The following is a 53,337-nucleotide window of genomic DNA, read 5'->3' as shown; positions in this document are numbered from 1 at the left end:
AGTGATATTTGTGAAAGATCCTCATGATCATGAATGGTTTATCCTAGGCTAATTACTCCTTGAGACATATATAATATAGGAGAAAAAAAATCATGCAGTTTGAGCAATTAATGCAAAATGATAATGGTGACTTAACTTTGTTAGAGGAAATTCGTCACTTAGAGGATGGGAATAATTATTGGATTAGGAGTGGGGTTAATGGTATAGTAATTGATCATGGACATTTACCAAATCAATCTGATGACAGTTCTGAATAAGTTAGGTAAAATTTTAAAAATTCTTACATTTTGCATTCTTTATTTTCTGTAATTTTTTTATTTTTATTTATTAATTATATATATTTTTTATTTTTTATGTATAGTTGGTGAGGTTCTATAGGTGACTTGAATTTAGAGAGGTGTACCAAGTGACTTGTATTTTTCTGCACATGCTCGTTTGGAGAAGTGTTGGTACATACATGGAAAAGCAAGTAAAATTATATATAATTCTTACTTACTTTGATATTTTGAATTTTGGCCTTTGAGTTTGAAGGATGTTTTATGTCTTAAGATTGGTTACGTTTATAGTTTTTATACTGTTACATTTATGGTTTTTATATTTTAAATTCTATTGACTTTATAGGATATGAATGCATCAAAGAACAAACATAAAAATTCAAATATTGAAGGAAATAATTTGATAAATAATTTAGAGTCAAATAAAAAGAAGAAAAATATAAAATGAGAAAGAGAAGGCATGAAATTAATGGAGAAGCTACAAGGACGTGGGAAAAAGAAGGGGTTACACTAGTAGAAAAAAGAAGAGAAAGAGATTGCAAGAAATGAGTTATTCAATGGCAAGCAAAAGACAAAAACTTATTAAGGATAATAATCTTGAGAGTGCTATCTCAGTTACAGATTTAAGAGTACCTAAAAAAAGTCATGTCAGATTTGTTGAAGAGAAAAATTATGCGGATAAAGTGCTGCCTTCTTATGGAGCAACTAGTGAATGAGCAAGATGAAGAATTAGGTGATATTATTATTGCTTTAAATATGATATTATTATATTTTTATTTTTTTTTACTGAATAATTGTATTTTTTTGTTAGGTTATCCAGAGACAAAGAGGGTTCGAGGACCTATATTGTTGAAAAAAATTTAGAACATGCCTCGTGAAAAGATGATTGATGTGCAATTTAATAACGCAACTAAGCTATAAGAAAAGAAGGCATAAAACTTGATAGTTTTCTTGGTATTATAGCTAGAACCCTTTTAATAATGCCTTTAAACATAGATAATTGGTGATGTTATGATAAAGAAAAAAAAATAAGTTGCTGAAAATTGTGAGGATAAGAATTTATTATTTTTAATGGATTCTAATTTAATTTAATTTTGTTTGATTCATTAAGAAATTTTTTGAATGTTTTGTAGAAGAAGTTTTCTATCCTAATACTCAATGAGAAATTTGTAAAAAGATTAATTGAAAAGAAGTGAAAAGATTATAAATATGATTTAAAGGGTATGTATTTGAGACAATACAAAATCAAAGATCTTTTATTAAAAAATAGATCTTTTCTTATAGTGCCTGGATGTGAGATGTCACTTTTTTTATCTTTCTTTTTTCTAAATTCTATAAAATAATATACTAACAATTAGTAATAATTCTATTTTTACCAAAAAATTTAATTTAAATTAATTAAATATATTATTTATCGAAATCCATAACACACAAAATATTTATTGATATAAGCAACTTTACGTATTTCGGGTATTGTGATCCACTGCACATTAAATATATATTACTTATGAATTATTTTAATCCCAAAACCTATTATTTTTTACTGAAGTTTCCAAGGTCAATAGTGGATTATTGAATTTAGGAGTAGTTATTAATTTCACCTTAATTCTAGGTGTTACGGTTTCAAACAGTGAATTATCTTTTAAAAATCAGATTAATACTAAATCAATTTAAATTTTAACTGTGCACTAATTTTAACATCTTTAAAAATTTTTTAGATCAAATTAGATTTGTTTTCGTAAAATTGGTATAATTTGTACGATTTAAATAATATTTATTTAATTTTTATTTATTAATTTAATTAAATTTTATTAAAAAATATCAATTTTTAAATTATTTTTGAATCTGGTATAATTTAAATTATTGTATTTGAGTTGAATCTATTTAAATTTAAAATTTATGGAAAGGAAAAAATTGTAACGAGGTTATTTGAGTTGCTGTTGTTTTTCTAAAATTTACGTGAATGGTGTCTTCTCACTAATTTGAAACCAAAGTTCTGAAAACTAGTTCAAATCAACTAGTCGAATCACTCGAACCATGAACCGACGAAAATTGCGGTTCGATCAGAAACCATAACCTTCTATTTTAAAAACTGGAATTGGACCGTCGAACCGACCAGAAACTATTTGGTCGAACCGAATCAGGACCCAACTGATTTTTCGCATCCTGGATGAAAACGGAGTTGTTTCATTCTTTAATAATAATAATAATAATAATAATAATAATAATAATAATAATAATAATAATAATAATAAGGTGTTGTCTACCATGCCTAATTTTTACACTACATGATACAAATATAAAAAGTAAGACCCACATTCTCTTCTCTCACCTTTTAGGCAAATTAGGCACCAATTTTGTAGGCACCATAGAACTCCTCTAATAATAATAATAATAATAACAATAATCATGGTAATCTGTAACCCACTAACTCGCACCCAGGTCCCAGAAGGCCAGGATCCTAACACCCTTTCTTGAGTGAGCAACTAAGTACACTACCAGGCAGCATCATCTCCCCTTCGAGCTCTTTCCTCACTCCCTCACTTGCTCCATCTAGCCACCGCTATGTCACTGCTACCGTCACAACTGCTCGAAGCTTCCTTTCCCACTACGGTCGTCTCCGCTACTGCTCAAAGCCTTCATTGCCATTGCAACTTGTCTCGCGTCGTTCCTCCATCATGCATCCGCTATCTCGACGCACTGGCTCTATTCCACTACACTCCAACCCTTCTCTGCTCTTATTTTGCCATACTCCACCCTCTTCTAATCCATTTCTGTTGCACATCATCCTCCTCGGTTCCAGTTTTACGGCAATTTGAGCCACCTCTTCTCCAGTTTAGTCATGTCCAGTCTTCCGTTGTGCTCTTTGTCCTTTGTGCTCTGTGAGGTATTTTTTACTGTAATTATAATTTTAATTGGTTTAGGATTATTAATCTGTGATTTTTTTATTCTTCAATTATTATTGTCATTAGTCATTACTGTGCTTTAGGATTGTTGATGATGTTCTTGAATCTTGATTCTGATATGATGTGGTTCTATTGTCTCTGATTTCTATTTTGCTTTTTAATTTTTACGATGATTTTCTTTTATTTTGTTATGGAACTATTGTTAAATTTTTTTATTATGTATCACTGTATCTATGTTGAGATTATTGGGTTGCTCTAAGACTGTTATTAGACTGCTAGTAACTTTTAGGTATAGATGACAGCATTAATCAAGAAGCATCTAGGAATAATAATATAAAGAATAATTTGACTTCAAATTATATTGGTTCAAATGAAGCTTCTCATCATCCTGATTCTAACGATAGTCAATAACAAACTTCTAATATTTGGAGAAAAATAGATCCAGCTTGGAGATATATTACTTTACAAGTAATAAACGAAAAGTCGCATTACCAAAGCTTGTTTTGTTGGAGTACTTTTGGAGGAGGGTGAATTAACAGAATGAAAAAGTATTTGACAAAGATAGGTGAAGATATTAAAAAATATCTTAAGGTTTCTTATGACGTAGAAAAACCAATGAAAGATTTATTTAAAGAAATTCAAAAAAATAAAACTAGTAAAAGAAAAGTAAGCTTTAATGAAGAGGGTGGTAATGAGATTGAGGATGCAATTGATGAAGTAATAGCGCAAGAAAAACAACAAACTCCAAGTCAGTTACCCTCTAAGCAAGTGGTTGGAGGCGACCCAAAACAAAAGAAAAAATCATTACTCCTCCTATGTTTGCACCAAGATCAACTTCAGAACGTTAACCAAGTCTGAAAAGTGTATTTTCAAAACAAAAAGGTGCTTCATGAGGTTGATAAGCGAGTGGCTAGATGGTTTTTGGATTGTAGAATTCTCTTTAATGCAGTTATGTCACCATTTTTTTAAGATATATTGGATGGTGTTACTGGCATTGGACCTAGTTATAGAGGTCCTTCTTATGATAGGTTGAGGGTTCACTTGTTAGCCAATCTCAAAAGAGAATGTCAAATGCTTGTTAAAAGCTACAGGAGTGCTGTAACATCCCAACTTTTTTAATCAAATTATTATTTAATAACTAATTAATTAATTAAAATGGTAATGATTTAAGATGTAAATTTAAAATAAAATTAAAAATAATTAAAAATAATTTATTTGAAAAACTAACATATCTAATTTAAAATTTAAATATATGAAAGCACTAGTGGTAGTAAATCTCTAACCGACAATAAACAACCTTTTAAAACATAGTCATAACTAATTCTACATTTATCATATTTGAATGATATTTAGTTATATGAAAAGATAAGAATACTAGCTCTATTCCTTAAGTTTAGTATAAAATCAAATTCAAATTAAATTAGGTAGATAAATCTGTTACAAGTTTATAGTAGAAAATCACGCTCTTATCAACCAGCCTGATATACTAACAGTATTTTAAAAATATCTCAAGCTGTGGTTATTCGATTGACTTCATTTAAGATTCATTTTATATCTAATTCAATTCTCTATAAATTTGAATCTAATATCTATTTCCAAAATCCAAACGTAGAAAACGTTATAGGGCTCACAAAGTGACAATTCAGATTGAAGATTTCACCCAAATGCCTCCTAACATAATCTGCACATACCTGAGAGCTATTTGATCCTTCCTTTCTCATTCTATTCCCTTTTTTTATACAAAACATTCTAGTATAAACAAAGTCTAGCTATGGAACAAGTCTCTCTTCACTAACAAACCGCATCTATTTGCATCGGAACACCTATCAGAACTTTACTCGAGGTAGGGGTTTTGTGCTAATTTTTATATGTCATGTTTTAAATGTTTTCGAACATAGATGTTAGCTTTTCATGTCATGGTATAATTTCTCTTTCCTTCATACGCATTATGCATTATAACAACAATCTTATGTGCATTAAAGAACTGAGGGAATGATCTTTCAGTAAGGGAAGGTGACCCCCAAAGACAAGATAATCGAGATGATCCTTCAGTAAGGGAAGGTGATCGAATCGAGATGATCCTTCGGTAAAGGAAGGTGATCGACAAACTTTTGGGAACCTTCGGTAAGGGGATGGGACTCCCATCAATTTTATATAATAAGATATCTTTGTTGATATAACTCTTTTCTTGTGTATGTCTAAATAACCTTGATTATAAATTGAACTGAGGGAACGATCCTTCGGTAAGGGAAGGTGACCCCCAAAGACAAGATATCGATGTGATCCTTCGATAAGGGAAGGTGATTGACAAAACATTTGGGATAAGAACCTTCGGTAAGGGAAGGGGACTCCCACCTTTTATACCGGTTTGAACTCAATACCTTCCATAAAAGCTACGAGAAAAAGTAATGAAAAGTGTGATCATGATTGTTCTTCTTTTACCCTTTTTTTAATTTGTAATCACCCTACCCCAGGAGGCCTGAGATTTCTCATTCCTTATGACGTTCGCTGACACGCATAGGTTTATATGTATGTAGCATAGATAACGAATTAGAATTAGAACACGTAGCGCAAAACTTTTCTTTTAATACTTCCAAGCGACGAACCTTTTTCTGATTCAATTATTCTATGGAATAAGTACTTTTAGAAGATCTTAATGATCTCTTTGGTTGTTCTTGAAGAGAACTAATGAATGAATCATTGAACCATATTAGTTTGATAAGCCAAACCCTTGAACCGGATTGGCTACTTCTCTTCTGGTCCAACCAAACCACCTTCCACCCAAATAAACCCAACCCTAGTTAACTCCTCTCTCAGCACCGCTTGGAACTCAGCCACCATCCATGGTTTCACCTTTTCATATGCACATTGCTACTGTGTTGAAGGGAGAGAGAGACATGAAGCCATCAGTAACAGCTCAGCCCATCTCTCTTTCTTTATAAACAAAGGTAAGTAGCTTCAATTCCTCTTCTTCCCAAAACACACATCACGCAAAAGAAAGGAAAGACCAGTGGCAGGGAAAGCATATAAAGCAAGAAGAGGGACAGCCAAAGCAGAAGCAGGAGTTCATCCCATCCACCCAGTTAATTTCTCAAGCCCCTCTGTAAAAGTAAAAACCAGCAACTTCATCTTCTTCCTTTACTCCTCTAATTCGAATTTCTAATTAACTCTTTGTTACACTCCTTTAGTTTACCCGGTTCACGAAACAGCCACCATCATAAACAAGGAAGGGTAAGTAATTTTCCCTTGCTTGTGTTTGTTTGGGTCGAATGGCCTTGCGGGTATGATAGGGAATGTTGGTTTTGCTGCGAATTAGGGTTTGGCGGCAAAAAGGCAGTAGAAGCAAGCTTTGTGTGTTTGATCAACAAATAAGGTAAGGGATAGTCTATACAAAATATATTGCTTGCTGCTGTGTATACTGTTGATGATTGATGGTTTTTCATGTGTTTGAATGATGGTTAGGTTATATGAATTGTTATGTTTGATATAGTGCTGAAAAGTGGAAGTTTGATTATGGTTAAGTAATTAAAATTGTGAAATTTATTGAATTTGTTTTCTTGGAGCTGTGCTGACCATTCTAGCAACTTTAGTTAGTTAAAATAAAAGCAAAATTATAGTTTTAGATGAATTCTAGGCTTGAACATAAGATTTAGCATGTGAGGTTGTTGGAAGTGCATTATGCAGAATTTCTGGGAGCATTCCAGATCATAATTTTTGATGAAATTATTTTTCTATGAAACCTTAATGTGTTTTTAATATCTCGTAAAAAATTCATAATTAATTAATAAGTGGATTGGGAGAAATAAATTTTTGAAGATTGATGGTTTCAGTAAAAAATTCTGTTTCTTTACTGCAGAAGCACCAACTTCCAATTCACTTAATTTATAATTCTGATGAGTATTTTAGCTGAAATCAACGGTAGTCTCAAGCTTTATATGTCTAAAATGTTCAGTTTAAATTTCGTTCAAAACTCTTTTTAACCAATTAGATATGTTGCAAAAAGTGTGAGTTGCTTGCTGGATTTTGAAAATAGATTTGTATAAGGCAAGGCTGTGTTCCTAACCTCATAACTTTTACATGTGACATGGTAATAGTCTAAAATTTAGTTTTCTGGAAAGCGGAAGAGTCTTGTTTAAGTACATGAATTTTGAAAGGCATTGGGTGAGAATTGGATTTTTAGTGAATTTAACAAATTTACTACTCGCTGGGCTTTTTTACGTATATACTTACGGAAAATTTATTTATTCCCAAAATGCGCATATGTGAAAATCGTTCTCAAAATGTGCAGGACCATTTCTTGCATGGCAGCCACGAAATAGGTTTAAACACCATTTCAGGCAAGGTGCCCACAAAATGGGAGCACCATGTCACTTAGAGCAGGCACGAAATGGAGATCCTATTTCAGGCGTAGCAGCAGCAAAATGGACAGACTAAATCAGGAACGGCAGACACTATCTAGGGGTAGAGGTGTTTCCATGCGCATTTTAGTAAAAAAAACCAAATATATGAAGTGTGTGTTTGGCATACGGTTAGAGAAAAGAGAAGTGATTCCACCTTTGAATGCACGTGAAGCTAAAATTTGTTTATTTTGTGTTCATGTTCATGGTGGTTGGTTATTATTAAAAAATTAGACGAAAAATTTAGTTCATATAATATATGTTGTTGGTTTTATAAAATTTTTATTTTTCTTATCTAAATGCATTTTTTTATTCTTTGATGTATTCTATTTTTGTTTTGTACAAAAAATTTTATTTTTTATTCGACTTTTTACAATTTATAATTGTAATTATTATATAATAACAAAATAGTATTATACAAAAATGATAAAAAAATAATAAAAAATATTAGACATAAAGAACAGTCAATGATAAAAAAAGTTGATATGAACAAAGAAATAATAAAAATTACAAAAAATAATAATATACATGAAAAATCAGAAGTAAAATAATATAAAAAATTATTTATTATATAAATAAAATAAATACAATAAAAGATAAAAATATGAAAGTGAATACTATAAATTTTATAATGTAAAACAAAATAAAAATATTTTATTAATAAGTAAAAATAGAATCATAAATAATAAAAATAATATTCTCATGCTCATTGTATTTATTTTAAAATAATATTTTTATTTTGTTTAACATTATAAAATTTATAGTATTTTTTTCATATTTTTATTTTTTATTGTATTTATTTTATTTATATAATAAATAATTTTTATATTATTTCACTTCTGATTTTTTATGTATATTATTATTTTTTGCAATTTTTATTATTTCTTTGTTCATGTTAACTTTTTTATCATTGACTGTTCTTTATGTCTAATATTTTTTTATTATTTTTTTATCATTTTTGTATAATACTATTTTGTTATTATATAATAATTACAATTACAAATTGTAAAAAGTCGAATAAAAAATAAATTTTTTTGTACAAAACAAAAATAGAGTACATCAAAGAATAGGAAACAAAAAAATGCATTCAGATAAGAAAAAATAAAAATTTTGTAAAACCAACAATATATATTATATGAACTAAGTTTCTCGTCTAATTTTTTAATAGTAACCAGCCACCATGAATATGAACGCAAAAGTAACAAATTTTAGCTTCACGTGAATGTGCATTCAAAGGTGGAATCACTTCTCTTTTCTCTAATCGTTTGCCAAACATACACTTCATATATTTGGCTTTTTTTACTGAAATGCGCATGGAAACACCTATGCCGTGCCCCCAAATCGTGTCTGCCGTCACTGATTTAGTCTGTTTATTTTGCTGCTGCCACGTCTGAAATGGGATCTCCATTTCGTGCCTGCTCTAAGTGACATGGTGCTCCCATTTCGTGGGCACCTTGCTTGAAATGGTGTTTAAATCCATTTCGTGGCTACCATACAAGAAATGGCCCTGCGCATTTTGAGAACGATTTTCACATATGCGCATTTTGGGAATAAATAAATTTCCTATGCGTATATAAGTAAAAAAAATCCCTACTCACTGCTGTTTTTTTCTGCAATGATAGCATAATGTTTGAAAGATTTGTACAAATTTCAATTATGGTAGGAATGCCCCAGAACCAATTTATATTTTCTAAACCCGTGGTTTTACAATAACTAAGGGGATAAAAGAGAGAATAATGACCAATTAAGAATGTCTACCTGATAAATTGGTAAAGAAAGTTTGAATGTTGCTAAAACTGAGGGAACCCGTAAGGATGATTTTAGTGCTATTTTAGGGGAGATTGTATTCGAATTTCTATAAAAGTTCAGGGACTTAGTTAAATGAAAATGTGTAAGTTCTCCCCATGAAGGTTTAAGGTTAATGGGTGATACGGAGGTATGTATAATTAGGCAGTAGTGCGGAGGTATGTATAGTTAGGCGGTGATACGAAGGTATGTTTCATAGTGTTGGTGATGTGGAGGCATGATAAAGAGAAAGGAAATGAGAAAACCATGTAAGAAAGAGATAATTGAAATGAATAATAAATTATGAAAAGTGTATGTTGAATGGGCCTTGTGCCAAACTGTTACTGCGAAAGTGCCCACCTAACGGATAGCCTGAGATTGCTAATGCGGAAATGTTCGCCTAACTGATAGCACTGTTCCTTACTGTGATACACATTAAAATGTTATTATAATGATGCCTAATTAACACGGGTAACCGTGATGCCAAGGTGTCTAATTGACACAGTAAAGGGACCATATTCGTGGTTCACTCCGAGTAATGTCGGGTTGCGGGTAGACAACCGACACATGAGCTCATGGCCTACACTAGGATCAGGCATGCATCATCTTGTCTGCGCATATAAATTTTCTGTGAATTATTTATTGCCCTTTCCTAATTGTCTATACTATTTACTTGTATGTATATTTGTTCCCAGTGCTTCTGTATTTGTTCTTTTTCTGTTTCACGACAACTTAGAGACAAAGATCTTAGGCCCCTTTTTACCTTACTGAGAACTCTAGGTTCTCACTCTTCTTTTCTTTCTTTCTCCCCCCTCCCCAGACGGGTCTGGCAGAGGAGCTCTTTGAGTTTTGTTCTATCCTGAGTTGATCCGGTGCGCGGCGGAGTCTTCGTATGGAGCACGCTTGGGACCACTTTCTTGAACGATGTTCGTAGATCACTCCAAAGTTAGTTGCAGTGAATCTTTCGCTCCTTTTTGATGATCTTAGTATTACTTTCCCCTTGCTTTTGTAGTACTTTTAGAGGGGTAGGACGTCTTAGTAGTTCGGTTCCAGTTTAGGAAACCTATGTGAGGGTTGGGACTGATTTCTTCTTTTGTATCTGTACATATAACTTGGTGTGATACTCGGTTTTGATGGATGACATGTATCCTTGAACCTAACTCATGTGTATATTGTATATATGTTTATATATGTTATTTTCTGTTGCCTTGTGGTTTCTTACACGACAACTTTGAAGAAACTAACCTTGCGAGCAACTAAACGCTAATCCACGAATAATAATTTGTTCACAATTAAACCGATAAAGGCTTTTATTGATATTAATTTATAAAAATCTGAGTCTAGAGCTAAGTAGGCCCGCACGACGAGTAACACCTGAACATTTGGCATTGGTCATGACGTGTCGAAAGTTGGGATGTTACATAATTTATGATTTTGTTTATTATTTCATTCAAAGATCCTTCTTTTATCCAAAGTTCCTTTTTATTTGATGGGTGATATTGTTTAAGATCTTTATTTTATTCAGATCTATTTTATTTGACTTATCTATGCCAATGTTACTATTCTTCTCTTATTTATTATATATTTTGCCTTGCTTTATGGCCTATGAGAACATCATACCAAGGTTTATGAGTTTACTTTTATATGTTTTAACGCTATAGCATTTTGTATGCATCACACATATCATAACATAAGTAAATGAGAAGCATTTAAAATTCACACCACTCCGACTAACAAGGACTTTTGAAAATAATAATTGAACAATATTGCATTATCACTATTTTATTTTAAAACTCGGAGTGGCTGGGGATGGATATGATGACACCATATATATAAACTAATGAGAAACTTTTGTTTCTCACCCCTCTCTCCGTACCATCTGCAGGAAGGATACGGCACAAAGCAATACACTGCTTAGTTGAGGTGAAAAGACAAGTGCACTATTAGGAGCGAGCTATCAAGACCGTAGATATGAAACATTAAGCGTTTATCTTAAGAAGGAAGAATAGGCGATTGTTTCAGTCATATTTAAACAAATTAAGAGAATTAGGATTTTCTATGTGTCTTATTTTACTTTTATTGAGTGATTATAATTGTAACTATGATGTTTCTTTTTATGATTATTTAGTATGAGTAAAGTTTGTCATTGTTGTGCCTTAAAAAAAAGAAAAATTTCGTAATTATTTGAATATCAGATCAATTTGATCCCATAGGGCCATATTCTATGTTTGCGAGATTAAATTATTATCATTTATATACAGTGAAATTTTTTCCATGTGATATGTGATCATCTAATAGTTAAGGTTAGTGTGTTCCTAAATGTTTCTGTTTGAGGCTTATTGCCATAACTATTTGATCAAAATGTGCGTGTGTTAAAGGTCAAAACATAGATTGTCTAAGAACACCCTATTCATACTTAAAGACATAGCAAAATGCACATGAAACATTTTCAAAAATATATATATATATCTAAAAAAAGGTAAAACATTATGGTTTACTAACTTTTTATGTTTGGCATGCATCATGTTTTATTCTATTAGTTATCATCTATGTTGTTTGTCGCATGATGCCCTGTTATCTTTATACCATTATTCCTTTCTTTCCTTCTTTTACATGCATACAATATGTTTATCATCCAAGTTTTCACATGCAAATTCATTTTGTAAGATCTTTTTACCGAGAGTACATGCATGTCTTTGCATTTTCTTGATTGATATTATTCCTATAATTGTTACCATTATCTTACAAGCCATTTAAGCCAAGAGTACATGCACTCTTATAAACTCTATCCAATTATTTAAGATGCCCCACTATCATTATATTTCTTAAAAATGTGATGTTACACAATCTTTTTATTTATACCATTTATATTACTATTACTATTCCTTTAATTAGAGAGAATGAGAAGATGTGGAGCAATTGACTTGAATGTTAAAAGAAATTAATTATCTTTAATTTTTTCTGAACTCTACTTATCATGCTTTTGTTTAGCTTGATTTGACATTAACTTCCTTAATTAGCTTTTTCTTCGTTCTTGTTTGGTGTTCTTCTCTCTTATCTACCCAACACTCGTAGTAAACTTAGCAAAAGTTTAGGATTATTTTCACTTCCAATTGATTTGCTTTGGGCTTGGTTTGATTCCAATTCTATTTAGTAGCTTTGGATCATTTTGTCTCATATGATTAGGCTGCAATGAAATAATTTGAGGCTGCACACTAAATCACTCACTTGAGTTATTATCAACCCCAGTCAACATGTTTGTCATCGTCAAATTGTTATATATTCACTAAACTCAACTACTTGTCAGATTGTTCTTAAATGAATGCATATGGATAGCGATATGTAACTAATTATGTTTTTGCATGTGATTTATATGATTTGAATATTTGAGTTTGATGTGCTAGAATGTTATTTGATGATTGATAATTTTTATTGCTTGTTAGAGATTAGGCTGTAAACTCAGATTCTCACATAGGGTAATATAGAAATTGCTTAGTCGGTTTCTCATTCTATACATTACCTCTTCAAGTAGGACAAGATTTTGGTGAAAACTTAATTAATTTTTTGTCTCCAAAATTTAGGATTATCCCAAATCTTTAGAGAGATTTAAAAATTTTGGTAGTAGTACTGTCTAAAAATTTTTAAGATAGAAAGAATTCAAAATCCAAATCCAAATGATTTATCATATCTAATAACTTTTTCTAGTATCATCTCCTAATTAATAATAAATTTAATATTGTTATTAAATTCTTAAGAGAAAATTTTTTATTATTTAACTGTTATTAACTATATTTTTATTAATTCTATTTTTAATTTTTATCTATTTTATATTATAGATCAAACAACTTATATATCATATTTTGATAAATTTTTAAATTTTTGAGAAAAAATTAAAATTTGTGAAGTCAATTAGTATTTGACAATATTAACGTAAATTATTGTGCAAATATTTAAATTTATGTTAATTTCCTATAAATTTTTTTTTAACTTGTTTAATAATTATAGAATTTTATTTGTCCATAATAAATATTTTTAGTTAAAAAAAGTTATGAGTTAGGATTTGTTTGAGTGTCAATAAATATACTATTTTTTTTTACTTATCAATTATTAGTTTAAATGTAACCCATTTATCAAAATTAGATTTAAAAAAAATTATTATTATTATTACTTATCTAAAAGATTATGTACAAAATATTTTCACGCTTTGCACAAGTCTTGAAAAAATAAAATATAATAAATTTATTGGTCTACAGTTCATTTTCAAAAAATTTTAACTCAATTATTGGGCCCATAGAATTTATATTTAATTTAAAAAAAACTGAAACTAATCTTTTTGGGAATATTATAAGTATGCGACTAACTTCTAAATTTATGATTAATTCTACAGCATTCAAAATGACATATGATAAAAATCAAGATGAAGTTAAGTGTCCTTAGAATATCCCTATCAAAGAAATAAATTAGTATAGAGTCGCAAAGAAATAGGGTGCGGTGTGTTGTGAGAACAGTGACTCTTGATTTTTTTTTTTCCTGGAGTAGATATACTTAAAAAAACTATGATTTACAAATCAAGCAAAACTGCATGGGGTATGAGGCATTGAAAGTAAAGGCTTTAATATAACTAGCTACAAATATTTTTTTTAAGCATCTTGTGTTTTACTACTTGTTTGAATTTTTGTATTATGTTGTGTAGTTTATATCTGATACAAGAAGACTAATAACTTAAGACACAAAGAAATGAATAATATTATCTATTATGTGAATCTATCTTTTATAATTATATTAGCTCATGATGATATTACAACTGTGTTGTATCTTTACTTAGTTTGCTTGAATGTATGGATTGATTGAATTTACTTATGTAGGAACCATTATATATCCCTATAGAAAGAAAATATAGATAAAATCTACTAGGATAAGAGAGGTTGAATTGGTATATTCTTTAGAAAATACGAATTTTGAGGACAAAATTCTTTTTTAAGGGGGTGAGAATGTAACATCCCAATTTTTTGAATCAAATCATTATTTAATAACTAATTAATTAATTAAAATGGTAATGATTTAAGATGTAAATTTAAAATAAAAAAATTGAAAATAATGTATTTGAAAAACTAACATATCTAATTTAAAATTTAAACATATGAAAGCACTAATGGTAGTAAATCTCTAACCGACAATAAACAACCTTTTAAAACATAGTCATAACTAATTCTACATTTATCATATTTGAATGATATTTAGTTATATGAAAAGATAAGAATACTAGCTCTATTCCTTAAGTTCAGTATAAAATCAAATTCAAATTAAATTAGGTAGATAAATCTGTTACAAGTTCATAGTAGAAAATCGCGCTCTTATCAGCCAGCCTGATATACTAACAGTATTTCGAAAATATTTCAAGTTGTGGTTATTCAATTGACTTCTTTTAAGATTCGTTTTAAAACTAATTCAGTTCTCTATAAATTTGAATCTAATATCTATTTCCAAAATCCAAACGTAAAAAATGTTATAGGGCTCACAAAGTGACAATTCAGATTGAAGATTTTACCTAAATGCCTCTTAACACAATCTGCACATACCTGAGAGCTATTTGATCCTTCCTTTCTCATTTTATTCCCATTTTCTATACAAAACATTTTAGTATAAACAAAGTCTAGCTATGGAACGAGTCTCTCTTCACTAACAAACCGCATCTATTTGCCTCGGAACACCTATCGAAACTTTACTCGAGGTAGGGGGTTTTGTGCTAATTTTTATGTCATGTTTTAAATGTTTTCGAACATAGATGTTAGCTTTGCATGTAATGGTATAATGTCTCTTTCCTTCATACGCATTATGCATTATAACAACAATCTTATGTGCATTAAAGAACTGAGGGAATGATCCTTCGGTAAGGAAAGGTGACCCCTAAAGACAAGATAATCGAGATGATCCTTCGGTAAGGGAAGGTGATCGAATCAAGATGATCCTTCGGTAAGGGAAGGTGATCGACAAACTTTTGGGAACCTTCGGTAAGGGAAGGAGACTCCCATCAATTTTATATAATAATATATATTTGTTGATATAACTATTTTCTTGTGTATGTCTAAATAACCTTGATTGTAAATTGAACTGAGGGAATGATCCTTCAGTAAGGGAAGGTGACCCCTAAAGACTAGATATCGATATGATCCTTCGGTAAGGGAAGGTGATCGACAAAACGTTTGGGATAAGAACCTTCGGTAAGGGAAGGGGACTCCCACCTTTTATACCGGTTTGAGCTCAATACCTTCCATAAAAGCTACGAGAAAAAGTAATGAAAAGTGTGATCATGATTGTTCTTCTTTTATCCTTTTTTTAATTTATGATTATGTTTATTATTTCATTCAAAGATCCTTCTTTTATCCAAAGTTCCTTTTTATTTGATAGGTGATATTGTTTAAGATCTTTATTTTATTCAGATCTATTCTATTTGACTTATCTATGCCAATGTTACTATTCTTCTCTTATTTATTATTTATTTTGCCTTACTTTATGGCCTATGAGAACATCATACCAAGGTTTATGAGTTTAGCTTTATATGTTTTAACGCTATAGGCATTTTGTATGCATCACACATGTCATAACATAAGTAAATGAGAAGTATCTAAAATTCACACCACTCCGACTAACAAGGACTTTTGAAAATAATAATTGAACAACATGTCATTATCACTATTTTTATTTTAAAACTCGGAGTAGCTGGGGATGGATACGATGACACCATATAAATAAACTATTGAGAAACTTTTGTTTCTCACCCCTCTCTCCGTACCATCTTCAGGAAGGATGCGACACAAAGTAATACACTGCTTAGTTGAGGTGAAAAGACAAGTGCACTCTTAGGAGCGAGCTATCAAGAACGTAGATACGAAATATTAAGCATTTATCTTAAGAAGGAAGAATAGGCAATTGTTTCAGTCATATTTAAACAAATTAAGAGAATTAGGATTTTCTATGTGTCTTATTTTACTTTTATTGAGTGATTGCAATTGTAACTATGATGTTTCTTTTTATGATTATTTGGTATGAGTAAAGTTTGTCATTGTTGTGCCTTCACAGTTTAGCACGCCTTTTTTTCATGTTAGTATTTCCAGATCCAGTTATATTTTTCAACTAGTAACTATTCTAATAAAAACTAATTATTCAATATTTATATATATATAAATTATTTTATATAAATATTTCATATTTGTTTTAAAAGAAAAATTTCTCATGTATTTGAATATCAGCTACTAAATATAATCCAAATAAAAGTTTAAAAGTATTAAGGTGTTACAAGTGCTTAGAAAGACACTAGATGCACCCTCATGGCTAATGGTTAGACAGATCAAAGGCAAATAACGATGATTAATTTTTTTTGTTTATTGTTCAAAAGGATTGTGCTTTGTGAAATCTGTAAATGCTTCAAATGTGGTAAAAAATGCTTCAAGCTTGTGTCACTTATTTTCGAAGGTGATTGAATGGATTAGGCTTGATAATATTGTACATGTAATAACTAATAATGCGGCAAATTATGTTGCAGTTGTTAAGCTTATCAATCAGAAATTTGAGAATATCCACTGGTCACCTTCTGTTGCTCATTGGTTGAATTTTATTTTTAAAGATATAAGTAGTATGTCGCATATTTCTAACCTTGCATCACGTGTTTTGAAGATTACAATATTTGTATATAATCATATGGTGTTCTTGTCTTGGCTAAGATAAAGAACTAATTGAAAGAAGATTGTTCATTTAAGTACAACTCATTTTGCCATTGTCTTCATCACATTAAAGAGTATCTTTGAACACTAAGAAGATTTGCAAACTTTGGTTGTGGATGCATACTTTATTGGTTATAAATTAGGAAGGAGTACCATCATTGGATATGTCTATGAAGGTATAATGAAGGCAAAAAATGCAATCAAAGAAATGTTCAAGTAGAATAAAACTATATATCATCCTTACATAGAGATTACCAACTCAAGATGGGACAAACATTTGAAAAAAAAAACTTCATGCAACGACTTATTTCTTGAATTCTACCTTTTTTTTATGAAAATTATAAAGAAGTGCCTAATGTCATGCAATGTTTACTTGATCTTATTATATTACGTTACAAGGTTAATATTTTATATTCAGTTGAGGCAATAAAGGAAATACACTTACATAGAGATAGAAAGAAAATTTTTGATAGGCCAGAAGTTATTCGAGCTGCAAAAAATTTCAACCCGATAAGAATTTCTATTTATTAGTAACTTATTTTTATTAGTAACTTATTTTATACTTTCATTTTCTTAATTTGATAATTAATAGTATGGTTATGGATTTGTAACTTATAGATGAATGGTGGAGGCTGTTTGGTGATTGTAAACATGGCAATTCATATTCTTAGTCAAACATATGCTTTTTTGGGATGTGAAAGGAATTGGAGTCTTTTATCAGATTCATATGAAAAGAAGGAATATATTGAAGCATGAGAGGTTAAATGATATTGTGTTTGTTACATATAATTTGCATTTTAAATCCAAGTAATATATGTTTCATACTTTTATTTCATATCATTGGATTTTTTGCATTTAATATGTTATACTATTTTTCATATATTGTATTTAATTTATTAGGAAAGAAAGACAAAAAAAGGCAACAGGTACCATATGATATAATTGATTATGAAAGTATTAATTTGGTTGATTTTTGGATGATTGAAGAGGTTGTTAAAAAAGAGTCTAATCTTTTTAGTAATATTAAAGACTTACTAGGTGAGTATTATAGTTTATTTTTTGATAATTTATTAGAATAATTTTAATTTTTAATTTATTAATAATGTGTTGTATATTTTCTTAGATGATATTGATACCGATTTTCATCAAAGTAGTAGTGGTAGTAGTAGTAGTAGTACGCTTTATGCTACATCACTTGATTGTTTTAGTCCAAGTGGTAGAAATGAAGGTGACAACGGTCTCAACAAAGCAAATTTACAGCAAGCTTTGACGGATTTTAATGATTGATGACAAACTTTGATATTGTCATTTTATGTTTGGTTATTTTTTTGTTATTTAACTTTTGAGTTTGTATTTGGATGAAATTATAACATTGTGGTTTATGTAATACTTTAATTTGGATGATATTTTAAAGTTTATTTTACACTATAATTATATTTTAATGTTTTTATTTATATTTTATTTATTATTTTATTATAAAATAGTTTTTCAATTAAACCGATTAAATCAATAAATCAATAACTAAAACGGTTCAATGACTAATTCTATTTTCAAAACCTTGTTTGAAACTAGTGATTTGAAACCACCAATATATTGATAGTAGTAACAAAATATATCGATTTTTATTTCTTAAATCAATCCAAATAAAATTATTAATATCTTTTTATTATTTTAAAAAAATTATATTTTTAAATAGAATATTTAATTAACCATACAAGTAGAATAATACGAATACGTAATATTGTAAGTAAATTGTTATAATAATACAGTATTTAGGTAACACTAACATTAAACTCATCAAGCCTATATCTCAAGTATTAAGTATTTAGTTTATGTACAAATTCGCAGTTGTACCATATTCTGAGAGCATCCGAAATATATTTAGATGTTGTTAAATTATATCCCAATGATTGAGTATCTGAAATATGTGTTTAATATTTCTTAGGTTACAATACTTGAGATGTGTGAAATTGTGTATATCAATAAATATTCTGTATTTTACGAATTTTATTAAATAATATATTTAATTAATTTAGATAAAAAAATCTCAATTTTTGCTAGAAATTAATCTTTTATAATATTTAAAATAAAAATAAATTTACTAAACAAATAATAACAATTAATACTAAAACTATTATTTTAATAACTATTTAAAATAAATCTAAAATTAGTAACAATATATGCAATTAATTAATTAATAATAATGCTGTTTTTTAAAATAATTATTTAAAATTAAAGATAAATTACTAAAATATATACTATCCATTAATAATAATTCTGGTTTTTTATAAATATTTAAAATAAAACTAAATTTAGTAATGTATGCTAATATTTAATAATATTATCTTTCTTAAAAAAAATAAAATTACTTAAAATATATGCTAATAATTAATTTAAAATTTTTCAATAAATATTTGAAATAAATCATAAAACCCTAAAAATATATACTTACCATTAATAATTCTTTTCTTTTAATAAATATTTCAAATAACTCTAAAATTACTAAAAATATATACTAACAATCAATTCATAATTTTGTGTTTTAATCAATATTTAAAATAAAACTAAATTTATTATAAATATATACTAACAATTAATAATAATTCTGTGCTTTAAATTAATATTTAAAATTAAAACTAGATGCAACTAAAAATATAAACTAATAATTAATAATAATAATTATTTTTAATTAAATATTTAAAAGAAAACTAAAGTTACTCAAAATATATACTAATAACTAATAATAACTAAGTAACGTCAATATCTACTCAGCATTAATTAATATGGATCTGACTTTTCTAAAGTTATATTGTTACTTTAGAGAAAAATGTATAGTATTAATCATCATTGAATTAAGATAGCGATATTCACAGGTAATAAATCTCTATTATTATTAATATGATTCAGATTCTTTAATCCTGAATAGTCCAAAAATTTTCCTTTTTTTTCTTAGTTGAATTTTGATAGAAACGTAAAGATTCTTGTAATCCATACCAATACTGGGGCTGAACAGTGCTATGACTCTCTATAAGTATAGCATAAGTGATCACCACACTTACTCTTTATCTATATTGAAATTCATAATATTTGAGTAATTTTGTAGTGGCAGGTAGCAATGGCAGCTAGGTGAGTTCATGTACCATGTGGATTGTTTCACAATATTTTTTTATCTTTCACTAAATATGATGTTCTTGATTTTTAGGTATGATCTCATCAAGTGTATCAATGTTGGTCCAGCGCATAAGGTGTGGAAGCTCAAAGTACGTGTCATTAGACTTTGGACCGTTTCTCACTTTGCAAAATCTGGTATGAAGGCACCTATTGAGATGGTTGTCCTTGATGAAGAGGTAAAATCTTCTCTTTGCATTTGAAATTTATTTTGGTAATGACTGAGCAATAAACCTCATTTATCTATGACTCTATAAAATTAATGCATTCAGGGAGATACAATTTAATGCACTGTTAAAGACATATTTGTTCCTATCTTCAAGGGCTTACTCGCTGAGGAAAACGTGTACGTGGTCACTAATTTTGGAGTTGCTTTGAATACCATTAAGTTGAAGCTTACTAGATACGAATTTATAATCCACTTCAAGAGGGACATGATTGAGCGTCCGATACAAGATTCTTTAGTTTCATTGAACGGATTCAATTTTGTTCCGTTCAAAAAAATTCATGCAGAATCTAAAGAAGATGGTTATTTAGTTAGTAAGTATTTTGTTAGATTAATCTATAATGCATGTGTTGTTTAATTCTTTGAGGTATTGTTTTGCATCATTTGCTGTCTTTTTTATTATGAGCATATAGTGGACAGATATGGATTCAAGTAATGGTTGCTATTCCTCTCAAGTCTCAAGTATTATAGATTCATATAATTTTTGTGAAATTTATTTAAGTAAAATTTGCTTCTCTTTTTATCTTCTAACCAAATATACACCCCAAGAATTTATAGGGTCTAACCCGTAAGAAATTAGTTATTACCCATAAAAAAGAGTTTGACTTTTTTTTGGGCTTTTGCCATGAATGTTAACTTTGTATCTTTTGAATTGATTGAAAATTTTTACATAATATAATATAATATATTGTGACGAAGCATGTCTTATTTTTAAAAGTTGTTTCATTAAGAAATTGTATTAAGGAATAATTTTTTTATTATTCCCTTCCTGTAACAATTATTCCCTTCCTATAATTTTATATTAAGAAATAATATAATTTCTAACTCAATTAAATATTATTTTATTTAAATTTTGTTCAATAAAAAAATTTATATAATTTTATGTATTATCCTTATATGATGTCCTATAACAATTAAATAATACTTTAAAAATTAATATGTCTTATTTTTATTTAAATTATGTATTAAAAAATTTCATTAAGGAAATATAATTTTTTTAAGCAAAATAATCTATCAATCTGATTGTATTACATAATATGTCTATATTTAATGTATGTCATTTGAATTGGCTGATGCGTCATTTTTTTTATAAGTATAGTACTAAAAAAATTGTATTCTTTAATAAAATTTTTCTTCAATTTGTTATTGCCTTTGTTTTATATTATTATGCGTTTTATTTTAACACATCTAAAGACAGATTTTATATATATAGCAACTAAAGAATTAGTACCCTTAAAGGTATCATTAGTAACAAGTACTAACCTATTTATTTTTTATTTTTTCACGAACTTCGATTTTAGACCCTAACTATTTATTAACAGTCTTTTATATTTTTATTTTTAAGAAAATTAAAAAAAATCTAATTTCAACATGGATGAAACTTTAGAAAAAAATGTCATTTTTGGAGAAAAATTTGAGCAGATAGAGTTTTGTTAATGGAAAGATTGGTGCCTTTATTTTGTAGATGTGATAGGTCAGCTTACCTCTAAGGGTAACTTGGTCGAGTTCACACAGGACGGGAAGCCGTCAAGTTATATCACGATAGAACTTGATGATCTTGAGTAATGCTTAATATCTTTTTTACAGTGGCTTTTGTTTTAAAATCTTATTTTAGAATTTTGTGCCTCTCTTTACTCTACAAGCATTGTTATTTCTTATAGGGGTGGACAGAAATTAAGGGTAACGTTGTGGCAGTCTTTTGTATTTGATTTGCTCAAATATCTAGAGGAACACCCGTGTCTTACCTATGTGGTTATTCTCCAAATGGGCAAGATAAAATTTTATAGTGGTTTGTTTTACTGGTATTTGAATGCATGTTTTGTGTCATCATATGCTTCTGGTATTTTCTTTAATTTGTAAATGCATTTTTGTAGGGGTCATGGATGTTTCCAACACAAACTACAATTCGAAACTGTTTATCAATGTTGAGTTTATTTCTAGCTGCCAGGGATTTCTTTGCAAGATATAGTGTATAGATCAGTAGTGTGGCCAGCAGAATATTTATACAAGGCTTTTGATTATTTAATTATTAGCAAATTTCATAAATTCTTATTTAAAGATGCAAGGATGAACAAATTGGATCTTGTAGATGGACAAGACATAATGCCGCTAGTCTGTGATCAACTTGTTTTAGTTGAGGAAGATTTTTTGCGTCTATCAGTCTACAAAACAATTGCCGAGATAAAGGAGTATAATCAGGTAAAATTCTTTCTTTATTAGTCTTCCTTTTTTTCAATTATTAATTCTAATATTTGTTGGATCATAATCTCAATTGTTGTGTTATACCCTTGCATCCATCGATTTTAGGATGCTATATTTATTACTGTCGGGACGATTAAAGAAGTTGAAACGAGTTTGATTGGTGGTACAAAGGATGTAAGAAGTGTCGTCGTGGCTTAAGGAAACTTGAGAAAAGATATTTCTATCCCAATTGCATTAAAGACTACAGGTTCTATGTGCCAAGGTATGACGACTCACGATACTTCTTTAACATTCACACACTACATACTCTTTATCTAAGAAAATAATGGTATAAACTAATCATTTGTATTATTTCTTGATAAATTTTGTTGTTGAGTTCTATCATTCGTGATTCAGTTAGCCTAATAGGTTAAAGATAATTGATTTTAAATAAGGCTAACCATCTCTTTCAAAGCATAACATATAGCAAGAGTTAAACATAATTAACCAAATGAAATGGTTTCATTGTCATTTAAAGATGGATAGGTATATCAAAGTGTACATAGTATTTTTTGTGGCTCGTGCTGTTTGGGATTGTGATGTGCTGTTAAACTATTCTCATTTATGTTTTCATTTAATAATCATATGTAATAAATTAATTAGTTACCGGAGTTATAATTTAATTATGTCATTTTATTGTCATATTTTTATTAGAATAGATTTATTTTCTAACGGCAAAATATTGTGAATATTGGGATTCACATCTCTATATATTACAAAGGAAAGATGCATTTTACTTTTATGTTTTGTTCATTTTTATGTTCAATGCGGTGGATTGTTTATTTTTTTTAAATTAACAATTATTTGCTCAGACACTATCACGTTATTATTATTTTAATTGGTAGTTTTTCATTGTACGTTGTATATATTCCGATTACTTATGTATACTTTTTCAACAGTTTCAATTTATATATGAATTTATGTAATAGAATTACTTTTATTTTGGTAAGCTATAATTGAATAATTGTTACTTATAGCTTACCGTTTGAAATATTATTAGAATCATGTTATATAGTTTCAGTGCAAATTAAATTACATGAGAATGTTTCACATTAAATAAATATTTATTTATTTATTATCAATATCTATTCTATTATATAAAAATCGGATTTTTGCACTTAATGATGGCGCTGATGTGGCATGCTTCGGAGAGTGTTTTCCAATTAATTATTGTAACCCATTCAATACAATTTATTACAATGACTTAATTATATCAACTAATTAATTTAATTAGATATTTAAATATCAATGTAATTTATTATAATTATACTACATTAATTGTAATTCGTTATATTAGTTAATTAATTAATTTATTTATAAAATTTAAAATAAAATAAATAATTTATTACTTATTCTAATTGAATTCACTAAATTTAATTATATATTATATATGAATTAACAATAATTTATAAATCACTTTATATTATAATATTCAATAAAATAATTTGTAAATCACTTGATATTATATATGTATTAACAAAATATTATATATGTGTTAATGTGTTAATTAAATATTATATACACACCAAAAAATGAATGCAAAAGTGGTTTATGTAGTATTGATAATATTATATATGCACGGTGTATTTTTTATTTTGGTATTATATAATATTGATAATATGCTAATCCAAATTAAACCTACATGTATCTCATATTCCCATTCCAACCCACCGATCCAAAGTCCCCTTTTTGAACTTATCTCTCAGTAAGCAGAGATGCTACCGATGGAGAATGGTGTTTTCGGACTGGCAACTTCAGAACGGTGACATAAGAGCTTTGAAGATGAGAAGACTGGTTGCTCCTACGGTGATGGGATGATGATGTAGTTGTGCCAGTGAGGAGGTCGAGGACGATCCGGGATGTTAATGTTACTAAAGGAGATAAATAGCAGATCAGAAAGAGGAGACTTTCGCTGATATTGTCGTACATTGTGGATAAGTGAATTAACAACGATAATGTATTTCACTCCACTCACACAATCCAAGATTGCAAGATTAAGACGAAGGATAATTTTGACAAAAAAATAAAAAAGATTTGATGATAATGAATTTTCTCTTTTTTTGTACTTTTGGCAAGTGTTTTTTTGTGAGACTTTTTTATTTTTATTTTTTTATTAGAAATACAATTTAAGTTATTATCATTGCTGAGAATATTAGTGAAGTAGTTTGTACTATACATAATTTTTAATTTTAATTTTAATTTAGTGATTGAACAACTATTTATCTTTATAAAAGTCTTTCTTTCAAATTTATATTAATAAATTATGAATTACGTTAAAACTATGGAATCTTCAAATCTTTAGATATTATTTAAGTTAATTAATTATTTAATATTATTTAAGATATACTCAATATATCATAATTTAAAGTTATATACTATTTAATCTAAATTAATACATAAAATTCTATACTAACCAGAGAAATATAAAATTTTATGCTTTGGTTTAGATCTATTTAACTGGATTTAAATAAATTATATTTTAAAATGATATTTACATTTAGAATTTTAGTTATTATTTAAATTAAATTATATACATTTTTAAGTTATGACGGTGTATTTTTAAATAATATGATATAGATAATCATTGATTTAGTTTATTAATTTTAAAAATAATTGAATTAAACTAAATCAATACAATTTTTTTGTTAACTACAAAAATATACTACTAAAATTATATAAAACCAAATACGATATTAGTTAATTGAATAATTAATTATGTTCTATTTCTTTTTCTTAACTTAACAGTGTAGAAGAATAATAATAATACAAATTTCGATTTACATGAAAATGTGTAGTTTATTGCTACAAGTTAAAGAACAGTGTGTCAAAAAACTGATACCTCATTTAATATTCTCAGTTTACAATCAAGTGGAGATGAAAGTAACATTTTTCTCATTGTAATTGACTCATATTTATCTAATATTTAAAATATCAGTTTAACAACGAAAAAGTTTTATATATTTCTTATTACTCATTCATAGAGAAGCAACTCTCTATGTATGGTGTACACTATACGTTGCATGGAATTGGACATTAAAATATTACTCCTACTTATGTAAGATTCTCCATCAAAGATAAGATTTAAATAATTCTTAACTCTACCAATGGGTCCCTCATTGACAAGAATTTCACTGTCCGTCTTAACAAATAATACGTATAATTAATGATTACCAAATGATTCATACACCAATATTTAAAAAAAAGTATGCTTCATCGGGAATCATTTATATAACATAGATTTATTACAATTCTAGCATATTCCAATGTATAAGGACCCACCAATAATCTAACGCAAGTTGTTCTGCAAAATCAGCTTCCATCACACTGCGGTTCCCAAAGATCGTGCCTAACAGGAATGTAATTTAGGAAAGATGGTAATCGTTATTATATTCTTTTTTTCTATAGTGTTTAATGTTTAATTGAATAAAATTGAACTTTTTGTCAAGAAATTCTACTATAAATGGGAAGCAAAAAAGATAATCTTCCTTTGTTGTTACTTCAGTGGCTATTAATTTAGCACAACTTTATGAAGATATACACTTATCGACTGTTAAGGTGCAACCACCAAGCGGTGACACACAAAGTGGCCAAAATATTGATCCTTTTGTTGATTATGAATGTAATTTTTCATTATATCAAGATTTTAAGTTGATAGCTTGCAAGAGATATGAATTATTAGTAATACATAAACATATATGTTATCACTTTTTATAATTTCTATTGATTGTAGTTGTTAATGCTTATGATAATTCAATGTTGAATGTGGGTTTAGAATATTATTTTATACCATCTTCAGAAACTTTAGACGTTATGTACAAATTTTATCTTTATGTTTATTTGCATCTTTGTGTACATCATAGACTAAACTGCGTCGGTATGACAACTGAGTATCTAAAGAGAGTTCATTCAGCATGTGTGTAGGATATAGGAGATCCTATTTATCAATGTCAACACTGTAAAATATAGATGTGGTCTGATGAAAGGTTTACTAAATCCAAACAGTCATTGTAACCAAAGTTTTCATTATGTTGTATGGAAGAAAAGATTGAACTTTCTCTACTTTCTGTACCTCTTGATGAGCACATTCAGCTTCATTTTGAAGGAGATCAAAGAAGTATTAATTTTCTGAAAAAGATAAAGGCATTTAATTCAATGTTTTATTTTACATTAATGGCTGAAAAAATTGACCGTGGGGTGAACAATGGGACTGCTCCTCCAATTTTTAAGCTTGGGTGTCAAAACTACCATAGCATTGGTAGTCTACTTCCTCCGGATATTCTACGACCAACATTTGTCCAACTATATATCTATGACACAAAAAATGAGATTGATAATCGGATAGGCACACTTCGGTAATTTTTATGCAACCAGTCAAACATTTTAGTTATTTTTTATCTATGAGAGAGAATAACATAAATTTTATTGTGTTTTTTTTCTTTGCAGTTCCAATGAAGCTGTAAATGAGTGAGAGAGAAAAATTGTGATAATATTAAAAATATGCTAGATAAATATAACAGTTTAGCAAAGAGTTTTTGCTATGCAAGAGATAGGTACTAACAAAAAAATTGCACAGACATAAAACTTAAGTTGATTAGTAAAAATACTACAGATGACAACACATACAACTTGCCATCTGCATCTGAAGTGACTACATTGATTGTTGGCGATGTCAAACAACTAAGTAAAGATAGAGATATTATTATAGAGGGTCAAACTAGAAAGCTCCAACGGATTGATGTTTTTCACCCATCTTATTTAGCCTTGCAATATCCATTATTGTTTCTGTATGGGGAGGATAGGTTTTAGTTGGGCATTGCAACATCAGATTCTATCTCTGCTAGGCCTACAAAGAAAAACAAAATAATCACTTTGCGACAATTCTTTGTTTCGCTTATAGAAAAGGACGGGTGAATTCCAATAGTTTCTTATGGATGCCTACACAATGGTGAAATCAAAGAGGTTAAAATTCTTTAGGTGTAAACAACGACAGTTAAGGATTGATAAATACAAATGTTTGCATAAAAGTCTTATAAAACGGGGATGCAAAGCTGCAAGGCTTGACAAAAGAATCATTCTTCCTAGTACTTTTACCGATGGACTTAGGTACATGATGAATAATTGCAAAGATGCATTTTCAATTCGCATATATGTAGGATATCCTAGAGGTGAACGCAGATCAGATTGGATAAGATATGACCGAAATTTCAATCCGATCCGTACTAAAATCATCGGATTGGATACAATATCTGTAATTTTTAAGCTTGGATCCGATCCAATCCGAATATTTGCGGATTGGATCAGATTGGATATCAGATATATCCGCAAAATACAAAAATATTTTTAAAAACTTATTTTTATTAAAAAATATTAATAAAATTCTTTTTTTCTATTTTTTAAATATATTTACTCTTAAAATAATATTAAACATACTTTACTCAAATAATAATATTAAAATAATACAACATATATGATCATTATTAGTTAAAATAAAATATAAGAAGAATATTTACTTATTTATTTATTTTTACGGATCCGCAGATATGCGGATACCTACATAAAATCCGCAATCCGATCCTATAAGTGTGTAGATCAAATTCATATATGTAATTTTCGGATCGGATTCGGATAAATACCGTGGATATACGGATCAGATCTGATCCATGAACACTTCTAGGATATCCTAGCTATTTTTTCACTATAACCTGTAACCCTGAATGGGATGAGATAAATAGAGAAGTGACTCCCATTGGATTGAAGGCAGAAGACTGCCCTGATATATTGTGTCGAGTTTTCAAAATCAAGCTTGTTGGTTTGATTGATGACCTAAATGAAGGAAAAATCTTTGGAAAAATTTTGGGATGTAAGTCTGTGTTTATGCAACACATTATTAAAATCTTATGTTGTAATGTTTTACTCATTTGTCTTTTTCAATTTTCATATGTTTACACTATAGAGTTTTAAAAGAAAGGGCTTCCGCATGCACATATCATTTTATTCATGAGTAACGAGTTCAAGTCACAAATACCAGATGACCTAGATAAACATATAACCGCTAAGATTCCTGATGAAAATAAAAGGCCAAATCTACATGGAACTGTTGAAAATTATATAGTACATGGTCCATGTGGTCCGTACAACAAGAATTCAACTTGCATGAAGAATGGATCATGTTCAAAGTTTTATCCCAAAGAGTTTAGGTAGTGAACACTCATTGATGAAGCTGGGTTTTTCAAATATAGGCGTACTGATAATGGTCGAACATTAAAGAAAAGAGAATGTGTACTAGACAATAAGTTTATTGTTCCATATAATCCAGAACTTTTGCTCAAGTTCGGGTGCCACATAAATGTGGGATACACATGCCAAACAATTTCTATTAAGTATCTTAAGTATGTACACAAGGGCAATGATTGCATAACAGTTACCCTATACAACGCTGGTGATTCGTCAGAAGCCACACAAGTTGTTGACGAAATTAGAAATTACTACGATTGTAGGTACACTTCGACATGTGAGGTAGTCTGCCGTTTATTTAGATACGAAATCTAAGGGAAAGAACCATTTGTGATTAGACTTCTATTCTATTTGGAGGATGAACAACTTGTGGTTTATAGTGAAACTTCTAATGTAAATGATATCGTCGAAAGAGCAGTATCTCATAAGTCCATGTTTCTGGGATGGATGGCGGTGAACATGTCATATCCCTATGCTCGAAGTCTGACTTATGCTGAATTTTCAACCAAGTTTATTTGGAAGAACGATGCTTCAAAGTGGTTTCCTCAAAAGTAAGGCTTTGCAACTGGAAGGTTGGCTCATGTACCTACAGGTAATGGCGAGTTTATATTCAATTTTGATCTTATTTATTTGATGATTTAAATTTAAAATCTTAACAGCATGTACCTCACGTCCATTTTATTTGATTTATCTACACTAGAAAATAAATGTTCAAATAACTTTCAACAGTTATAATCTAATGCTCTATAGATTATATAATTTTAGCATTGTTCTCTATTTTTTAGAAAATATAATTTTATACGTATGTGTAGCTACATAATAATCAAAATTGTGTAGCCTAATTCATTTAGCAACTTAAAAGTGGAATTTTAACAAAATTTTTTGCTTCAAATATCCAAGAATATTACCAATGACTTCTCTTGAATACTCAAAGAGAATGTATGAATTTTCGAGATATAAGAACAGTAGGAGGAACAATTCATGCTACTTATAGAGATGCATGCTTCGCTCTTGGACTCTTGCAAGATGATAGAGAATTCATGAATGCAATTAAGGAAGCAAGTTCGTGGGCCTCAAAATCATATGTCAGGAGGTTGTTTGACATTCTATTAACATCCAAAAATATCTCAAGACAAAAACATGTCTGAGATAGATATTGGCATGAACTCTCAGATGATATTTTTGTATCAACAAAGAACCGTGATGAACATAAAGGTGAGTTTTTATTAATTGTAATTATAAAAGTCTTTCATTATTGATCATTTTTACTTTGATTGAATTTTTACAGCATCGTATAATATGCAAAGTTAACCATGTCAGATGATGAGATTAAGCAGTTGTGCTTGATGGATATAGACAAGATCTTACATTCCTATGGTAAAACCTTGAAAGACTATCCTCCTATGCCTTTAGCAACTGAAGTTGATAGTTCTTTGTTAACTGAAAGGGTTATCAGGGAAGAGATAAACTTTAACAAGGATGAGTTAAAGAAAAATGCCTCAAACATATTAGCCATCGCAATACCTGAGTAGAAACATGTATTCGATAACATTGTTGTAGCTGTGTATTGTGATGAAGGGGGTTTTTTCTTTGTGTATGGTCATGGGGGTACTGGAAAAATATTTTTCTAGAACTTTATGTCCACTGAGATTCTCTCAAAGGGATGATATTGTGTTAAATGTTGCTTCAAGTGGTATTGCTTCTTTACTTCTTTCCAATGGAAGAACGGCACACTCAAGGTTCAAAATACTGCTGAATATAATTGAGGATTCTATATGTAACATCAAACATGGTTCCCCTCAAGCAATTTTGCTATTGAAAGCCAAATTTATAATTTGGGATGAGGCTCCAATGGTTAGTAGGTACTGCTATGAAGTGCTTGATAAATACTTGGGTGATATCATGAAGTTTTCTCCAACATATAACAAAGATTTATCCTTTGGAGGAAACGTGGTTGTACTAGGTAGAGACTTTAGATAAATCCTTCCTATCATTTCATGAGGATCGAGACAAGATATGGTTCATTCGACTGTGAATTCATTTTTATCAGGTGCTCAAACTAACAAAAATATGAAACTCTCTATAGGGACAACTTCTTTAGATCAAGATGGGACAGAGTAATTTAGTAAGTGGTTATTGAAAGTTGGTGATGGTCTAATAAGTGATATAGACGGTGAATCTGAGATATGTCTTCCAGAAGATATTGTTATTTCTTCTTCAGACCAGGCATTTGATGAATTGGTTCATTTTTCTTATCTAAATATTCGACAAATATGTCTTTAAAGGATTTTTTCAAAGTAAGAACTATATTGGCTCTCACGCTGGACACCGCTGAAGAGATCAACAACCATCTGATGACTATCATTCTTGGAGGGAAAAAATTATATCTTAGTTCGGATTCAATTTGTATGGATGAAGAGAATATGGAAAGTCAACTAGATCTCTATGGTCCTGAATTACTGAATAGTATAAATTACTCTGGTTTGCCTCCACATAAATTAATACTTAAGGTTGGTGGTTCAGTGATGTTACTGAGGAATATTAACCAATCCAATGATCTTTATATTGGTACAAGGCTACAAGTTAGAAAGCTTAGAAATCATGTCATAGAATGTGAAGTCTTAATGGGTAACAATGTTGGTCATATTGTTTTGATTCCAAGAATGAATATGGTACGAACAAATAAAATCGTCCCAGTTAGATTTTAACAAAGACAGTTTTCCATAATAGTATCGTTTGCCATGACAATTAATAAGTCTCAGGGACAAATTTTATCTCATATTGGATTCACACATGGCCAACTATATGTGGCACTTTCAAGAGTTAAGAGTAAGAGAGGTTTAAAAGTTTTGCTTATAAATTACGTAAGAATATTTGCAAATTCAACCATCAATGTTGTTTATAGAGAAGTATTTGAAAAAAATAGGATTCTAATGTAAATATTTTAATTTTATTTTAAATTCTGTATTAAAATTAATGTATAATTATTTTACTTTAAAAAAAATGTAAAATGATGATTACTCATTGTTTTTATATCAAACTTTGATTTTGATAATAATTATTTTGTGTGATTTTTCTTAAAATATTTAAACATATAAAAACTTTTTTACTTTTATAAATTTTTTCATGTTGAGCACGATCTCATACACTAGTATATACTAACAATCAATTCATAATTTTGTTTTTTAATCAATATTTAAAATAAAACTAAATTTATTAAAAATATATACTAACAATTAATAATAATTCTGTGCTTTAAATTAATATTTAAAATTAAAACTAGATGCAACTAAAAATATAAACTAACAATTAATAATAATTATTATTTTTAATTAAATATTTAAAAGAAAACTAAAGTTACTCAAAATATATACTAATAACTAATAACAACTAAGTAACTCAATATCTACTCAGCATTAATTAATATGAATCTGACTTTTCTAAAGTTATATTGTTATTTTAGAGAAAAAAGTATAGCATTAATCATCATTGAATTAAGATAATAAAATTCATAGGTAATAAATCTTACTAATTCAAAAATAATTAAAGTATCACTTTATCACTTTACTAACATTATCACTCTAGAGAACCTTTTTCCAATTAGTATCACTACTAATACAACAACAATAAATTATATACTATTATTTAATTAGTGCTAATCAACTAGTACAATAATAGATACTTACTTTTAGCGGTAACATCAAGGTTTTGAGAACCGAATCGGTCATCAAACTGCTCTAGTTACTAGTTCATTGGTTCATAGGTTCAACCGGTTCGATCGTGATTAAACCAAAAAAAACCATTTTATAATAAAATAATAAATAAAATATAAATAAAAACATTAAAACATAATTATAGTCTAATATAAACCTTAAAATATAACCCAAATTAAAAATACTACATAAACTAGGATGTTATGATCTCATCCAATTACAATAATGGTTCCTGGTTGATACTCTCATCCATACCTAAACATTACCAACAATCCAATAATAGTTTTTGCCAATTACAATATCACAACAACCCACTCCAACCCAATAATCTCAAGATCATAACAAACAACATCTAAAATTATTCAAAATTATTCACAATTACTCAACAAACAACAAAATTCAGTAGTTCACACTTCACAGTTTAACTAACAATAATTATTCACAATTATTCAACAAAGTTCACGGTTCAGTTCAGTAACTTCAGTTGAATCAGTTCACACTTCACAGTTCACACTTCACAGAGCAATAAAAAATCAATAAATCACATAGTTAATAAAAAAATTTACCTAGAGCTAAAAGCTAGAAGCATCAAACAATTATTCAATAAATCAGTAAATCAGAGACTTCATAGAGCTAGAAACTTCAGTAAATCAGTAAATCAGTTCACAGTTCAATGACTTCAGAAGTTCACACTTCACAACTTAACTAACTAATTATTCACAATTATTCAACAAAGTTCACACTTCAGTTTAGTAACTTCAGTTGAATTAGTTCACACTTCATAGAGCAATAAAAAATCAGTAAATCACATAGTTAATAAAAAATTACCTAGAACTAGAAGCTAGAAGAATCAAACAATTATTCAATAAATCAGTAAAACAGTTCACACTTCAATGACTTCAGTAGTTCATACTTCACAGCTTAACTAACAATAATTATTCACAATTATTCAACAAAGTTCACAGTTCAGTTCAGTAACTTCAGTTGAATCAGTTCACACTTCATAGTTCACACTTCATATAGCAATAAAAAATCAGTAAATCACATAGTTAACAAAAAAATTACCCAGAACTAGAAGCTAGAAGAATCAAACAATTATTCAATAAATCCATAAACTAGTTCACACTTCAGTGACTTCAGTAGTTCACACTTCACAGCTTAACTAACAATAATTATTCACAATTATTCAACAAACTTCACAGTTCAGTTCAGCAACTTCAGTTGAATCAATTCACACTTCACAGTTCACACTTCATTGAGCAATAAACAATCAGTAAATCACATAGTTAATAAAAAAATTACCTAGAACTAGAAGCTAAAAGAATCAAACAATTATTCAATAAATCAGTAAATCAAAGACTTCACAGAGCTAGAAACTTCAGTAAATCAGTAATTCAGTTCACAATTCAGTGACTTCACAATTCACAGAGCTTCGCAGAATCAAACATTAACAATGGTTCAATCATAGTTAATAAAAATTTACCTAGAAGCTAGAAGAAGCCTTCAACAGAGCATGCAAAAGGGAGATAGAGACACCGAGTGACCAAGACAGTGGTGGAGTACCTTCGAACGGGCTTCGAACTGGGACAGTGGTTGCGGAGAACAGAGATAGTGCCGGCGGCGGCGTGGCTGCGCGACGGAGGAAGGTTGCGATTTCTGCACGATGGAAGGGAAGGTTGATATCGATGGCTACTGCGTGATGGAGGGAAGGTGAGCGAGCAAACGGTGGCTGTTGGAAGGAACGACGGCGGCGGCACGAGGCGGTGGCTGGATGGAGGTAAGGGAACGGCCAGGAGCTAGGGCTAAGTGCAGAGGATGAAGATTGAGTGTGAGAGAAGCAGAGGCGTTCTGGAGGGGAATTTAGATCTGGGCATCGAGAATGGAGTTAGGGCTAACTGCAACAGCTGAAACGGTGACGTTTCATTCCCCTATTCAAAAAACTGGCCAGGTCACGGTTCGGTTCGACTGACCGGTTCCTGGCCAGTTCACCGGTTCAATTCCGATTTTTTAAATTTACAGTTTTAGCATTTGTCCGAATTGTTTTCTTCAGCGGTTCATGGTTCAACCGGTTCGACCGGCCGGTCCGAACCGGTTTTAGAACCTTGGGTAACATGTACTCATGTAGTCCACTAAATAAACTTTTTGTTACTTAATGTGGTGCACCAGCGCTCAAAATGAACAGAAGATCGGGTGAAAGCTTTTTATGTTTAACGTGGGTGTTTAGATTAATATTTGTAAATAGTTATTAATATAAATATATTTTTATAAAATTAATTTTGATTAAAATTAGATTAATATCAATATAATTTATGTTTAGATATTTTTGTTAAAAATATTTTAAAAAATTAATTTATATTTGGATTATATTAACTAAAATTACATTAAAATAAAAAATTATTAAAAATATTTAATTTATATTATTTTTTATATTATTTATATAAAAAATAAATATTATTAAATATAATTTTTTTAAAATATAAATATTATTATATAAAAATATAAAAATATAAAATATTAATTCATGAGAAAATAATTTTTTTTTATTTATAATTTTTATACTGCAAATTCTCTTACATATATTATATATTTGTAAGAGCAAAATACTTTAAAATAAATTTTAAAAATATAATATCTTATAAATAATAAATACATACCAATATTTTTTTCTTCTATCATTTATCCGTAGCTTTTTTTTTTCTATTCCATTCCAAACTAGTTTTTTTAACAAATAATTTGTACCACACTTTCTATTTTTTCTTAAGGTTATTATTCTACTTGTTTTTCAACTGATTCTTATTATATTGCCTTTTAGTTGTTGCATTAAATTAAATAACAATAACTTTTCAACTTTTTTTTTTAAATGATTTGTCCACTACGTTCACATTTGAAAATTAGAGCAGAGAAAGCTTTGATAAAATGCCTAATAATTTTTATATCCATGCAGTCTTTTGCTTTTAAAATTCATCATTACTCATTATTTTAATTTTGTGTAAATTAAAAAAACTTATAATCATAAAAAACATAAAAAATCTAAAAACATCGCAAAATTTGTTAGTTCTCCAACACTCCTTTTTAACAAAATTTGAAAACTAATTTAACCAAGTGAAAATTTAAGCCAAATTCTATAAAAAAAAATTCAATAAAATTTATTATTTTTAATTAATATTTTTAATTATTAATCTAACTTTTAAAATTTAATTATCTAATAACATATTTTTTATCAACACTTTTAAATATTAACTATTAAAAAAAAAACAATAAATTCCATTTTTCAACTAACATCCGTCAAGAAAACCCTAATGACAAAGTTGCACGGTAGTAGTAGCCGCACCACTTCCCTGTCCTTAATCTTCTTCCTTTTGGTTCTCATTTTTTCTCTTCCACATATTACACTCCCTCAGCACACGTGACAGTGACGGCGGCGCTGTTTCCTTCCCCTCCATAGATAGATCGATAGAGACATGGAGGTAGAGAATCAAGAACTGAAGCACTTGGAGGTAGACCTGGGCCACCTTATGGCCACGGACCTTCATCACGTGTTTCCTTCTGACCCTACTCCTTCAAGGGAAGACCTAATCAGCCAGTGTCTCCAGAAAGGCACTGAGTTGGTTCAAGCCATCGCCGATTCCCTCTTCACCCTGCCTTCCACCGAAGACGTCGACGGTCCCCTCGTCAAGTTGCCTCCCCCACTCACCAAATTGCCCAGACAGAAACCGGTATACTCCTCTTTACTTCTTCACTCTCTTTTCATTCTATTCTGTTGATTATAATTAATTATTGGTATTATGTCTATTCATTTCACGGTTCTAGGGTTTAGGTTGATACTAGAAGTTGAAAATTTTTAAACTTTTAACTTATTTTAGTCGACTGGGAACCCTAATTTTTTAAATTTTCGACGGAAAAGTTTAGCACTCCTGATTTCTTAGTTTGCCTTTAAAGTACTTGTTATTAAAACCCTAATTTAATTATTAATCCTTGAAGTTATTTATTTGCTCATGGAGTTTTGTAATACTGTGTTTTGCAGCTGCCTAAGCCCAAACCTCCTACCAAGTGGGAGCAATTTGCCAAAAAGAAAGGTTTGTGCTTTATGGCTCTTTTAGTTAAGCTCATATCATGCTTAAAAATCAAGTTAGTGAGTTTGAAGTTTTATATTTCAAGTTTGTGTAAATTGGTGTTTAGGTGATTCGAGAGTTTGATTACATTGTGTGACCTTAATACTTATATTTATGTAGTCCTGTTTGGGGTTTGGGTTTATCTTTAAATTTTTTTACTGACTATGTTGTGTGCTATTCTCTCAGGAATACAGAAGCGAAAGAAAGACAAAATTGCATATGACGAACAAACTGGAACCTGGAAACGTACATATGGATACGATCGTGCGAATGATGAAGATGCTGTGCCTATTATTGAGGCAAAACCCAACGATGGTAAAATTATTGAGCCATCCTTTGCCCTTTGTCCCTTTGAAGGAATCTTTATTTAAATGAAATTTGCAGTTACTGTTTTGATTTTTTTTTTTTTATCCAAGTGGCCAAGTCTAGTGGAGTGAATTTTGGATGCTTACACAACTGTTACATCTTTTAAGTTTGAGATTAGGATAAATGTTTGAAGAAACTAAAAGAAAAGTCTGATTTAGATCACGGTTGATTCTTCTGAGGAAGGAAGATTTAAAACTGAAATGAACAATTTAAGTTATCTTAGACAGCTTTGATTATATAAGGCTGTGTTTGTTTGTTGAGACATAGACACTAATTGTTAGACATGGTGGTACATGTTCATCGTTTGTTTGCTGAGACACAGATTTGGATAGACATGGTGGTACAAGATACACACAAAATACATGTATTTAGTGTTCCTCCTTGAAGCTGAGACACGGAGACACAATGCATGGAATACAAAATTTGACCCTTTTATCTGTAATTATTTTTGAAATTATCAATGAACAAGACAGAGGGGCAAATTGACATTTGATTTATACATGTGTGTCTTGTACATTATTACCAAACATATTACAGAATTTGTGTATCTTTATGTCTATGTGTCTTTGTGTATCTGTGTATGTGTCTATGTGTCTAAAAGACACTGACCAAATGCAGCCTAAGCTTTGCTTTTAGAGAAGAAGTTGTGAATTTATCTGATTTAGTATCCATCAGTTAGGCCTTTAAAATTTGAAAGATCTGATTGTCATACTTAACTTTGCGTTTTTGGCATGATTTCTGGTGTGAGATAATGTGGATCATGCTAGTTAGACATTGTGAAGTTTATATACATCAATGGTTCCAGTGATGTCATAATCTTCTTTGGATATTTTTTGTATTCTATCTTCTCATGTGTGCGCAAAGGGTGCATGCATCTAATTTTCGCTAGTTGGTGTATACAATTCTGTGCATTAATAAAAGCTATAATGATAATGATGATGTATATTAATTGATAAGGCAAAATTTTGCAGATCCAGAAGAGGACCCTTTTGCCAAAAGAAAGGAAAACAAGAAGAAAAGAGTTGAAAAACAGGAGAATAACAGACTGCAGAACTTGAAACAAGCTGCCAAATTTGGTGCTCTGCCAAGGTTTTTATCTCTTGCCTTTTCTCACCCTCTTACTCCTACTATTACAGTACTACTACTACTACTACTTGTTATTGTTGTTAGTTAGTTAGCTAGTAGTTAGGTACTTTGGTTTGAGGATTTATTTCATGTGTCATTTGGCTGCTTTGTCAAAAATACAATATTGATATTCATTGCTTGTCCTTTGCCTGTTGGCCCCCTTCTGGACTTATAGTGGTTGTCACTTTCTGTTTTGCAGAGTAAAAGCTTTATTCTGCTTGAATTACAAAACCCAAATAAGTACAAATTCTTTGTTAATCCTTGTTCAACTAGTACTAATATACTTTGCTACTTGAACTAAAATAAATTTTGCTTGTTCATTGCACCGTATTGTTAATAGTTGGTCTAACTGCTGTAGTGCCTATCAGCAAAAAGTTAAATTCTAAGTCTGTAATTAATCATAACTAAATTTGATTGCATTGTCTCGGTCCTCTGTTGTGTGATGTATTTTAAACGGCACATTTTCTTTACTTTCATATTTTTTTTTTACTTATTTTTATCTTACTGTTGTGCACAATTCCCACAATGTTTTCTCTTGTTATGAGGACTGAATAAATTCCTATGCAGCCATGTTCAATTGGCTGCTACAGCTTTGCCTATAACAGGAACACAGGCAGCACCTAAGAAAGTAACTAAGGATGAATTAGGTAATATAGCTGGAACTGTAGCAACTTCAACAGCCAGTGGTGGCAAATTCGACAAGAAGTTGGCTGGTGAAAAGCCTGCTCAGCATAAAGGAAAATATCGAAAGGTTGCAAACTAATACTATTTACAATATTGATCTGTTTCTTTTATTCATGTAATTTGGCTAATTGGCTTTGCTTTCTTTTTTCTTAACTTAGTTCCTGCCAGTTGTGGAAGGAAAAGGGATAGGATCGCAGGAGAAGGAGCAAACCGAAAAAATATTGAATAAGATTATGTCAAAGCATTCCCATGATATACTCAACGTTGACAAGGTACTTTCAACTTTCAAGTTATCTATAGTGACCTCAATTTCAATATTGACCAAACTTTATGAACTGTTTCTTTCGACCTAAATTTTACTTCCTCTGTATTCTAGGCGGTCTCGATGCACACGGTGAAAAAAGAGAAAAAACGAAGGTTTGAGAAAGCAAAGGCTTCAGCTACGGACAGCAAATTGAAAACGCAGAAAAAGTCTTTTAAGAAGGGAAGTTCTAAGAAAGGGAAAGCAAAAGGAAAGTAGTCTAGAGCTTGTTGATGTTGTAGAGATTTTTTAAACCATGTTTATTAGTTTAAAGTTTTGTAGACCTTTATTTCATCTATATGAATTACCATGCTTATTCCCACCTCTCTGAGTCTTTGTATCGATGTAAGGCCAGAGTAAAGGGGAAGCGATTTTGAATGCCATGAGTTATCTGTTATACTTTACTAATTTTACTACTAAATGTGTTACATATCATTTTTTCATTGCAATTGAAATCAAAATTTTTCTTTCAAAATTAATGAATTTTTTTCTTTACCTTTTTTTATTTCTTTTATTCTTTTACCTACTTTACTTCTCTTAAATATTATTATCAATAATTAATTATAAATTTAACAATCAAAATGTGTAATATGATATTTTTTAGTTGCAACTAAAATTGAAATTGATATATAATCATATTATATTATTAATTTAATAATTAAAATATGTAATATGATATTTTTTCATTAAAATTGAGATAAAATATTTTTTAAAATAAATAAACTTTTTTTATACTCTTATCTAATTTTTTTTCTCAATCTTTCTCACTTTATATATAACATATAATTTGTATTTTATATTATTAATTTGACAAACTAAAATATGTTATCAATATTCTTTCATTACAATTAAAATAATTTTTTTCTCAAATTAATGAGCACATTCTCTCTCTTTTATCTTTTTTTTTTCTTTTTTCTCTCATTTTCTATCTTTCTCTACATTTCTATTTTACCAAAAATAAAATTAATAAATAATATAATTTAAATAAATTTATAAAATAATAATAAACATTAAATTTATAATTAAATACAATTAAAAAATGTCCCATAATATTATTCACATAAAAAATATATTATTATTATATACATATTTTTTTAGTTTTTTATTTAATTTCAAATTTTTACTGCTTATCTTTTTAATTTATATTTTTACTTCTCTTCTTTTAAATATTTATTACATATAATTTAAAAAGAATACTAATATTGTGATTAATAATTAGAATCAACATTTAATTATTTTAAAAAAATTTGAGTTAATTTTATAACTATCAATATAATTTTTTATATTAATATTTAATTGTATTTTTTTATATAGATAGAGAAAAATTATTTTTTTTTAAATAATAAGTATGAAAATTAATTATTTTAATTTGTGTAAGATACTTAATACCTATCAAATATAAAAGTATAAATATTAAATTCTTTCAAGGTTTAGATAATAAACGTTAAAATTAATTCTTAGTAAAAAAATAAATTCTTTCACATAATATAATAATTAAAATTTTATTATTTTATTTTTTTTATTTACGGAGATCTTAATATTCTTAATCGATAGAAATTTTTGTCCTTTACGACCCTTTTTATAAAAATAGTTTAATTCTATAAATATTTTTTGCCATAATCTATAATATCAAGATAAAACCGATATAATTTTAAAAAATTTATATTCCCGTAATTTTATAATGGACAAAAACACTAGTTTTATCATAATTATTTACATAAAAAAAACTAACATTTCTATCTATAAATATTCAAAATGCTCACAAAATTACTTATAAACCCTTCTCTCTTACCATACCTACCACCCCACCCATAACAACTCCCATTTTTCACTTGATATCCCTTACGCTCCTAGCCCTTGCCGCACCTTTTCACTGTCGTTGCATCACATTTTGCCCCAATTATCATTCGTTACTCCCACCCTAAACCAATACCACCACTAACAACCACCACCACAACAAATTAGAAGCATTTGTTAACAATAACAATAGAAATAGAAACAAAAATAGTTCCAGTTTCAAATTTAGAAGCAAATTTAATAGCAACAACAATAAAAGCAAAAATAGCATCCAAGACATCCAACTTCATGACTCCCTTTTTCACAGAGGTCCTCTCAGAAGAATATAAATACTGGTTGTTAGCAACTATCTCAATCAACTCCATAGCTTTATCAGAAGTCTTTTTCATGTGAAGTGACCCTCCTACAGAATTATCCAAAGACATTCTGGCGGTCTCAGAAACTCCATCATAAAATATATGCAACTGAATCCAGTTTGAGAACATATCAGAAGGACACTTTCTGAGCATCAACTTGTACCTTTTCCAAACTTCATAGAGAGACTCATCCTCTCTCTGCCTAAAGGTCTGAACATCCGTCCTCAACTTAGTCAGCCTCTGAGGTGGAAAAAAATTGGTCAAAAACCTGTTAACCACCTTATCCCAAGTATCCAAGCTATCATTGGGTTGAATATAAAGCCACTGTTTAGCTTGGTCCCGTACAACAAATGAAAAGAGAAGTAGTTTGTAGATATTTGGATGGACTCCATTAGTCCTCACAGTGTTACAGATCTGCAGGAAATCAGAAATAAACAAGTTTGGATCTTCCTATGGGAATTCGTAAAACTGACAGTTCTGCTGCACCAGAGAAACATGGAGTACAACAATGCTACTCCCATGAAAATCCGGGCTAGGAGCAGTACATGAGCCAAGTGTTCTGCTGGGTTGTGCAGCCATATTAGGAAGATTAACAACATTGGCATTAACCGTATTGTTATTATTGTTGAGCTCCATAATGGACTCTTCAGCTTCTTTCTCGAAATTATCCCTGAGACTCTCACCGGCTTTGTAAGCTCTAGCTTGTTGTAAACGTCGCCTCAATGCTCTCTCAATCTCAGGATCAAAATCTAGAAGAGGTTCTTTGTTCCTGTTCCTACTCATAAACAACAGAAAGCAAAGAAAAGGTGAGAATCTCTACGTCAGAGTGAAGAGAATTCTCAGTGAGGTATCCTATGTAAAAGAAATGAAATAAAATAAACTGAATAAATAACACTAAAAATTTCGAAAAACAAAGAAAAATAAACCACTAAATTCGAAAATGATGAAAAGAAAATTAATCAGGAAAAATAAAATAAGATTAGTAAGGGGACACCAAACTTAATTTCAGAAATTAAGAAAAAAATTTAATTAAAATAAAACTTAAATTTTTGAAAATTTAAAGGATAAAATTGAATAAAATTTAAAAACTAAGAACGCCTAATTTAAGCAATCAGACAACGGCGCTAAAAACTTGGTGCGAAATTAAAATGTTCATAACTGAACTGGCAAGTGTACCGGGTCGTACCAAGTAATATCTCAGGTGAGTAAGGGTCGATCCCACGAAAATTGATGGACTAAGTAGCAATAGTCGAATGAATTACTTAGTCAAGTAGGCAGAAATTAGTGTTTTGAGGTTCAAAAGAATTAAACAGAATTTCAGAGAGTAAAGAAAGCAACCAGTGAAATTGGTATGAAACGTATGTGAGAAAACAGTTAAGGTTTTGGAGTTATTTATTCTTTTGGATTAAGTTTTCTTACCAGCTATTTTAATCATGCAAGATTCATTTCATGGCAAACTGTAATTGACTAAACCGTAATTTCTTAGTGATCTAGTATCCTCTAACCTAATCAACTGCCAATTCCTTGGTCACTTAATATAGATTCGAGGGTTAGGTACAATTCTAGTTTATTAGCCACAAAAACTCTAACTACCCAAATATAAGAGGATTATATGTCACGTATCCCGTTAAGTCCAAGTAATTAGCCGTTTAGGAGGAGTTTACTTTCAAGCTAGTATTCAAGTGAGATAACTTTTCCAATAATCAACAAGAATTCATATAGAACAAGGGTTATTCTTCCGATATACCTAGATTCAAAAGATGAAAAATGAAAGTAATCATTGAAATTGAATCAATACATTAATTAAAATAGAATGATAATATTGTTAATCCATGGAAATAATCAGAACTCCTAACCTTAACCAATGAGGTTTAGTGGCTCATGATTCAGAGAGAAAACTAGGGTTTTGAAAAGTATAAACTGTAGAATGAAATCCGTCAAAGAGAAGATCTCCCGGAGGGCTAAATATTTTACTTTTTATATCTAACCTAATTTTTTATTTGAAAATAAAATGAAATCATAAATTCTAAAGCTAAAAGATTTTTTTGTAAATAAAAATAAATAAAATAAAATAAAATAAAATATAACAATTAAAAGCTAAATCTAACTAAAGATGCTCCTTTGGTAAAGCTTGATCCACGTTGTTGGCGCTAAACGCAGATTCTGCGTTTAGCGCCCTAGAGGGTAGAAGGTCTCCTTTCAATTCTGGCTTGCTGGCGCTAAACGCCAAGCTGCCCTAGTGGGCAGAGAGCTTCTTTGTATTTCTCAGTTGCCGGCGCTAAACGCCCAGGTCCGTGTTTAGTGCCAGTATGACAGATTCATTTTTCTTCTCTTTTCTTGCACACGAATTCTGTCAAACTGATCCAAACTTCACCTGAAATGATTAAAACACCAAAGCAGCTCATAGTAGCATTTAAAGAGGTTTCAAACACTAAAATAAAATTAAAACTCATTAAATTCTAACTTAAAATAAACAAAAAATAAAAAAAAGATGCTCACGCATCAGACACAAAATACACTATTTCAGTATCTTGGACTCTCTCTCTCTCTCTCTCTCTCCTCAGCGCCAAGGAACCTGTACTAGGGTGTATGTGCGACTCGTTCAAATCATAGACTAAGACAAAAAAGGAAAAAAGATTTTTCAGTACTTTCTTCTCTTACGATATTTCGAGTTGGATGAAAAGAGCGCTCCTAAATGAATCCTCTCTCTCTCTCTCTCTCTAATAACTATCTAAATAACTATCTAAATAAAAGGGCCTATAAATAACTATCTACATAACCATCTACATGATAAAATAACTATCTAAATAATCTCTCTCTCTCTCTCTCTCTAATAACTATCTAAATAACTATCTAAATAAAAGGGCCTATAAATAACTATCTACATAACCATCTACATGATAAAATAACTATCTAAATAAAAGGGCCTATAAGGCTGTAACTAATTAAATATTAATGGAATCGAATAAGAATAAAAATATTCATGTGGACTAAATTTTTAAAATGGTCTTTTAGATTCACGATTTTAATTTTATTATTTTAGTTTCTCTAATTTAAAATTTACTATTTTGATATCTGAGATTCATCTTCAGACACCATGTTGATTTCTAAACCCTTTCAATTACTAAGTAAGCGAATGAAGAGCTAGTTGCTCTAACTTATTATACTAGATACAGGACTAAACAGTGTTATTTGTTTTGACACTTAAATAAGACAAAAACGAGAAGATGGAGAAGAGTTTATATAGCATTTTTATGCCTTGTTTATGTACCAAAATGAAACGACGTCATTTAGCCATGTATCTAATGCGGCAAGTCATAGCTAGCTCAAGATTCCATTCGTTGACTCAATGTTCAAAAGGGTCCAAAGACCAATATAAGATCTAGAGTACGATCTCAATGACCAGTATAGTGAATTTTAAAAAATGGTAAAAATCGTGAATATAAAGAATCACTATAGGCATTTAGTCTATTCACGTTCAAATATTTTACGAAATGCTAATAAATTCTAGAGAAACTAACGAGCATATCATTTTTAGAATTGTAAAACCTAAATCTTAAACTCTAACTCTAAACCCAGCAATTCTAAATTGTAAACTTTAAATCTTAAACCTTAAATATATATCCTAAATTCTAAATTCTAAATACGAGTCATTGATAAAATATATAATAAATAAAAGTGTAAATATTTGTTTAATTATCAAGGAATGAATCACTAGTAAGAATTAACCCCAATATTTTATAATATTAAAATATTAAAAATATTTTTTCTTCATTTAAAAACTAAAAAGATATTTTAAAAAATTAGTTAACAAGTATCTATATATTTAAATATGTTAAACATATAAAAATGATAACTTTAAAATTATTAATATATGTAATACATCAAAAATCTAAAAAATCTAAAATTTAACAAGAAAATTTTTTTAAGAATTTTTTAAAAAAGTGCTCTACTAAAATTTTGAAGTTAATCCTTATTAAATTTTCTGTAAGTCTAATACGAATTGATAATGACAGCATCTTCATCTGCTGCATCTCAAGGGTTAAGGGGAGCATTGGAGGTGCTGGAGGAAAACCAAATTATTGAATTTGGTGAGGATATAAAGAAAGGTTTGGAGAAATGTACAACAAGTCTAGTTGGAAGATTAATGGCTAATCGTAAGTTCAGTGTTAGTATGTTAGAGGCTGCTCTACTCGCGATCTGGAGACAGCCAGGGAGCTTCAAAGTTTTGGATCATGGTGGCAACGTGTTTCAATTTTTCTTTGAAAAGGAGATTGAGATGATTAGGATTGAGAACGGAGTCCTTTGGCTATTTAAAAATTATATTCTTAACCTAAAGAGATGGAAACGAGAAGATTCAATTGTGAAAACTGAATTCCTACAAGTGCTTATATGGATTCAATTGTGGGGTTACCAGAATATTGTAAAACGAAAGAATTATGTAGGAAATTTGGGGGAGTCATGGGAAAAGTGATGGATGTTGACTTATTCATTTTAAGAGGAAAAGAAGAACAAATAGTTAAAGTGCAGATTGGGTTGGATGTCACAAAATTATTGCGAAGATCGATGAAGATTGCAGGGAGAGATAAGAAGGTGACCGAGCTGCAAGTCAAATATGAAAGAATAAAAAATTTTTGTTACTTTTGTAGATTCTTGGGACATGAGGCTCGCGGATGCAGCGAATTCCTTGAGAATTCAGCGGCAGGGATGGTTGAGGAAGAGAAATGGAGGCCTTGGGTCAAAGTTAAACAATTTGGAAGGAGGTTCAGCTTTCAAAAAGAGAACCAGAATCCAAATTCTGACCAACAGCCAGAGAAAAAATACCAAAAAGGTAGAAAGTCAACTCCGTTAAGCCTGATTAAAAGCTTTGCAAGTCTCTCGGTTAATGAGGTAACACACGAAAAGGAGTTGAGGATAATGAGGTGAAAAGTGGAACACAGAAGGAGAAGAGGAGGATTTTGGTCCTTGCTAATCAGCCAGATCAGAAAAAGTAATATAACACTAATAAAGCAGCATAGATGGAGAATAGAAAAAAAAAATTTAGAACATAATTTTAACTCAGACGGCATATTTTCCTTTAGTGCTTCAGCCAATGCACCTGAGACTAAAAGGAAACACAAGTTGTAGTTGAAGCAGATGGCAAGAAAAGGTAAAATTGACAATAAGGTGACAGGGGTTAAAAGGAGAACAGAGAAAAAGGAGGATATGGCAGCAAGTAAGAAGCATTGTTTGATAGAAACAAGTCAAATTGAGAAGGGAGAGGGTGCCGCCTAATAATTGACAACCAAGGATCCATGAAGATGACAATGTGGAACTGTCGGAGTTTAGAAAAACTCTTTACAGTTCCCAATATTAAAGGGATTGTTAAATCCTATTCCTCTGAGGTATTGTTTCTCTGTGAAATCAAAAATAATACCTCACATGTGGAGAGGGTGACTAAGGATGTTGGTTTCTCGAATTTATTTTGCGTGGACCCAATTGGACATGCAGGAGTGTTAATAGTTGCTTGGAAGAAACGAATGTGCAAGTTAGAGCTTTTGGGTCTTTTCTAGTGCACTTTGCATGGGAGGATGGTCAAAATGTGAAGACATGGAAAGTTTTTGTTGTACACTTCCATACAGATAAAGCTATTAGAAAAACTCAGTTCGGACAGTTACTTTAAGTCATGGATAATCCGGGAGAGCATCGATTGGTGGTGGGAGACTTCAATGCTATAAAGGCCTACCATGAGAAGGGGGGAGGGAGGATGAAATCAATATCATCCATTCAAAAATTCAATAATTTTATTAATGAAGCTGAATTGGTGGGTCTGGGATATGAAGGCAAGAAGTTCACATGGAGTAATAGGCAATTCAGAAAAAAATTTATTTAGAAAAGACTAGACAAAGTACTTGTTTCGACGAAATAGAGAGCAAAATATCCAAATGATTTTGTGTCTCATTTGGATGGTACAGGATCTGATCACTGTCCCTTGCTCATTAATTCAAAAAAGGAAGAAAGAAGGTCAAGAAGAAGATTCAGGTTTCAAGAGCATTGGTGCGATAAAGAAGAGGTATTGGGAATTGTTCAACATGCTTGGGACTTGGAAGTAGTGGCTCATCCATGTTCAAATTGGCAGCAAAACTAAAATATTGCAGGCATAAATTATTTGAATGGCAAAAATCAGCAGCTTCAAACTCAAAACAGCATATCCGAAGTGTGCAGGAAAAATTGGAAGAAGAAAAAGGAAAAGGAGCAGCTGCAGATGACACAGTAAAAAGGATTTTGGAAGGAAAAATCTCGGGTGCAACGGCTAAAGTGGGGTGACAAAAACACAGTTCCTTCACTCTAAATTTGAGTCAAGGTGCCGGAGGAATAAAATCCAAGAACTCGTTTATAAAAGTGGTAACGTGGCCTCTGATAAACAAGGTATTGCTGTTGTAGCTCAGGAATATTTTGTTAATATATTTACTTTTGATAACCCAAGAAAACCTACAGAAGTTCTAGAAGAAGTTCCTACGAAGGTGGATGCTCGCACACACCGAATGCTCACTAGAACAGTAACAGGCAGTGAGATTAAAGCAGCAGTATTTTTTATTAATCTGTTTTCAGCTCCGGGAGATGATGGTTTTACAGAAAAGTTTTCCAACTTTATTGGGAGCTAATTAAGAAATATGTAATTATTAGTGCGGTCAAGAGTTTCTTTTCAGGAGGTAAATTGTTGAAAACTTTCAATCATACAAATATCTGCTTTATTCCAAAAATTAGAATGCTAACACTATGAAGCACATTAGACCAATCAGCCTTAGTAATATTTTCTATAAAATCATTTCTAAGATTTTGGTGCAAAGACTACAACATGTAATGAATCAGGTGATAAGTGATACTCAGAGCGCTTTCATTAGAGAAAGATTGATTAGCGATAATATTTTAATTGCGCATGAGTTTATGCATTTTCTGAAAAATAAGAGTTATGAAGATCGTGAATTGGCTCTGAAACTTGATATGAGAAAGGCTTATGAAAGGGTTGAGTGGACTTTTGTGTGGGAGATTATGAACAAGATGGAATTCTGCAAAAAGTGGATGGACTGGATCAAAGAATCTGTGACGACAGTTTCTTACTCTATTACTGTGGAAGGTCAACCTCATGATTTTTTTAAACTATGTAGAGGATTACGTCAGGGTGATCCTCTCTCCCCCTATCTATTTTTGTTTTGTATAGAGGGTCTTTTTCGTCTGCTCCACAGAGGAGAACGAAGGCTAGAATTTTCTGGTTTAAGATTGAATCCCAGATTCCCTAAGGTTCTTTGCGGATGATTCTATTTTGTTTAGCAATGCGATAATGAAAGACTGCAAAAGTTTACTAAAGTTGTTAAAAGACTATGAAGAAGTGAGTGGTCAGGTGATAAATTTAGATAAGTCTTCTGTTTTCTTTAGTAAGAACACTCCTCTATGAATCCATGAGCAGCTGGCTGTCCTATTGTCTGTACCACATGTTGGCTGCCAGAATAAGTATTTAGGCCTTCCAGCAGTGATCAATAGATAGAAAAAGGAGGCATTTAATTTTGTCAAAGACAAGATTTTACAAAAGCTGCAGTATTGAAAGCGAACTTTGCTTTCAGCTAGTGACAAAGAGGTTTTAATAAAAGTAGGGGCAACTGCAGTGCCTCTCTACACATTGAGCTGCTTTAAGCTCCCTGAGACATTATTAGAGGACATTCAAAAGTTAATAATGCAGTTTTTCTAGGGTCAAAGGAACGCAGAGAGAAACATGCAGTAGATTAATTGGCGGATTACTTGTAGACCAAAGAACTAAGGTGGTCTGAATTTTAAAGATCTCAGAGATTTTAACTTGGCTATGTTAGAAAAACAGGGGTAGAGATTGATTTCTCGGCCTCACTCTCTAATGTACAAGGTCTATCAAAGCAGATATTTAAATTTTCAACTTTCCTACATGCAAAAATAGGTAATAATCCATCTTGGGGTTAGAAAATTGTTCTGGAGGACAGAAAAATTTTGAAGAAAGAAATTTTTTGGAAGATTGGAAGGGAAGATTCAGTTAAAATCTTAGAGGACAATTGGATAAAGCAAATTCAACCAAATAAAATTTAAATTCTCAACCATTAACAGAATCACCTGATTTAGATTTTTGAACTACTCCTACCAGATCAAAATTGGAATCAAGAGTTAATCACCTCAACATTCACACACAGAGTAGCACATACAATCATAAACACAAGCATCAGAACAACAGAAGATATGGTTACCTGGAATAAGGAGAAGAGTGGATGTTACTCAATTGCCTCTAGATATACGTTAGCCTTTTAGTTCTACCATGCACCAGTTGAGTTCTTGCTGGAACAATGCAAAAGGAGAGAAATCTGGAATTCAATTTGGAAGTTAAAATGCCAACCCAAAATTAGAATTTTTCTATGGAAAGTAATGCATGAAGGCTTACCAGTCAAAGAAGGATTACACTCTAGAATCCAAATGGTGAACCCAATCTGCAATCGATGTGGTGCTATAGTGGAATCAATTCTCTACTGCCTCACCCAGTGCCCGGAATCAAAGAATGTTTGGAAAATAGCAAGTTTTCCTTGGACAATCCAAAAAATAGAAACATGAAGATGGTGGTTATAGCTCTAGAAACAAGTCAGAGGGAGACGGCAAATGAAAAAGGAAACTCATTTGGCAGCTTACTAACCTGGTAGATTTGAAAGATGAGAAACTTGAGAATTTTCGAAGTCAAAGTCATTTCTCCTCAAGAAGTAGTAGCTATTGCAAAGTTTAAAATTCTAGAAGCAGTGACTAACCTTCATTGATGAAGTTCTAGATCGACGCTTCCTTTTTCAACAACTCTTCTCTTTCTTTACTTTACTCTTTTTTACATTCTTCAGTAACATTTTTTTTCTTATTTAAGAATTAATCTTTAAAACTTTTATTTGGTTGCAAAATACCCATTTTTTTTTGTTGTAACTTGTAATTTCAAGATAGACTTTTTATATTATTGCATCAATAAAATTTGCCTTTAAATAAAAAAAATTAAAAAAAATTATTATTTACATAACAAGTATTCTTGACAAAAAATTGTTGAATGAACTTTTAAAAAATATTTTTTAAAAAATATTTTTTATAATTTTAAAAAGTATAAATTAATTTGACATTTAAATATCTTTTTTAAAAATAATTTTTGTTTATCAATTATATTTAAATCTAAAATAATAAAGTATTCTATATTATGTTAGAACATTTTTGTTTCTTAAAATAAAAGAAATATCTAATATGAAAATTGTAACTTTAAGAAGAAAAGGATACTTTTTATTTTTTATTATTTTTACTTTTGCTAAAATAAATTTTTCAACAATACTTAAAAAAGCCTTTTTTATTAAAAAATACTTTTCTTACAAATTAATAGTACCCAAACATACTATGTCGGAAATAAATTATTTCTCTTCCCGCGCTAAAAGCAACAAAACAAGCTTAGTAAATTGAACTGGATAAGACATAAGGGTCAACAAATCATGTTTTGAAAACCATTTAATTAATTAAGCTAACGCCATGAGCTTTACGCTAATGGTGCTCCAAATTCCAAAACAAAGGGCCCACTCGTGCACTTTTCTAAGGTTTTTCCCAACAACAATGGCTCCATCTAGTGGCCATACTCCCAACTCACAACTAACATGCCTAATTGGTAATTGCCTACTACAAATAGCAAGTATAGCTATGGTGGCATGTGCTTATATGCTTTTATATATATATATATATATATATATATATATATATATATTGAGTAAATTATTAAAATAGTATTAAAAATTTATATTATTCATAAAAAAATTCTAAAAGATGTTAATAAATGTTAGAATATAATTAGGATCAATTAGTATTATTTAGCATATTTTTAATTAGTATTAATATATGTCCTAAGACCATATATAAACTAAATCTTAAATAAGAAAAAATGACATTACTCTCCTCCTTTACGAGATGTCTAAATACTATTTTTTATTCTTTTCTATTTTTAAAATGTATACTGTCCTTTCTTACAATAGATAAATAACATACACCGTAGTTTATTTAATTAAAATATTCTTCAATAATTATTTTTATATATAAATAAGTGATAATTATTTTATTGATGAAAGAGAATTCAAAAATAAAATTTATTACATGTTATCATTAATATTATTATAGCAGAAAAAATGATAATATAAAATATATTTATTATTATAATATACTTTATTTATTTTTAATATGTTATCATTAATCACGAAATATATAAAAATTTTATATGAAATGTTTTTGTAAAAAGTTAAAATATTTTATACAAAAATGCTATTCGTACATCAAAATTAGTTATTAAAATAAGTCACTAATGTATTTATATAGAAATACATGTGTGATTTAATTTATTTTTAATATATATTTATATTCTAATATATATTTTATACTGGTGACTAATTTTGGTGTACATGTAATATATTCGTATTTTATATTATGTAATCGTAATGATAATAATATATTTATTGTTAAAATAATAAATTTTATTTATTATTAATATTTTATTATTAATCATGAAATATATAAAAAATTTTAAATTAAATATTTTGTAACAAGTTAAAATATTAAAAATAAAATAAATTTATTACATTAATAATGAATACATTTTATATTATTATTATTACTAATATATATATTATAATAATAATTATTGAAAAATATTTTATTCAAATGAGCTAAAGTTTATGTTATTTAATTATTACAGAAAAAAATGTATATTTTAAATAAAAAAAAAAAGAAAATGTCATTTGGATATTTTACGAATAAGAAAAATGTCATTTTCTCTAAAAATTTTAATAGGAAGAATATTAATAAATGTCTTTTTCTAATTGCTAGCTGGGGTTCCCTTAATTTAATTTATTTTGGGGGCAAGGTGCTATTTTCTTCTTACCTCGGGTCCAATGTGCCGTTTGTAGGTTTATGAGCAAGTTAGATGGTCAAATTTACCGAACTTAGATGAAGAAAAATTCACATTAGAAAGCAACGAGATTAATTCAAAAACCTAATTGAATTTATATCAACTTTAATATATTTATGAAATATTTACCCCAAGTTGGGTAAATTTTTGGTTTTCTATGGTATTCCCTAATCTCTAGTCCGATAGATTAAGAACTAATCCGTCGCGGTACTGCGCTCTATTTAAGAGTTTGTAACTGACGAATGAGTTGTTGCATGCACAAGGCGGGATTTGAATCCCAACACTTATTTTAGCGGATTAGTGAGCTAACCACTAGACTAACCTAGCTTGATTTAAAGTTGTATAAGTTTGATCCCTTAAACTTTATCTATAATTATTAGATGCTATGAGAATAATTAAGTGTTATTAATTCTTAATGAACTGATGCATGTAATTTTTTTTTCCTCACTATTATTGCTGTTTACAAGTTCAAGAAAAAGTGGATGCGATTAGAACAATTTTATATAGAAATAGCCTGCTATTGGCTTTCTTGAAAGAGAATGCTTTCAAGATCTATTTAAAATTCCTTCGCCAATGAAACCTCTAGATATTATTGTGTATTGAATATTGCACAAGGATCTCATATAAAAAATTCTAGCCATGTTCCTTTTGCCTCTTAAAAGACAATCTCATCATCATCATGTGATAATGGGTATTTCTATATAAAAATGACTAGTTATATATAATGGCCAAAGATATATCCAGTACAATTGGTATAATACACATCATTAAATCTTATGAGATCTGAGTTTATTTTTCATTAATAGTAGTGGATTAATAAGTTTGTAACTTATCCTAGCTTTTTAAAAAAATTTAAAATGCATATATAAATAATAAATATAAGATTGGTTAAATTGGCAAGTATTTTGATATCTGAATCAATGATATTATATTTTATAATATTAATGTCTATTTATATATGGTAACTTATTTT

At 29.6% G+C, this 53,337-nt stretch overlaps 2 protein-coding genes across 2 annotated transcripts; both read left to right on the top strand.

Moving 5' to 3' along the window:
• The first annotated feature begins 31,226 nt into the window (after window positions 1-31,226).
• Window positions 31,227-34,366, top strand: LOC130939944 (uncharacterized). The gene is made up of 2 exons (XM_057868004.1): window positions 31,227-31,625; window positions 34,154-34,366. The coding sequence occupies exons 1-2, from the start codon at window positions 31,227-31,229 to the stop codon at window positions 34,364-34,366; spliced, it is 612 nt and encodes a 203-aa protein (XP_057723987.1).
• A 1,604-nt stretch (window positions 34,367-35,970) lies between these two features.
• Window positions 35,971-39,686, top strand: LOC130940416 (ribosome biogenesis regulatory protein homolog). Its single transcript, XM_057868546.1, has 7 exons — window positions 35,971-36,382; window positions 36,691-36,742; window positions 36,965-37,093; window positions 38,116-38,233; window positions 38,837-39,020; window positions 39,112-39,225; window positions 39,330-39,686. The coding sequence occupies exons 1-7, from the start codon at window positions 36,128-36,130 to the stop codon at window positions 39,471-39,473; spliced, it is 996 nt and encodes a 331-aa protein (XP_057724529.1). The 5' UTR covers window positions 35,971-36,127; the 3' UTR covers window positions 39,474-39,686.
• The last annotated feature ends 13,651 nt before the right edge of the window (window positions 39,687-53,337 follow it).

The sequence above is a fragment of the Arachis stenosperma genome, chromosome 7, assembly GCF_014773155.1.
Source record: "Arachis stenosperma cultivar V10309 chromosome 7, arast.V10309.gnm1.PFL2, whole genome shotgun sequence".
Classification (NCBI taxonomy): domain Eukaryota; kingdom Viridiplantae; phylum Streptophyta; class Magnoliopsida; order Fabales; family Fabaceae; genus Arachis; species Arachis stenosperma.
This window is presented reverse-complemented; position numbering and strand designations above follow the sequence as displayed.

Bases quoted from the DNA above. Each gene is read 5' to 3' on its own strand.
- LOC130939944 (XM_057868004.1), top strand. From the start codon at position 31,227: ATGTCTTTAAAGGATTTTTTCAAAGTAAGAACTATATTGGCTCTCACG. The intron at 31,626-34,153 runs GTACGAACAAAT...AAATTTACCTAG, and splicing joins TGATTCCAAGAATGAATATG to AAGCTAGAAGAAGCCTTCAA.
- LOC130940416 (XM_057868546.1), top strand. From the start codon at position 36,128: ATGGAGGTAGAGAATCAAGAACTGAAGCACTTGGAGGTAGACCTGGGC. The intron at 37,094-38,115 runs GTAAAATTATTG...AAAATTTTGCAG, and splicing joins TGAGGCAAAACCCAACGATG to ATCCAGAAGAGGACCCTTTT. The intron at 39,021-39,111 runs GTTGCAAACTAA...TTCTTAACTTAG, and splicing joins ATAAAGGAAAATATCGAAAG to TTCCTGCCAGTTGTGGAAGG.